We start from the raw sequence: 72089 nt of genomic DNA on the forward strand, positions 1-72089 counted from the left end.
CTTGGACTGTTTGAAGAGTCAAGTGTCTTCTCTCTTTCCTATTTCAGTCACCCCACCACCCAGACTTAGAACTGTGGCTGTTAACAGCTGAGGATAATAGCCTTGCCTCCTGTTCTCACGAATACTTTCTTATATGGTGGAGATCAGATCTGGTGGAGTTCGCATCTAACATGTCTCCTAAGTGCCCATGGGTTACAGCCACCTCCCAACTGTGGTGCTTTTGGGAGACAGTGGAACCTGTCAGAGGTGGGGCCCAGTGGGAAGAGTTTAGGAGAGAGGGACTGCACTGCTGCAGGGGGATCACAGTATTGGAAGCCCTGTCTCTTTTGTTAGGCTCTGCCTGAGAGCTGAATGATTTGACACATGCGTCTGAGATTAGATGCTGCCTTGCCTGAGGCTCGGAAGCAATCATTGCGTCATGGACTTCATGACCACACCCCTCTCTCCTGGTTAAGTTACATATCAGAGTATTTTGTGGAAGGTTGACTATTACAATATTGCACATGTAATTTTGTATACTAGCCTTTAACTTAAAGCCACATGTAGACTTTTGCTTATGTTTTAACTATCCATAAATCCTATGAGTAGATGCAGGGTATATGTTGGGTTTATTCTAATTGACTCATCCAGTTACTTCCCATTACCCATTTTAAACATAAATACCAAGATTTTGTTACCCTCTCTGACTCCAGACCCAATTCTTAATCTTTGTTGGGAGAGCAAGGAGCGCTCCACGAATTATCGTTCCTTCGAGAAGTTTTAGTCAGCACAGATTTGCAAAGAGGAGGCGGGGGAGGTTTCTCTGAGATTCAAAAATATCTGTAACCCTTTTAGCCCTCACCACAAATTTCTTTTGTGAAGGATGGAAGAGCCCACGGTATCCTGTTTCCTCTGCATGGCCATGGCTGACCTGCAGTTTCTGCGGCATCCTAACAAATGAGAGGCCCCCTCTGAGTCAATAGTAATTATAGGAATTTATCACAATTGCCAATCAAGGTGTTCTGAAGAGACTCATCTTTCTTGTTAAATTAGCTTTCGCTGCACACAAACAGTGAGTTATCTTTAGGAAATCAATTGTGGGGAAATTGCAGCTTTCATGAAGCAATATCACCTTGCCAGCCATCTTGCGGCACCTAATTCCTCTAGCAAGAAATTCTGTTGGGCTTCACATGACTTTCTTTTTTTTTTGGGGGGGGGTTATATTTCAATGGAGCCAACATGGAAAAGCTGACTAACTTCTCAAAGTCTAAGAATGAACTCAGAGTCCAGGAGCTTGGAAATGTCTTAAGATACTGCAACCAATTAAGTGATAAGCCTGAAAGTGGTCCATGGGCTAGGGTTTGTCATGTCAGAAGACTTTATCCAGTGGGTTTGAGAATAGGTGTCCCCGGTAGGAGAGTCTACTTGTCTCTTTGTCTGTACCCACAGTAGGAGGAACTGCCGTTGGGAGAGACATTGAATAATTTAGAAATTGTCACTAATGCTCAGAAGGCTTGGTGATACGGTGTGGTCAGGGATCATTCACAGACACAGCCGGAGAAGGAGCATTTCAGCACTTGATCTCAGCATCAGGGTCCCCCCATCATTGGATGTATGGCTGATCGACGCTGTAAGATGGTAGTTAATATGCAATGAGCTGAGAATTACTATGTGGCTGGACCCTGTGAGCCTTTCCTCCTGGAACATTTACAGATGTTCTAGGTGATGCCAACTATGGAAGTGAGATAGAACCCTGGACTTTCTTTAGTACAACCCACCTGGGCACAACTTGTGACAAAACACTGAACATCATCAGGAGAACTTTTTTTTTAATTGGATATTTTCTCTATTTACATTTCAAATGTTTTCCCCTTTCCAGGTCTCCCCTTCAGAGCCCCCTATCCCATCCCCCTCCCTCTGCCTCTATGAGGGTGATCCCCCCCCACTCCTGTCTTCCTGCCCTGGCATTCCCCTACACTGGAGTACTGAACACCCTCAGGTTCAAGGGCCTTTCCTCCCACTGACATCCAACAAGGCCATCCTCTGCCACATATGTGACCAGCGCCATGGGTCCCTCCGTGTGTATTCTTTGGTTGGTGGTTCAGTCCCTTAGGAGCTCTGGGGGTGGGGGTCTGGCCTGTTGACACTCTTGCTCCCTCCATGGGGCTACAAACCCATCAGAAGAACTTCTAAATAAGCCTTCTGTACATCATGCTGCCTTGAGTTACCTAGCTTGATCCTCTTCTCCTCATTTTTCCCACTCTACAGATCACAAAATTGAACTTTTACCCAAGGTTCCATGGCCAGAAGATGAAGGAAGAAGAATTTAGATTTAAGTGGTGGGCTCTTTAGACTTCTCTCTCCACCTACACTCTCTAGCAAGACCAAACATTGCCGTGTCTTCATCCCAGTGCCCTGACATCGTGAGAAGCCTTTTTTCTCAGTGGATTGGATGTTACTGTTCTTTTTTTTTTTTTTTGGTTTTTTGAGACAGGGTTTCTCTGTGTAGCCCTGGCTGTCCTGGCACTCACTTTGTAGACCAGGCTGGCCTCGAACTCAGAAATCCGCCTGCCTCTGCCTCCCGAGTGCTGGGATTAAAGGTGTGCGCCACCATGCCTGGCTGGATGTTATTGTTCTTGACAATACCAGGAGGAGTTTCTCCATTGCAGTAGCTTGGTCTTCCTATGGTAAGTGGTTGAGTGCAGGCAGCTTCTAGTTGGTGTTGATGGCAAGAACTACACTCTATTATTCTTTTTTTTTTTTTTTTTTTTTTTTGCACAAAAATATATTCAGTCTTTATCTCAGACTCTTTAGGCTGCAATAAAAACATCATAAAGTGGGCTACTGAGAAGGCTCAGTGGATAAAGGCACTTGCTTACAAGAGTTTGATTTCTGGGACCCACGTGGTTGAAAGAGAGAACAGACTCCCACCAGTTGTCCTCAGACTTACACACACACACACACACACACACACACACATATTCAAACACACATGCAAAAATGAATCAAATAGAAGATATAGTTAACACACATATCACACACTGAGTGATTTAGAAATAATAGAAATGTCTCCCAGCTCCTAATGCTGTGAACTTAAGGTAGTAGCATGTTTAGGGTTCTGCTTGGGGGTTTCTTGCAGTCTGCAGCTTCCAGACATTTCTCTATACACTTGCAGGGCAGAAGGGGCGAGCTCTGATCTCCTTAGCCTCTTATATGGACACTAGTCCCTTTTATAAGATCTTCATTCCCAGGACCTAATCCTTCTCCAAATCTCCCATCCTGAGAATCAGGTTTCAGCACATACATTTCGAGGAATGCGAAAGTTCAGTCTACACAGTGACTTAACGTTCCTGCCCTCCATTGCTTGACTCGTTTTAAACAATTCATTTGGAGCAGGTGGAGGCTATGATCCCTTTCAGATAGCAGATTTATCATTCCATGGAATGCATTATTTTGTGCACATGCATGAATTATCTCTTCTACAGTTTCAAGACTTCAGAACACAGTTTTTCTAATTTTTAATTAGAAATTTAAATAGAGAGTCTGGTTTGGAACTCGTGATGACGTTGTTATCAAAGGGTCAAGGCCAGAAGGCCCCAAGAAAAGGTCTTGGGGCTACAAACGAGGTTAGCCAATGAGGTAGCACATAAAAGAGGCTGTCAGGGAGGAGAAAGGAGCAGCTGGCCTATGCCAAGACTCAAAACAATAGAGCAGAAGAGGAAGCAGTTACTGAGAGACTTGCAAAAAAGAGCTATTGAGTGTGAGAAAAGGGAAATCTGGTCTGAATGTTATATGAGGCACAGGGCAGGGTATAAGTGTCTCCTGACCTTTAGCGAAAAAATAACATAAAACACTAGGTTTCTCTATATCGAAAGAGAATTTAAGGTGGGTCTCTGTGCTATGTAGGCACAGGACAGGCAGGCAGGCTAGGATGGCTTTCCCTGTTTGTCTTGTGTGTGTGTGTGTGTGTGTGTGTGTGTATGTGTGTGTGTGTGCATCCAGGCATTGTATGCTACTATCAGCGGACAACCTTGGTTCCTCGTCCTTGCCTCCTCCCTTGTTTGAAGCAGAGTCTCTGTGTTGATCACTGCTCTGTACACCAGGCTACCAGGGACTTTCCTGTCCCCATGCCCCATCTCACCAGAGGAGCTCTGTGTTGACACCCACACACTGCTATGCACAGGTTAACCTGAGTTCTGGGAACTCTTGGTTGTCAGACTTTTTGTGGTAAGTGCTTTGTCCATTTCCCTGGTCTACCGCTGCTGTTTTATATGAATCAGAGACAGTAAGAGAGACAGTCAATGTGTGTCAGTCCTTTCGTTACCATGACGTCATGTGTGTCACAGGGAGAAGGCTTTATTTTGCTCATGGCTCCAGAGTCCATACTCCTTGGATCTGCTGGCTTTGGTCCCATGCAGGATATCACGGCAGAGGGAGCATGTGGTAGAGGCAGCTTCCCTCATATTGGACAGGAATCAGGGAGAGAAGAGAGGGGAAACACATGCCCTTTAACTAGCCTAGTCCTACTTTTTGTGGCTTACTTCCTCCAGCAAGGCCTGGCGTCCTATAATATCAACTGTTACTGAAGATGTGTATTCTGATTTTGAATCCATCAATGGATCTTATGATCTTACCCATCTTTGGAAGTGCTGGAAGTGCTCTAAGGGATGGACTACTTTAACCTCCTAGACAGCCATTAAACTACCAGGATTGACCACTGCAGACCTGCCTCTTGGAACTGATGTAGTTAGCGATCTTGATAAAAGGGCTAGTTCTTCTTGGTCAGTGTTTCTTAACTGGCCTAATGCTGTGACCACCCCTCCCCACCCCCACCCTGCCAACCATAAAATTATTTCTGTGGCTACTTCATAGTGAATTTTGCTACTGTTATGAATCATAATGTAAATATCTATGTCTTCCAATGGTCTTAGGTGACTCTTGTGAAGGCGTCGTTTGACCCCCCCACCCCAAAGGGGCTGTGACCCCTAGGTTGAAAACTGCTGTTCTAGGTGGCTGCTCTTGTCCTTAGCATCCCATGGGTGATTGGGTATTTGTTCCCCACTGTCCTTCCTTAGTTAGGAAGGACATTTTCTGCATAATCAGCCGCACAATATACATAGGATCTGCACTTGGGAATAGGGACCCTGATGCTGCAGGATCAAAGGCTCTAGGCGAAAGGCACAGCTCTTTAGTTAACAGCCAAACAGTTTTCTCTGCCTGTGAGAGTGGCCTTCTAGACGAGCATGGTGAGATTGAGATGTCTCTGTGATTCCGTTTTTTTTTTTTTTTTTTTTTATAGGCTGCAGCCTCTGATGTATGTCAGGGGTGTTGATACTTGTTGGTCCTACAGGTTGATAGACTGGAGAGATAGCAGGAAGGCATCAAATCAATCTGCCACTCCTACTTTCTCTCCGTGATCCAGTTATGAGCTTAGCAGCCCAAATGGTTTATGACCCATTCCTGTCTGGAAAGGCTGATGTAGGAAGCCCCGCTAATTCGGTGTATTTCTGGCAATCAAAACAGGCCTTGCAAGTGCAGGTGGGAGTCAGTACTTTGTCTTTCAGAGCTGGAAGGGCAAGGAAGGGCCTTGGAAGCTTCAGTCTTTGAATCAGAGCCCAAGGCCAAACACAATTTGGTGGCTTTTCTTGTGCCCTTAGTGTCCCCCGGAGCCTAGAGTCACAAATCTATAGAAGGTAGCTGCTCTTTACCCTGAAGGGGCCTTAGAGCAGCCTCCAGTTGTTCAGTGTAAACTTCTGTCATTGCTAGAAGCAAATCCTGCCCTCTGCACCCAAGGCCCTTGGAGCCCCTGGGAACTGCAGTGGAAAGAAAAGGTATTTGTTCAGCTAAGAAACCATGAGATAAATGCCTAAGAAGGGAGTATACTTTCCTTCTTGTCCTGATTCATTGTACAGAGATAACAAAAACAACACAAAAATGAAATTAAAAAAAGAAAAATGTGCCCCACCGTCACCCATCACTACAGAGCAGAGATGTTCACTTCTGAATATTGACTTTCAGCCCCTGTTCTTGTATCTGTGTATTTACATAGCTATAAATCAGGCCGTGGCTTATAATGTGTTAGGTGAAGGAAGCAGAATGCTAAATGCCTTCTCCTATTTCTTCTTAGTCTTCCGTTTCTCAATTTGAAAGAATGGATAATACTAACACACCAGATTAATTCAACGCCTTACTCTTTAACCTTTAGCCCTTATATGCCTTTATATCTCCTTTAACTTTACCGTTCATAGGATGGCAGAGGGAAGCTTATCATGTTTGTACTGATATGATGTAAGGGACTTGTCTGTCCTTCTAGTGAAATGCTTTTTGGTTGCGTTGATAGAACACTTTGCCCAAAAGCAACTTCGGGGAAGGGAATAATATCCTTCATCTTACACTTCTGGCTCACAGTCTACTCTGGAGGGAAGTCAGGGCAGGAACCCAAGGCAGGAAGCTGAATCAGGAACTATGACAGCATGGTGACCACTGACTCTCTTTCTGGCTTGCAAGTTCAGGTTCAGCTAGTTTTCTTATATAGCCTAGGACTGCCTGTCTAGGAGTGGTGCTGAGTGGTGTGTCCACTGGGCCCTCCTGAATAAGCTAGCAATTGAAACCGTCCTCTGCAGATACATCTACAGGTCAGTCTGACCTAGGAAATTCTTCAACTGAAGTTCCTGCTTCCTAGGTGACCAGTTTTTATCATGTTGATGATAAAAGCTAGCACACCTGCCATAATGTTAAATAGCATGTTGAGGTGACGTGTTTTTTTGTTTGTTTGTTTGTTTGTTTGTTTTTTTGGCTTATGCATTTGAGACAGGGTCTTCTGTAGCCCAGGCTGGCTCACAGTGACCTGACCTTGAACTCCCTATCTTGCCTATACCTCCCAATTGCTAAGATTATAGGCATATGCAACCACCACAGGTTTGACAGTGGCATTTTATCACTCAGCTTTCCTTTAATTCAGAAAGCCTTTCTGGATCTCCATAGAGTGTCAGCAGAAGATCCTTCATAGGTGAGAAGACAGAGCCTCCTAAGAGTTAAGTAGTAAGTCTAGGGTTTAATGTCAGATTTTTGAACTCATCACTTTGTGAACTCCTAGTTACTGATTATAGGCCAGTTCAAAAATCATTATTAGGCTTTTGATGTCAGTTCTCAAATGCTATCCTTGTAGAATGAAAAAGAAACATACTTCATTGCTTGAAAAAAAAAAAGACAAGACATACATAGATAGCATTATGGTTTGGAATGAAGTCTTCTTCTAAAAGACTCATTTATTGAAAGCCTGGTACCCAACTGGTGGTACTATTCTGGAAGGTTCACAAAACTTGAGAAGCTGGGCGTTCTCGCTGGAGGAAGTAGGCCCCTGTGGGCATCTCCTTGGAGGCTTAGCTTGTCTTAGACCCATGTTTCTTTCTTTCTCTGCTTCCTGGATGCTAGGACACTTTCAAGTTTGGCCTTCTAGGGGGAGAAAAACCATACTCCTGTAAGAAGTAACCTCTCACCTCAGCTCTGTAAGAAGCCCAATAAACTCATTGTTTCCCCAGAGTGAACGTTGGTGGAATAGTGCCTGAGTTTGTTGCTGGGACCTTAGGAGAAGAGGTAGACATTGTTTATGTCCCTCGAGGGAAGGAACTTTAGTAACAACCACCCTGGGGACCAAACCTTTAAACACATGAACCCTTGGGGGAAGTTAAATGTCCAAACTGCGTTCTGGGATTTTTGTACCCAGATCCCGTGGAAGAGCTGAGTAGATGCAAAGCGTGTGCTCATCCTTAGCCTTTAGCAGGGTCCAGGCTCAGCATGAGCACTTGGCAAATGTGAGCATCCTCACGGCTCACTCTCTCCTTACTTTGATTTACTCACTGCTGCTCTTTGTCCAAAGTGCCCTTTTATTGTTTTGGCACATTAGGGAGAAATGAGGATAAACAGGAGTTTTGTTCCCCGAGGAGTCTAAATGGAAGAATGAACTATGCTGGGCATAATTTGGCCTTTACATTTTTATCACAGCTATTCAAAGTCTTACAACTTAACAGTATCTTCCCTGGTTTCTCATTTCATAAACTATTTGAGAGCAACCATTATATGACAGATAATGGGTTGGGTGCTCAGAATCCACAATTGAATAAGATACAGTGTTGCACTTGAGAAATTTCCAGCTCATTGGAGAAATATATATAAATAGAGCAAGAAAACCATGCAGAAAGGGGGCATTATTTACTACACCATGATGAAATCGAGAAAGGTGGAACTGAGCATATCAGGGAGTTGGCCTTGAGTTTGTAGTAATCCTCCTGTCTCAGTGGCCTGAGTGTTGGAATTCAAGTCACTGGACCAATACTCCTGGATCAAACTGTTATTTTTGAGAATCATAATCTTAAGTGCGAAGTGGCATCTTTATGGACTTTTGGTGGTTGTGATGGTTTGTATCGGTAGTTGCCAACTTAGCAGGATCTTGCATCACTTAGGAGACAAGCCTTCAGAACTCACGTGAGGGATTATTTAGCTTCTGGGTGTGTCTGTGAGGATTTATCTCGATTAGGTTAATAGACAATGAGGTCTGGTCTACTCTGAGTGCCTGTCACATTCATCTCTGCTGGAGGTCAAAGAGGGTGCCACTAATCCCCAGCCTTAAGTACAGGACTATGTAGAAAGGACTAATACAGTGGCCATTGGCTTTCACCATTCTGTGGTTCCTGACTGCAGATCCAACAGGACTGGCAGTCTCAAGCTCCTGCCTTGAGGATTTCCCCACCATGATGGATTGTACCATTAAACTGTAAGTGGACTTTGTTGGGCTATTTTTATCACAGTAAAAGGAAAACTACCTAATCTACTGGCTTACAGTTAATATTTGATTTCTGCCTCGAAGTCTTAGATAATTCTACAAAGAGAGAAAGACCTGGCTTTACAGAGCCAGAGAGGTGCGTGTCCTGGAACAATACAGTTTTGGGAAAGATTGTGAGCCTATCTCTCTGACCAATTACGTGAGGGAGAAGGGGATTCTCGGGGAGAGAGCAGACCCACCGGGAAGCTCTTGTCATGACTATCTTGAAGAAAGAAGATGAAGGACTGGGCACATCAAGGTCAGGAGAAATTAGTAGAGATGGGTGTGACAGGTACTACTAGAGCTGTTGGAAAAACAAGACATATGTAGTGGCCAACTGGATGTAGGGGTTGTGTTTTCTATAATAAAATGTTTACCTGTCTTAAGGAAGATCACCTGCTAGGTTTATTTATTTATTTATTTATTTATTGGTTATTTATTTATTATGTGCAAGTACACTGTGGCTGTTTTCATGCACCCCAGAAGAGGGCGGCAGATCTCATTACGGATGGTTGTGAGCCACCATGTGGTTTCTGGGATTTGAACTTTGGACCTTTCGCAGAGCAGTCAATGCTGAGCCATCCCTCCAGCCCACTTGCTAGTTTTTAACCTCTCCTAGATGGCTCTTGGCAATGTCTTCATAGCAGGATGCTAAAGTATCTTTTAGTCACCTGTTGTGATTATTATCTCTGAGGCTTGCTGCTTCTGTTTGCTAGCCTAGGCCTAGTCCTGGACTCGTCTAGCCTCCATCCAGTCTATCTAGCCCTAGAATGTTTTCACTCTGTGAGACTTACCACTGGATAAGTTCACTCTTACTAGTTCTTTCTGAGTTCTGTCTGACTGACTCAACTCAGCTGTCCTGGCTCAAAACTCCCCTCCAAGCTGACTAATTCAAACTGGCTTCTCTCTTGGCCTCTGACTGAATTGTTCTGCTTGGCAATTAGAACAATTGCTTGGCAATATGTTCTAATTTTCTGGCTCCTTCTTATTCTTGGGTTCCAGTCTTCACCTGTGTCTAGCTTGTTCCCCCTCTGTTTCTTACAACTGTCCCATTAAAACTGTCCCCCCCCCCCACTGGTCTCTTAAGTAGATTTTCTTCTCTCTTCTTGTGTTGGGCACTTGTGAGTGTTCCCTAATATTTTAAGAGTGTTTAAAACATAATATTACATGATGAGTCTTACAGGTTAGAACTGAGTGTGGCTCAGAAGGACTGCAAGTTCCCATAGCATTAACTTTTTTACTTTTAGTCAGAGGTTAGTGTTTCCCTGCATTTGACCAACTGTTATCAGTATTTCAGTATAGATTCTCACATTTTATGGACCACTTATTGCTCAAGGGTTTCACCCATACCCATCCTCAAAATCCTGCAGGTAGACCATCTTATTCCCTTGTAGAAGATATGTCACAAGTTGGGTGCAGAAGTTTCCACACTACTTTCTCTAAATTAAACCATTCTGACTCCCGAATGCCCTTGCCCCACTGAGTGGCAGGAAATTCAGCCTATCTTTAATTGGGATTCTGGCTCCAACCCTTCACAGAGGACAGTAGAAAAGACTTACTGCTCCAACTCAACCAGAAACTTTGGAAAGATTGCTTTTTTTTCCCCTATTGCAATCACAGCTTGTGTATTCATGACATCACAGGGAGGCATGGCCCTAAGCACTTCTATCCCACATGGGATCTTACAGACATACTCCTCAAGACCAGGGATAGAAGTGCTTAGGGCCGTGCCTCCCTGTGATGTCCTTGAGTAATTCACTCTCTTCTACTACAGCCTCTTAGTAATCCCATCAGGTGAGCTTTGCAGAAACATAATGAAAGAAGCAAAGCTGTCTTCTGCCAAGGCAAGATGAGGGGGACCCGAGTACTGTCTTGGAATGGAAGGCACATAATTCGATGATAAACCCAAAATGGAAAGCATCCTGCATCCCCTTCAGAGGAATTATTCAAGTTAAGTCACTGTGGAAGGAAGACGTTCCCATCACAATCTCTGAAAGCTGTAATTCTGTTAGCTCATGAGGCACTGCAGAGTTTGCAAATGCACTTCATGAGAGTGCCCTGAATGGTTTGAGCAGAGTCAGTCTTATCACGTGCGCCTTTGTAAACAGAGGGGGAAGCAGAAGACAGGTCAGATACAAGCTGCTGTGTTGGAAGATAACAGAAGTCAAGTGGCAGCTGTGACCAACCCCTAGCTATAGCCAGAATCTTGTTTTAGGGACCATGGTCCCATAGTCACAAGAGCTAAGATTTACCCATGAGTTGAAGGCACAAGGAAGGGGTTCTCCCTCCCTGGAACTCCCAGGAAGGTGCATAGCCTCGCCTGCATCTTGATTTTAGCCCAGTCAGTCTGTAAGTATGACTCCCTTGACTGCAAGATCATAAACTTGTGTTGTTTAAACCAGTAAGCTTGGGAGAATTTACCAGAGCAGCAGTAGAAAGCTAACGACATCACAAAGCTAATAAAAGCCAAATTGTACCTCAGGTGGGGACCACTCTAAAGATCACGTCTGCCTCCACTGTGTTTTTCATTATTTTAAAGTGTTTCTGGATTCAGCCCTGCCTAACACAGACGGATTAGAAAAAGGGAGATGTGGGTTTGCTTTTTCTTTGGAAATACCCATATTGTTGTCAAGACAATAGATCTTATTCAAAGGCAATGAAATATGTAAAAAAAAAAAAAACAACCCAAAGAAAGTAAAAGCCTCCAGAAATGTTATATTCTGAAAAACCAGGCCTAGTATTAGTCTCCCAAGCAGCCTCCCAGAAAGTTTGCTGCGCATATACCTATGATGAATATTTATGTTTCTGTATTTACGGTGATTGCTTTGTGGGCTAGATGATTTTTCATAGACATCATTGTGTCCATAAGTAGAGATCAACATCATTATTTTGGGTGACTGAGTAATATCCCAGCATTTGGAGGTTTTACAATTTAAGCAATTCTCAAAAATGGACGCTAATGTCATTCCCAACGGTTGCTCTTGTAAGTAAAGTCTGATTGATGCCTTTATCTTCTAGTTGGAGCATCTCTTAAACTCATTCCTGGAAACAGTGACTTTTTTCCAAGCATGCCTAAAGTATATTTTCATATATTTTGAAAGAGCTGCCTGCCCCTCGGGATGGTTTTAGAACTTAAAAGAAAACCTCCTCTGGTTTTATAACTTACAACAGTAACAACAGTATATGATACACAAACACACACACATACACACACACACACACACACACACACACACACACACACACACACACACACACAATTTATGTCTTAGTTAGGATTTTAATGCTGTGAACAGACACCATGACCAAGGCAACTCTTATAAAGGACATTTAATTGGGACTGACTTACAGGTTCAGTGGTTCAATTCATTATCATCAAGGCAGGAACATGGCAGCATCCAGGCAGGCGTGGTGCAGGAGGAGCTGAGAATTCTACATCTTTATCTGAAGGCTGCTAGCAGAATACTGACTTCCAGGCAGCTAGGACTAAGGTATTAAAGCCCACACCCACAGTGACACACCTACTCCAGCAAGGCCACAGCTCCAAATAGTGTCACTCCATGGGCCAAACCTACACAAACCATCACATGCTATATATTGTATAATATTATTTACATTAGTGAGATGATTTCACAAACTCATCAACATTACATTTTGTTATATGCCTTACTCTTTGTCTTCCTGATAAGTCAGTAAATAGTAAGTTCTTACATTTTTGTTTCTGATTATCATCTATGAGTGTTAATCTTTATTATCGACTTTGGGTAAGAGGGGATCTAGGGTTTTTAGTGAGGCTCACCCATGTTTGTCTATGAGGTCATTTCTAGAGACATCTAGGTCATAAGGCTGTGACCTAGTCAACGGATCAATCCCTTGATGGATTCATAATGTGATGGCATTATTTGGAAGTGGTGAAAAGAAGGTGAGTCATAGACATACACGGGTGCAATAGGGGTCACGTAGGCCATGTGTAGGCATGAAGTAGACCACAAGATTCATGCCTCTATGAATTGTGTCTTGTCCAGCTTCCTTGTATACCCCTTCTTCTGCCGGTTGCCACGATGGTGACAACTTTGCTTTTCCACAGTCTCTCTGCCACGGTTGACTGAATCCACAGACACAGTGATCCAAAAGAAGTCTCTCTCCCTTATGCTGTTTTCCCTCAGGTGTTTGCAGACCCATGAGAGAAGTCTAGCATGAGATCACAATGGAAAAGTCCGAGCAAGAGTACACAAGGGCTCTAGCGCCTCCCAAACCCTGTCTTTTCTTTCCCCTCCAGCTCTGTCCAGCAATGGCCTCTGTAAAAGCACCAAACGCGGCCCGGCAGAGATGCACAGGAAGTCCCGCCCCACAGAGGTGGGCGGGGCCACACGAGGCAGGGTTGGTTTGTTTAGCTAATATATTTGTAAATTTTATTGGTTAACAGTGTTTCTTTTGTGAGTTTCTTATAGAAAGTTCATAGGGCATCATGCCAAAGTCTGCTTTGGATAACTGTTTTATCATTTGCAGTGGTGTGACTTTCTTTAATGAGCCTCAGGTTTTCTATCTGGCAGGTGGGTATATAATCTACTCCCTAATGTGTTTGAACAAGTGAGAGGAGATAATCTAGATAAAGACCTTAGCTTGAGACTGGCATATTGTATCGAAGCTGTTTTTCTTTCTTTCCTTTCTTCTTTCATTTCTGTCTTTTCCTCCTCTTATTTCTTCAGTTTCAACCACTTTCTCCTGTGGGGGTTTCATCTCTACCTACTCACCTTGGGCAGGATCCCAAAGGTCTGTCTGTGCTTTCTGTCATCACTTATTCATAGCCCCAAGAGCTGTCATTAGTTTCCAAGGATCCTGGTCAGCTACAAGGTTTGTAGTTTGTTACGATATGGGACCGGAGACCTCACAGTCTCTTTTAGCCAACGCTGCCTTCACTAGACACATCCTTGCCAAGGTTTTCCATGCTTTTTGCGGCATTAGCTAAACAAACCAACCCTGCCTCTTGTGGCCCCTCCCACCTCTGTGGGGCGGGACTTCCTGTGCATCTCTGCAGGGGTGGGTTTGGCCATCACTGGGCAGAGCTGGAGGGGGAAGAAATGACAGGGTTTGGGAGGCACTAAAGCCCTTGTGTACTCTTGCTGGGACTTTTCCTGAATCGTCAATTTTCTCCCTCTGCACTGATTGACTCAGGCCCGCCCGTCTGCCACTGACAGAGGAGCAAATCGTTGATTCATGTTAACTTCTATTAATAGGGCTCATTATTTCCCGGGAAACCGGCAGGCTGATGCTCCTCCTTGTCGTCTGTTTTCAGGGCCCGATTGATTCTTCTTCAGCACATTAAGTGGTCGCTGTTTAAATCTTATTGATGATGTCTTCAGTTCCAAGAGATGCCTCTGATGTCCCCCGTGTGTATGAATTAAGTATGGGTGCTGGACTCCGGAACACATCTACCTGTTTGCTGTGTTTTTTGTTTTTTTTGTTTTTGTCTTGTTTTTTTAAATTCTGAAATACAGATGTGTCATCTAGCCTACTTGTGTGTAGCCTACACAGATGTTTCTTTGTGTCTACTGCTTGGGTACATGTCCTTCCATCATTGACTAAAAGTATGATTTTTCTCAGAGACAGGGCCTCATTTATTCTAGGCTGAACTTAAACTCGCTGAACTCAGTTTGCAGTGCAGGATGACCTTGAACCTTGCTCTCCCGGTCCTCCCACCTCTACCTCTCCGGTGCCGAGATGACAGATGCTTGTCACCATGCCAGATTTTGAGGGTTTGTGTGATGCTGGGATTGAATTTAGGGCCATGCGCATGCTCAGAATCCACTCCAGTAGTGGCACTACAATTCCAGGCCCAAGGTCTCATGTTGCTCAGGGTAGCTTCTAGTTTATGCTACGTAGCCAGGGATAACCCGAATTTTCTTTTTTTCTTTTTTTTTTTTTTTTTGGTTTTTCGAGACAGGGTTTCTCTGTATAGCCCTGGCTGTCCTGGAACTCACTTTGTAGACCAGGCTGGCCTCGAACTCAGAAATCCGCCTGCCTCTGCCTCCCGAGTGCTGGGATTAAAGGTGTGCGCCACCACGCCCGGCTCCGAATTTTCTGACCCTCTTGTTTCCCCCTCCCATGGACTGGGATCACAGGTGCCTACCACCATAGTAGCTGTCATGATTTTTAAAATGCCACCCTCCCCCCAACACTTCAGTGGAGTTAAGAGGAATTTTATAACGTGTGATTAGGTTTTTTTTTTTTTTTTTTTTTTTTCACCTTAGTTGAGGAATCGCTTCCATCAGATTGGCCTGTGGGTATGTCTGTTGGGGGTATTTTCTTGATTGCTGTTTGATGTGAGAGGGTCGAGCACTCATTGTGGGTGGTGTCTCCTCTGGGCAAACAGTCCTCCTGGGTTGTATAAGTAAACAAGCTGAACAAATAAATCATGGGAGTCAGGTCACTGAACAGAGTTCACCCATAGTTCTGGCCTCTGTCCCTGCTTGAGTTCCTGTCCCACCTTCCCTCAGGGATGGACTGCGGTGGGAAGTATAAGCCAAAGAAACCGTTCCCTCCCCTAAGATGTTTTCAGTGATGATATTTTTGTCATCAACAGAGAACAAAGTAGGACACAAGGTTTGGGAGTTTCTGCAGCGTCTTGGAAATGTGGGAAAAAATTAAGAGCATATGTACCGGGTGGGTAGGATGGGCAGATGGTCAGGGGAATGAGAATAGAACGTTAATATGGGCTTGGGAGAAAACCCTAAGATTCAAAGTTAGTTAGCATTAGCAAAAGATAGGGTTCAGGTGTGGTGGCTCTCACTTGTAATCCCAGCTCCCAGGAAGCTGAAGCAGGATGGTAACTGATTTGAAGCTGGTCTGGGCTCCATAGGGAGGTCATGTCTTAATCTTCCCACTTTGTGAGACAGTAAAAGAAGGCAGGAGAGATGAGTCAGCAGTTAAGATCACTTGCTACTTTTTCAGAGGACCCAAATAAATCCCAGCATCCACACGGTAACTCCAAACTGTGTGTAAGTTCAATTCTAGGATGCCTTCTCCTGGCCTGTGTGGCACAGGGCATACAAATGATGCTCACCCATACATGCAAACTAAAATAACTATTAAAGGAATCTGAAAAACGAATAAAAGAAAGAAATGGGACTAGGAGTTAGTCCACAGCTGAACACTCTGTGTTGGAACTTTGAAACATTGTTGCTTATTCCTTTTCTTCCTTAAAAACAAACTCAAAGGACCAAAGAGATGGCTCATAGGTCAAGAGAACTACTTGCTGTGCCCTTACAATTTATACTTAGACTTTAGATCCATCCTAGCACTCATGAAAAGTCTGCCAAGTCAGCACTGAGGGGAGGAGGGAGAAGGATCACGGAGGTTTGCTGGGAGCCAGCCTAGCCGAAGCAAAGAGCCGGAAGTTCAGGGGAGAAATCCTGCTTCAAAGCAGTAAGGCAGAGAGCTATAGAACAGGACAGCCAGTGTCCTCTGGTTTCCAGGAGCGCACATCTGAGTGCACACGAGCACATACTATATAAAGTATACACATGCCCACACACATATACAATACCAACGTCAAAAACCCAAACGATATTCTGCTTTTTTCTTCCACAGGAGATGGACATCTGGATTCATCACTGTTTCTCTTTGGGAATCTGTTGGACCCCGAGCACTTAGCTGGCCAGCAAGACCTCTGAGGGTGCAGGCGTCCCTGTCCCCTGTGTTGCATATCTTTCTGTGGGTCTGACAGGGGGTTCTCATTTATTCCCTTGTTTCATGCATTTCTGTGAGAGAACATTTCAAGAGTATCTGTGGCTTGCCTGAGCATCACAGATTTACCAAGTACAGGGCAAAGCCCCAGAGGGAGCCCAAACTTTTCTCAAGACTGATGTGTCATGACTTTGGGAAGTGCACTGGGAGTCAAACAGAGCAGCGAGAAGCAGGAGTGTGTGTGTGTGTGTGTGTGTGTGTGTGGTGATTGCTTCCCTCACACCCTGTAAGTGACTTGGCAGCTTGAGCCTCTGCCAGTGGTGTGTACCTGATTGATTGATTTAACATTACAGCCTCTAAGGGGTGGAAGAAAAAAAGAAAGAAAGAAAGAAAAAAGAAGCGGCAGCATGGAGGAGCAGTAATTGTTGCTGGAGGTGGCTGTCAGCCTCTTGCTGAGTGAGTGGCTGGTGTCTGAGTCACGGGGTGGGCAGGGGGGGTTGCAGGGGTGGGTTGGGGGGGGTGTTCCGGGGGTGGGGCTGTGCCTGCTGTCTCAGCAGGAGAGGTCTTTCTCTTCTGTGCTACTGCTATCTGGAGGACCCCTTGTGGCCAGATGCTTTAAGGACTCTGGAGGCAACACACACACACACACACACACACACACACACACACACACAGTGTGTCTATTGGGGGCTTTGTTAAAATAGCCAAGAAAGTGGTAGTGGTAGTGCTCTATAGGGACCTTTGCTCTGGCAATCTAATTTCACGGAGATAAAACAGGAGCCTCTGTTGAATTCTGGGCATGGCAGGAAAATGTATTCTTGTAGTTTGTCTTTCTTCTTTCTCTTCCCCACCCTGCCCCTCTTCCTTTGGTGACTGAATGTGAACTTGTACATGCTAGGTATGTGTTCTACCACTGAGCTATAGCTTCAGTTCTGAAAGCCTGGTGTTTTGAAGTCAACACAGAGTGCAGGGTTAATAATAATGAGACCACTTGTATAATTGTTCATTGTCTTGGCAGAGGCGCAGCGTGTGTTTCTGCCTGCAAATCTTCTGGTGTGTGGACAAGCATGAAGTGTGAGGATATTCAGAGGATTTTAGGTACTCTCTGGTGGCAATGGAACAATGAAGATCCCTGTGTGACTGAACCCCTTAAAGTACCTTGTGCTGTGGACTGGTCTTTTAGTAACCTGTCCTTAGGTTTAGGACTTGGGCTACTTTAAAAACTCGACCTTCCCCCTCCCTCCCCCCAGGGAACACATTTTCAAAACTTTCACGGACTCATTTACACTTTCCCTGGCTTCGGGTTTATCAGATCTCCAGTGAACAGGTTTTGAGGGGGTGAGAGAGTGGGAGGTGACATGAAGAAGCGGCAGGAGATAATGAGCGTAGCTCTGCAGGGGGCTGTGGGATCATTCACAATCTAGCTGCAGGTGTCTCCTTTGAAAAGACAGGAGTCAAGGCAAAGGCAGCCAGTAGGTGTTGGATGGGCCAGCACGCCTGCAAGGGCTTTGGATTTGATTGTTGGGATTGGGGAAACTGAGACCTTAGCGAATCATTTCCAATTGTATTGTCCTGGCTGAGCTGCAAGGGTCACTGAGGAATTCTGCTTCTTTACATAGCGCCATACAGAGTGTGCTCTTAGCAAATAGGACCGCCCATTAAGAGCGCAACCCACTTGGGGGCACTGCTTTGGTCCATCCTACCAATGGCTTCCTGTTTCAAGAGTGAAACCAAAGTCTACCCAATAGCCAGCAAAGCTTGGCTTGTATCATTAAACTCTGTCTCCTGGCTCCCTGGTTCTCTCCTTTATGCTTGTTATTCACTTAGCTTCAGCCATTCTAGCTTCCCCTATACCCTTGGGCCAGTCTCTACAGCTCTACCTTTCTTCTGGAAGGTTCCTCCCATTGATTTCTTCTTATGGTTTAAATGTGAGAGGTCCCCTCTACCACCACCCTGCCTACTGCATGCTACCCTGGCTCATTTGTTTGAAAACTGTGTTCCCCTTGGTGGCACTGTTTTGGGAGGTTGTAGAACTTTTGGTGTGTGTGTGTGTGTGTGTGTGTGTGTGTGTGTATGAGAGAGAGAGAGAGAGAGAGAGAGAGAGAGAGAGAGAGAGAGAGAGAGAGAGAGAGAGAGAGAGAGAGAGAAGGTTTTAGGCCCATATTTTCTGCTTTCTAACCTACCGAAATGTGAAGCGTCACAGGCAAGCTTCTGCAGAGGGAGTTTCCCATGCTTTCCCTACCACGGTAGCACACTCTCTAAACTGTGAGCAAGAATGAGCTCTCCTTTATGTTGCTTCTGCCGGGGTTTTGTCACAGTGACAAGAAGAGTGACTAATCCGTATCTGCTTGGCCATCCTCTCCTTACGCACTTACTCCATCCTGTTCTTAGTAATTCCCTTCAATTCTAGTTAAAATCAAATCACCTACTCTTCATTTCGAATTATTTTGTGTATACGGGTGCTTTGCCTGCATGTGTGTCTGTGCACCCGGAGCATAGCTGGTGCCCACGGAGATTGTGGAGGGCAGAAGGAGGGGGCTGGATCTTCTGGTACTGGAGTTGTGAGCAGCCATTTGGGTATGTGGAATTGAACCCTGAGCCCCTAGAAGAGTAGCCAATGCCCTTAAGAGCTGAGTCCATTCTCTCTAATCACTTCCTGTGTTTCATCTCCTTTTCTTTTTTGTCCCCCTCTGTGGAGTAGATTGATTTTTTCTTAAATTGAAATAGGTCTTAATTTTCATATAGTATATTTTCATTACAGTTTTCCCTCTCTCAGCTCCTCCCATATTCTCCTGACTTCCCCATGCACCCAAAGCCATATCCTTCCTTTCTCTCTCTCCTTAGAATACAAACAAGTGTCGAAAAATAAAATAAAATAAGAGGAAATAATAACAGATGAACCACAATAGGACAAAACAAATGAACAATAGACAGGAAAAAAATAGCATAAGAAGAAGCACAAGAAGCACATACAGATGCTGAGGCATACACATTCACACACAGAAAACTCACAAAAACTCAGAAAACGTAATATATAAACAACATAGCTGTAGTAGGAGGGAGGTCAAAGGATTATGAGATTAAAAAAAAACCCTCCAAAAATATCGGTGAGTTTATTTTGGGTTGCCCATTTACAGCTGGGCATGGAGCCTGGTCTTAAGGGTGGTTTGTATCTCCACTGAGACTCTGTTGAAGAAAACTGATTTTTCCTTTGCTAGCAGTTATTAATTGGAGACAGTTTCTGGATTAGGGATAGACATTTGTATTCACTTCCCCTCTTAGCATTGGGACCTCACCTGGCTTGAACATTCAGGCCATGTGCATGCTGCCACAACCTCTGTGAGCTCATATATGTGTTGGTCCTAGTATGTCTAGAAGACTGTCTTAGTAAGGGTTTTACTGGTATGAACAGACACCATGACCAAGGCAACTCTTATAAGGACAGCATTTAATTGGGGCTGGCTTACAGGTTCAAAGGTTCATTCCATCATCAGTAGGAGCATGGCAGCATCCAGGCACGCATGGTGCAGGTGGAGCTGAGAGTTCTACATCTTCATCTGAAGGCTGCAAGCAGAGCACTGGCTTCCAGGCAGCTAGGATGAGGGTCTTAAAGCCTACTCCCACAGTGACACACTTCCTCCAACAAGACTACACCTCCTAATAGTGCTATTCCCTGGGCCAAGCATATACAAACCATCATGTGGGAAGCTACATGTGCCGTTGCAGAGTGGCACAGGCTTCTGCTGGCCACCACGCATACATAGGCAGGAAAGTTTTTTGCCAAGATGAGGTTTTGAGAATTGACCAAAATTGACCAATCAGAAGAGAGAGAAATTGACCAATCAGAAGAGAGAGAAATTGACCAATCAGAAGAGAGAGAAAGTAACCAATCAGATAAGAGAGAAACTAACCAATCAGATGTAGGAATGCTATTGAGGTAGTAAGCATCAACCAAGCAAAACACAATCCGGGTGTGAGACACGCCTCTCCTAGGCCTATATAAAGCAGCACCAGGGCTGGGCTCAGGGTCTTTTTGCCTCTACAATCAAGCTCTCCCAATAAACATGTGCAGAAGGATCCTGTTGCAGCGTCGTTCTTGCTGGTCAAGTCGGACGCGCGCAAGACCATCACAAAGATTTTATTTTCTTGGTGTCTTCCATCCCCACAGGCTCTTACAACCTTTCTGCCTCCTCTTCTGCAGAGTTTTCTGAGCCCTGGGGGAAAGGATTTGATAGCAACATCCCCTGTAGGACTGGATGCTCCAAGGTCTGTCTGTGAAGTTTCCTTCTTCCATGTCTTTTTATCTGGTCTGCCACTAGACCTTTACCCACTGCACCATCTGGATAGATGAAGGAAGGAACAGGTGGCATGAGACAGGGTCTTTTAGAACAGGGTCTGTGTAGATCAGGCTGGCCTAAAACCTGTGGCAATCCTCCTGTCTCTGTTTCTTGGTTGCTGGGATTACAAATGTTCAGCATGATATCCAATTTCAATGACTGGCCTGGAATTTGTTAGGTAGATGAGTCTGGCCTTGAACTCAGAGATCTACCTGACTGCCACCTTAAATGCTGAGATCAAAGGTATGAGTGTAACTATACTTGGCTTTAAACTTTTAAAAATTAATTTTAGTGTGTGTGTGCATCTGTTTGTACAGGCATGTGGCACAAGTATGGAGGTCAGAAGATAACTGTTGGAAGTGTATTCTGTCTCACACTTATTTTTTTTAAAGCATAAGATTTAGGTGTGAAAGATGTAAACTCTGACCTCTGACCTCTGTCAGTCACTGCACACTGGTTATGCAAACTTGATCATTTACTTTGTTGTCTTTGGGCCTCAACAATTCCATAGGTAGATAGATAGATAGATAGATAGATAGATAGATAGATAGATAGATAGATGGATAGAAAGAAAGAAACAAAAGCTTCATTGTTTGATCAGGGGTAGGTTTAGAGTAAAGCACTTGGTTCCCATTGCAGCACACACAGCTTCTCCCTCTAGGCCAACAGGAGCCTATGAATAGCCCCTAGCAGGGCTGAACATTTGTTACAATTGATGAACCCACAGTGACACATCATTACCTCCCCTAGTGCAGAGTTTACCCCAGGGTTCACTGGTGGTGTACACAGGATAGGTTTTGACAAATGTAAGATGACAGGGATCTGTCATTATACTGTCATCCTGTGTAGTTCTCAGGTAGAATAGACACAGGGGACGGGTAGGGGAGGGGGAAGATGCAAACTGAATAGTGGCGAGAAGTAGAAGAAAGAGAGAAGAGGTGGATACAGAGGCGGATGCTTTCAACCAACCATTGGACTGAGCACAGGGTCCCCAATGGAGGAATTAGAGAAAAGACTGAAGGAGCTGAAAGGGTTTGCAACCCCATAGGAAGAGCAACAATATCAACCAATTAGATCCCCCCCTCCCCCCAGAGCTCCCAGGGACTAAACCACCAACCAAAGAGTACACATGGACGGTCCCATGACTCCAGTCACATATGTAGCAGAGGATTGCCTTGTCTGGCACCAATGGGAAGAGAGGTCCTTGGTCCTGTGAAGGCTCTATGCCCCAGTGTAGGGGAATTCCAGGGTAGAGAGGCAGGAGTGGGTGGATGTGTGAGGGAGCATCCTCATAGAAGCAGGGAGAGGGGGATAGGATGAGGGTTTATGGAAGGGAAACTGGGAAAGGGGATAACATTTGAAATGTAAATAAATAAAATATCTAATTTAAGAAAAGAAAGAGAGAGCTGTGTAACTGTCTTAGTTTGCTTTTCTACTATTGTGAAGAGATACCGTGACCAACACAACTCTTATAAGAGACAACATTTAATTGAAGCTGGCTTAGAGTTTCAGAGGTTCAGTCCATTATCATCATATTAGAAAGCATGGCAGTGTCCAGGTAGACTTGGTGATGAAGGAGCTGAGAGTTCTACATCTCAGTCTGAAGCCAGCCACCAGACTCTCAGAAGCAGCTAGGAGGAGGGTCTTTTAAAACCCTCCCCCACAGTGACACATTTTCTCCAACAAGGCCACATCTATTAATGCCACTCCCTGGGCCGAGCACATTCAAACCACTACAGAGATGAATTGAATAGTAAAGACAAAAACCACTTCAAACAAATGACCAATTCATATGACTGCTGACTATGTGTCTCCATGTTATTGGCCTTACAGAATTGCCTGCTCCCACCATATACTGGACACCACGGCACACGAGATAACGCTATATAAGGACAGAAAAACAAAATAAATGAAGCCTATTTATAGAGAACTACACCCCCTCCCCTGGAATTTCATACATTTCACCTGCTTTCACTTATGAATAATCCTTTCCTCTACTTATTTTCCCTATGAAATGAGCGATTCCAACACAGGCCATGCCATACTCTTTGAGTAATCTTCATTTTCTTTACTCTGTCCCCTCTAAATTCTTTCTCTGATGTTGACAAGACCCTTGCTTGTATCACCAGCTATAGTTTCTCTGTCCCACCTTCCATGCCTCTGCCTCCTCACCCCTCTTTCTCTTTGCCTGGTACAACCACTGAATATTTTGCCATTTCCAGAATGCCACATAGTTTTAAGCAAAAAGTAGGCAGTCTTTCAGACGAGCTTCTTTTACTTAATAATATGCATTTAATATTCTTTTAAACACAGCACATCCCTTTCTCGGGCTCACAAAAATTACCCTCGGTGGCCTGGGGTTTCAATGCATTCAAACATACCTGATTTTATCACCCTAATACACTCATATAATAGGTATTTATAAGAGGGCTAATTATAGCTGATTGTGCACATGCAATATGATTTCATTTGTTCTGAATTTCCCCATGCCAGCTCTCAAGCTCTTGAAGATGGACCCCCTTCTAAGACCATAGCAACAGACTCTGAGCTGGTGGCTCCCTTCTAACTAATGAGGGGTAAGTGGTAAGACCAGCAAGATGGGGAAGCAGCAGCCAGGAAGGCGGGGCGGGGGTGAGGGGGGAGGCTGCGGACACAGAGACAGGGTGACCTCTGATTATCTGAAGCTGCTGCTTGAACACATTTTTGTGAGACCGCCTGCTGGCTCTAGTCGGCAGGCTGCCTTCACTCCTCCTAATTAAAGCCAGCAGGCTCCCATGGAAGAAAACAATTTCAAAGCAAAGGGATGGGGTGGGGAGAAAGCCTTAGCCCCTCTTTCCTCTCTTCAGGGAGACTCTGAGATTGTTGGAGGTGAAGCTGGTCAGAAAGACGTGCCTAGGGGATTAAAATCCAGAGGGCCACAGGCTTCCTTTGAATTCACTTCATTCTACCCTACTGGAGTCTTGGGACTACACCCAGTGAGCTATAAGAAAGGAATCTATAAATGGCATCTGACTTCAGCACTCTGACTTCCAGCCCACCCTACATGGCCACTCCTACTACAATGGATCACATTGCCATCAAGTGGGCTGCCTAAGGCTGATCTCTCCTCTGCCTTCTAACATCAGAGGAATGGAGTGTTTGGGATTCAGATTGTGAGCTCATCTGACTGCACAAGCATCTCCCATCTGCTTGGATTCCCCATCTTGCAACCCAGGGAAGGGCTGAGGCTATGGCTAAGGTGTCCCCAGCCTTTCTTTGCAGCTTGAGTCATTGATTGCCCTGTCCCTGAGCTGCTGTCCTCACCCACCTCTTGATCTGCACTGTGACCTCTATCACCTCCTTTTGCTATAAGGCAGTTCTGTAACACCTTTCAGAGAACGGGGCTGCCAGAGAATGGGCTAAGGGCCCATCTGCTCATATCTGGGACAAGCACAACTCGGCTACCAGTTCTTCTTCCAAAGTTGCCACCTGTAAAGTTCTAACTGCCACCCATCCTCAACTCCATCAGAGATCTGGTTGCTCCCAAACGCCAATTGCTGTCAAAGAATTTGTTTCTTGGGCCTGTCTTCTGGCATCCATGCCTGGTGGGCCTTTCCCTGTCTTCAGGTTCTTCTCATACTCAGCTCCCTGCCACCGTTTGGGGACCTTCCATGTTCATCTTCCAGAAAGGTTCTTCTCTTCTGGCTCTGGGACTCCTATGACTACAGAAGGTTCAGCATTCATGACTGAATCCAGGTACTTCAAATTCCTTTCTCAAGCCATTTCCAAAGCCTCCTGGCCCTTTGCTTATGATGACTTGATTTGTTCAACAAGATTTTGTTATATATATATATATATATCATCTATTTCCTATGGAGTGCTATTCTTCTTTTCACAAGGTTGGAAATGAAGGCATAATCATTGTAAGCATATTATATAAAAATACAGTCTTATTAAATAATACAAATTGACACTGACTAGACCTGTACTTTTTTTTTTTTTTTTAAGTAAAGCAATCTTGAGTGCAAAAACCCCGAAAGGGAGTGATGGATGATGGGAGCTTAATCTTTCCCAGGCTGGCATTAATTGGCATGGCCCCTTTTGCCTTGGCTATTATTGCAGTAGAGTGTTGGTGAGAGAAAATGGCTACCATGCTACCTTCTTCAGATGTTGGCTTTTTAACATTTGTGGACATCAAAGTCATGAGCAAGGTTGGTGACAGGTCAGTAGAACCAGGTGGGTGCTAGAAATGCGTTCCCAGGTGTGGCTTGAGCTGGTGTCGTGGGGCCCCCACACATAGACTTATTGCTCTAAATCAGACCTTAGCAGACATCCTTAGCTATAGATCTTCAAAACCATCTTGCTTGGCATTATTCCCCAAGCGTGTGGCATTGAAGTGTGTGTGTGTGTGTGTGTGTGTGTGTGTGTAAATGAGGGACAGTACTTTCAGCTGAGTGTTTTCTGAGCACGAAGCCTGTTATCACTGAAGCTTCCACCCCAGTGCTGAAGCCCACTACGAAGAGCTGAGCACTTGTGAACCAGGGTTGGCTTAGGAGGTAGGGCAAGAAAGAGAGGTGGTGGTTGAATCCAGCTCTGTCATATAGATGAAGAACTGTGCCGTTTAGTTAACTTGGAATGTGTTCTTTAACATTTTGTTGGCATTGCCACATTTTTCTAAACCTGTAGGATGTATTTATTTCACAAATATTTATTAAGCACAGGCCATTTTCTAGCTTCTGGGGATATAGCAGGAAAGAAGGTGCAGTTTCAGACTCAGGGGACTTATATTTTGCTGACCTAGAATAAAGTCAACCTACTCAGGAACAAAGAACATTCGGTTTATTTGCGACTAATTAGGATTGCAATCTGAGCAAACACTGATCCAAGCAATCTTAGAAATGAGCTTCAAGGTTTTACAAAATGACAGCTGTATTTATAGATGGGAGCCGGAGGAGGCTGGTAATTTTAACACTCGTTAGAAATGATAGGTGCTGGCAAAATCTAAGCTTCTTTGTAAGAGAGACTGGGTGTGGTCTCAGCAGCTCGGTGATGGGGGACAGTTAGGGAGCAGGACCCATTGTATGGAGGTTCAGGAGACCCATGGTATGGAGCGTCGGGAGAGCTTAGCAGTGATTCAGAGGTCAACTCTAGGGTTGGGGTCAGGAATATGGCTGTGTGTGTGGAATTACTCACAAGGGCATGGGTAATCCTCAGGTGTATAGCCACACCCCTGGGAAGTTCCCCGGGTGACATAGAGTAGCCACACTTTTAGGAGGCCCTATTCCTGTCAAGCTCCATTTACTTCCTCTCCGGTGCTCATTGGAATCTCAAGGAGAGGGGGTTTGGCGAGATCTATGGACACCCCTGAGTATCCTCACCACTAAGCCAGTTCATGCCAACAGGCCTGAGCTTGTGAGGGCCTCAAGTCACCACAGGTATTTTGCGTTGAAGCCATCAGTCAGTTCCAACCTGGAGGAGAAATGACCATACTATGCACAGATCTTAGGAAGAGGGTATTTGCATATCTTTGCTCCAGTTACAGTGTTGGGGAGGTGGGAGGGAGCTTCTCTCTAGAAGGAGGTAGGTAAGCCAAACTCTTCTTGAGCCTCAAAAGGCTCTGTTAGTCCCTGCTGTCAATCATCTGGTGGTGGCTGTAGGAGCAGAGCGTGCATAAGTGAGCATGCATTTCCTTTGCAGGGCGAGCAGTTGCCTAAGCAGCAGTCTGCACAAAAGCCTCCATGAAGAAAACATCTGGGCTGTTCTTAAAAGATCAGTTCAGCATCTGGAAGGGCATTCTGGGCTGAGGGGGAGACACAAGCAAAGGCACCTAGGGAGTCAGAGTGACTGTGAGCTGGACAGGAATGCTGGATCACAGGATAGCTGCTGGGCCTGGGGTCCTCAGCCCTAGTCTGCTCATGGCCTTGAAACCAAACTACGGAGTGCACACCCAGTCTATGCCTCTGTTTTACTGAAATACTACGTTCTTGAGGTGTCAGGTCCCAGATAGCCATGGCATGACCACGTTGTCAGTCCACGTATGGCTTTTTGAGAGGCATATATAACCTGCTTGGTCCCTGGGTGACTTCACCTCTATGATTGTATCTTGCCCATTTGCTATAAATGACTATCTCTAGCACTTGGCTAATTATGTGATTACAGCACCTAGTGACAAGGAGAAAATTAAAAATCTATGCTGCATTTTCTAGAAGACTTTATTGCTCTATGCAAAAGAGGGCAAGTGCAATTTAGCTGAGCCCCTGTGAACAAGCGACGCTTCCTTCCTCTCATTTCAGCATCCCCCCCAGAAGCCGTGTTAGCGATTTACCAAAGCAAGGAAGAGAGCAGGTGTGGAGGTAAACATAAATTACCATTATCCCTGACAACTCTGGACAGTACCGCCCATGGAGAAGGAGCTCGGCCCACTTCCTCCCGATCCTCATTTAGTTGCCAGCTGTCGAGTACAGACAGCTTCGCTTGGAGCACGGCATTTGCTAAATTTTTTTTTTTTTATGTTGAACCTTTCTTCTGGAAAATAAAAAGAAATCTGAACATTCAAGAAGCTGAGGAAGGATGATCATGAGTTCCAAGTCAGCTGGGTTAGTGGGTTCAAGGCTATCCTGGGTCTCTTTCAGAACAATGAGATGACAAAGCCAAGCAATCAAGCCAAGAAAGAAAGAAAGAAAAAAGAGAGAAAGAGAAGAAAGAAAGAAGAGAAAGAAAAGAAAGAAGAGAAAGAAGAGAAAGAAAGAGAAAGAAAGAAAAGAAAGAAGAGAAAGGAAGGAAGGAAGAACGACATAGAAAGGAGAGATATAGAATGAGTTTTCAGAACCAAGAGAACAGGAGTCATCTAGCAAATATACCAAGTGTGTTAGGTGCTGGGCTGTTGTTTAAGCTTTAGCTCCTTCAGGTAACACGGGGGTGGGATTTAAAACACCGTCTCCCCAGCACTCAGCGTCTCTGAAATGAGGATTGGCTTATAACTCGTGGTGTTTTAGAATGTGTCCAAGTTTAATTGTGCTCCCTTTTTCATCTTTAGTGTTCCATAAACCAGTAGGTCTGAGAACTGGTGTTGTAGACCTAATGGAGCAAGGAACAGTGCACACTTGTAGGGGTTGGAAAACATGCACACAATGGATTCGACTCCTTTTAATGTTATTAGACCTTCTAGGGCATGGATTCTCATCCTGATGGTCTCCTGGACAAGGAACTAAACTCAATTTCTTCACCTAGAAAATGGATTAATCTCCAAAAATCTCCATAAGAATGATAAAAACAAAAAAACCAAAACAACAATAATAACAATAACAGAAAACAAACACCCCCCCCCAAAAAAAAACCCCACCAGTTTAGGATGGGGGAACTCAATGCCGATTAGATTTCAACACAGCATATCTGAGCCAGACCTTCTCTGTTCAACAAATGTTGGCAGATGCAATAATTCCTGGAGGTCTATAATGGCAGGAAACACCCGATCACAAGAGGGCTACTGGGAGATGCATGCATAGTCTTCTATTTGTGATGCTGTCACAGAATACGAAAGACTAGGTAATTTACAAACTACAGCAGTTCATGTCTATATCAGTAGCTACCACCGTTTGCCTCCGAGCTCAAGCTGAGTGTGCTGAAGTCATCTCTGACGTCTTCCACTCTGGTTTGTTCTCAACTTCCCACTCACGATCCAAACGTATATCCTGTGGTTCTTGTTCCCAGATGCAAAGGCTACATTCTATAGGGAAAGAAAGGGAACAAACCACTCAGAATAGTACCACTAGGTCCCTCCCTCCACCACCTCAAATGTAAAGATAACTGACAGTCCCTCCAAGACTAGCAAAAGGGAGACTCCAAGCCACCAAGCATCTTGGAAGGAGCAGACATCAGCCAAGTTGCCTAGAAGAAACAAAAAATCAGCAGAGGTACCCAGAGGAGGCTCAGACCAACCAAGCCTCTGGTAAAGGACTCTTTGTGCTCCCTTTGAGCTGCCTGAAGGTCATACCATGAGCTCTGGGTATCTCTCCTTTGGAACTGTCACCCACAGTCCACAGATGTGACAGCACAAGCCACCATAATTTATTACTTGAGCTCTGCAGGAACTTCCCACTGCTCTTTAGAGTAGCAAGGGTCCTGCATTTCAGCTGAATATCCCGCTAATGGTTTTGCAGGAGTGGAAACTTGGCATTTCTTACCTGCCTACAGAGCTGAGCCCAGGTTAGGCCACTCTCCACTCTCCTCTTCCCACACTTTCCCAATGCTCAAGACATTGCTCTCTAGGGCTCTATGGGATGCATAGAGCATTATTCAGGTCCCACTCTCCCCTCACCCAATGCCCATTACTGTGTTTAATTTTTTCCGACAGCACTTACCACTCTTAAAAAAATTTTGTTTACTTGCTTAGTTTGCTTTCCCTTATCTAGGTTTTCCTTCCTTCTTTCTTTTTTTCTTTTTCCTTCCTTCATTTCTTTCTTTTTTCTTTTTTGTCATCCTTCACTATGTAGCCCAGGCTGACCTTGAACCCTTGAACTCATGTCGTGCCCCGTTCCTGCCCCTGCTGCTTGAGTGCAGAAATTATTAATCACTCCCATGCCCCACTTTCTAATATTCTTTCAAGACACTAGAAATCTTACTGGCTCATCCTTCCAGGTATCTCTCACAACTAGAACAATGGTGCTTGGTAGAGAGTTATTGACTACATAGCAACAGCAGAGTGCTAAGCTGAGGCTAAATTTTTGAGTATTTTTAGTGCCAGGCTCAGGAGGTAAGACTTCACACAGAACTGCACTGTAATCTTTGAACAGGCCAGAAACCCAGTTTGAAAACTGAACTTTGGGAGTACTAAGCCAATCCAAAAGGCTCAGAGGAAGGCACTGTCTTAGGGTTTTACTGCTGTGAATGGACACCATGACCAAGGCAACTCTTATAAGAACAACATTTAATTGAGACTAGCTTACAGGTTCAGAGGTTCAGTCCATTATCATCAAGGTGGGAGCATGGCAGGTTCCAGACAGGCCTGGTGCAGGAGAAGCTGAGAGTTCTACATCTGAAGGCCACTAGGAGAAGACTCGATTCTAGGCAGCTAGGATGAGGGAATTAAAGCCCATGCCACAGTGGCATACCTACTCCAACAAGGCCACACCTACTCCAACAAGGCCATACCTACTCTAACAAGGCCACAACTCCAAATATTGCCACTTCCTGGGCGAGGCATATTCAAACCACCACAGGGACCAATTAGGAAATCAAACCTCATGTACTAGATGATTTGACTCCTTACAAAATAATGGATGTTTTTCCTGATCAATGTCTTTTGATTTATGCATGAGAAACAGTATTTGAATATTTTCATAATAACATATAAAGTATTAGGGAAAATTTCACTTTCAAATGTCCTTATTTGTTGGGGAATTTATCTTTCTTCTCTTCCCCACATTGTGTCGTAGGACTGTGAGCCCACCAAGGATGCAGGCCATATTCAGTTTATCTCTTCATCTGAGCATCATGCACAGTGGAAAGCACACAGCAAGTGCTTAATGCATGTATGGGGGAATGAATAGATGTAAGAAGTAAATCCTTTTAAGTGTTTTCAGGCGGCTGGTTCATTGGCAAAAAACCCTTTCTATTATAGATGGCAAGAGATGGAGCCTTTGATGAACCCAGAGATTGAGGTAGAGACGGAAGATGAGGGAAAAGACATTGATCCACTACTTTGATCTCTTCTCCAGATTTTGCCCTATCGGTACAGAGTTTTTCAGGTCATAAATGCAGAAGAGATGTTTAGAACACTTCTAGGAGCACTGAAAACGCATGTAGCCATATTTCAGTGTGTTTTGTTTTGGAGAATGAGAAACCCTGTTTCATTTCATTAGTGTTGCTAAGCTCTGAAGATGGGTAATTAGCCTTTGCCCTCACTGGGTGCCTTGGTAAAAATGTAAAACTCGTGGCCCTTGAAAAAACAAAACAGAGAAGCTTATTAATTTTCCTGCCTTCTGTAGCTTTATTATAGCGATGTGTGGTCTACTTTGTATCATGGTTATTTGCCGGAGTGCCTTTTTTTCTTGGCTGGAACAGAAACCCTTTAAGGAAGTGACTGGGCCCATTCCTCTCTCAGCACGGTGCCAGGTTTGTAGGAGCTTAATTGGTGAAGGCTGTACTGTTGTAATTGTATGTGGAAATATAGGAAAGAGGGACATTTAACTTCCTTTTAATCTCCCTGGAGAGTAGATGTCAATATCATGTTTTCCATCTTTGATTGAGTTGAAAACATTTCTATTTTGTATCAGGATTATCCTGTCTATCTATCTACCTATCTATCTATCTATCTATCTATCTATCTATCTATCTATCTATCTATCTATCTATCTATCTATCTATCGATCTATCTATCTCATCTATCATCTATATCAATAATTCTACCTATCATATCTATCACTTTATCTATCTCTATCCTCTATCATCCATTTTCCCTAACTACCTATTATCTTTCATCTATATCTCTATCAATCTATGTACATCTATTATCTATCTATCTATCTATCTATCTATCTATCTATCTATCTATCTATCTATCTATCTATCTATCTATCTATCGATCTATCTATCTCATCTATCATCTATATCAATAATTCTACCTATCATATCTATCACTTTATCTATCTCTATCCTCTATCATCCATTTTCCCTAACTACCTATTATCTTTCATCTATATCTCTATCAATCTATGTACATCTATTATCTATCTATCTATCTATCTATCTATCTATCTATCTATCATCTATCTCTATCATTTATTATTCTGAATCTATTATTTCTCTATTTATCATCTATCATCTATATCTATCTATCTATCTATCTATCTATCTATCTATCTATCTATCTATCATCTATCTATCTATCTATCTATCTATCTATCTATCTATCTATCATCTATCTATCTATCTATCTATCTATCTATCTATCTATCTATCTACCTACCTACTTACCTACCTACCTACCTACCTAATCCATTCTCCAAGAACACAGTTGTTTGTCCTGAAGGATACTGCTCTTCAGGAATTAGGTAATAGCTATATTATAAAAATTATCCCTTGAAAGACCTGCATTGGCATCTGTTATGCTTTGAACACTGTTTATCCCCTTTGAAACCCACATGAACTTTAATTGCTATTGTGGCAGTGATGGGAAGGGGGAGTGGTGAATCTTTCTTGTGTGAGTGAATTCTTGCTCTCAAGGGATAGATGACCTCCATAAAAACTGGCTGTCATAGAGCAAGGCTACACCTTACGGTTTTTTTTTCCTCTTTCATTTGCATATGCCTGTTTGCAGATTGCATCCTCTGTAAATAGCAGCATAAGCTATTTGGTCACTATGTACTTGGGCTTCTGAGCCTTTCCAACCATGAATCAAAACAGACTAAGTGACTAAGTGTAAGTCACTTAGTCACAGGCATTGGGTTTTCACAACAGAAAGCAGATTAGGCTACTTCCTGATATTTCTGTATCATTTTGTGGTTTCAGGGCTTTGGGACGGGAAGTGTTTACCGAATCCTCATCAAAGAGAACTTCTGCGGAATATTCCTAGGAGGGGGCTGTTTGGCATAGAGGGCATAGGGTTCAATATGAAACTTTTCCTTGAAGTAGACATCTGCATAGGCTACTGGTGTCTATGACCTTGGGCTGTGTGGACACATTCAGTTCTTGCATTCTCCTGAGGAGATGGTTTCTGTGAATCTCGAGAAGTCCTTTGAAATCCCTGAACGAATTGTCTGAGGACCATTACTGCAAGTGTCTTTCCAAATCTGGTCTTCTAGGCTTAGCTACGACTTTGATGATCAGATCCACCTGTGTTCCCCTTACTCAAGAGGAGAGTATCTGAAAGCTGCCTCTTCCCAACAGCAGCGCAGCGGGACCGATGGAAATGCAGACTGATGCTGGTGACCCAGATTTTTTTTCTCATTCTCTGATTGCGGTCAGGACAGAGGGCTACTTTATTCCATGGGTCCCAATTCTTTGGGGGGATTTGGTTTGAAATGAACATTCCACAGAGTGAATTAAGAGCATATAGTATTCATGAATGGATGGAGCCCAGGGGAAGAGACCGCTGGAGTGTTCGAAGGCACTCCTGAGTGATACTGGGAAATCTCAAGGGAGTTATGGAGATGTTCCCAGTGGGTCACAGCTGCTCTGTGAGCCAGCCCCAAGCCATTCATGTTGATGGTTCTGGAGGGAGACTTCAAACAGCAGTCCTGGGAGTAATTGATGGCTACTGATGTCCAGAGAGGGAAAGCACTGGACGTGGTTGGCATAGCAGCGAGACTTATACAATATGGCACTTCTGAGAAACCAAACCAGGTGTCTGAGGCTTTTAAGATAAATTAGCATACAAATATTTAACTGGCCGTGCCAATAGTAATAGAAAATGCATACTGTTAAATAAACTAAATTCACGCTGGAGATATAAAAGAAATATGGTCAGACAGAGGTGCACAAGATTTACAAATCATGGCAGGATGTGTGCTTCCTTGGTATCTAAGTTTTCTTCTAACCTATGTCGAGAAGGAAGGAACGTTACCCATGGCTGCCAGCTTCATGAGGTAGAGACCATCAGTTTCTTCAGATTGCCAAAGGTGTTTCTTTTTGGAATGCCCTTTTTAAAAGTAGCCCTTCCTTGCCTGGCAAGGACAGGGAGGAATAATTTGGTGTGGGACAGTAGAATGGCTGTCATATCTTATCCTGTCTGCATCCCCTGAAGGAGGTTGAAGACCCTCCAAGGAACACTAAAAAGTCAGCCCCAGGGCTCTGTTTAGGGCGATGGCCCCTGTTGTTTAGGAAGTAGTATGGAGCCTCGTAAACTTTGTAGCATGCATAGCCTGTGGGAACTCGACTAGTGTTTAATGTTCCATGCTTTACGAAGCATAATGCCTTTATGCCAGGTGGAAGAAAAAAGAAGTGCCCACCCTATAGACCTTTTCTGCAGAAAAGAATATAGCTTTAAGTATTATTATAGAACAGGTAGTCACAAGCTATATACTGCCATTCCTTTCTGTTAATAAAGGTGTTTTTTTTTTAATCGTAACTGTTTATTTCCTATGCTCTATGACTATTTACAGGATTGAACAGTTATTATACAGGCAGTTATTATACAGGCAGGATTGAACAGTGATGATACACCCTATCTCCCACAAAATCTGAAATACTGATATTCTGGATGTTTACAGAAGAAAGCCTCCCGGCTCTCATTAGAGGTTGGCAAAGACAACTACCATAATCTTAAGGAATGAGGCCAAGATGCGAATGAGCTAAGGCATTTGCCATGTTGTGGTCAACAGGTGGGAAGCCAGGGTGTGCGAATGAATAGGGCTCTTTGGTACACAGCATAATTTTTCTTAAACTCTCCTCATATTAAAATCCCAGCATGCTTGAATTGTTTTTCCACTACAGTCTATGTCTCATCTACAGTGTTATGCTGCCTGCCTGCCTGTCAGTCAGCTGTCTGCAGCACACCCAGGCCAGGTCCCCTGCTGGGAGAACACATTAGCTGGTCTAGGCCTTCCTTTTTTTTTTTTTTTTTTTTTTTTTTTGGTCCTTGGTTTTCTTCCTTATCCTTCCTTAATCATGGAACATGGTTGTGTGTTAGACTATTCCTTTGTGTGTGTGTTTGTGTGTATGTGTGTGTGTGTGTGGGGGGGGGCAGGGTTTCTCTGTGTAGCCCTGACTGTCCTGAAACTCACTTTGTAGAACAGGCTGGTCTCAATCTCAAAAGTCTGTCTGCTTCTGCCTCCCAGATTAAAGGCATGCACCACTATTGGCTATTCCTAATCAGGAAGATAGGGCGTGAAATTCAAGAACAGGGCCTAGAAGAGTGTATTATCTGTCTGTCTCTGTCTCCCTGTCTCTGTTTCTGTCTCTCTCTCTGTATGTGTGTTGGACTTAACAGGTTTCCATGACCCCACAGGTTGAAGGCAGCGTGCAGTCTCACAAAAGTGAGTGTTCTTTCTGACTGAACTTGAATTTGAGTTCACCCATTGGTATGATCAGAAAGTGTGTTGAGTCTGAAGTTTCAGGGGTCTGGACAGGTTTTTGTAGGATAACTGGAAGGATCCAAATTAAGTTGTCCTTGAGCCAAAACATCCAGGGGCTGAGTGACAGGTGACAAGTCACAAGTATGGTACTGCAGAGTTCTTTTTTTTTTAATTTTTAATATTTTTATTACATATTTTCCTCAATTACATTTCCAATGCTATCCCAAAAGTCCCCCATACCGCCCCCCACTTCCCTACCCACCCATTCCCATTCTTTTGGCCCTGGCATTCCCCTATATTGGGGCATATAAAGTTTGCAAGTCCAATGGGCCTCTCTTTCCATTGATGGCCGACTAGGCCATCTTTCGATACATATGCAGCTAGAGACAAGAGCTCCGGGGTACTGGTTAGTTCATCATGTTGTTCCAACAATAGGGTTGCAGATCCCTTTAGCTCCTTGGGTACTTTCTCTAGCTTCTCCATTGGGAGCCCTGCTGACTGTGAGCATCCACTCCTGTGTTTGCTAGGCCCCGGCATAGTCTCACAAGAGACAGCTATCTTTGGGTCCTTTCAGCAAAATCTTGCTAGTGTATGCAATGGTGTCAGCGTTTAGAAGCTGATTATGGGATGGATCCCTGGATACGGCAGTCTCTAGATGGTCCATCCTTTCATCACAGCTCGAAACTTTGTCTCTGTAACTCCTTCCATGGGTGTTTTGTTCCCAATTCTAAGAAGGGGCATATTGTCCACATTTTGGTCTTCATTCTTCTTGAGTTTCATGGGTTTATCAAATTGTATCTTATATCTTGGGTATCCTAAGTTTTGGGCTAATATCCACTTATCAGTGAATACATATTGTGTGAGTTCCTTTGTGATTGTGTTACCTCACTCAAGATGATGCCCTCCAGGTCCATCCATTTGGCTAGGAATTTCATAAATTCATTCTTTTTAATAGCTGAGTAGTACTCCATTGTGTAAATGTACCATAATTTCTGTATCCATTCCTCTGTTGAGGGACATCTGGGTTCTTTCCAGCTTCTGGCTATTATAAATAGGGCTGCTATGAACATAGTGGAGCATGTGTCCTTCTTACCGGTTGGGACATCTTCTGGATATATGCCCAGGAGAGGTATTGCTGGATCCTCCGGTAGTACTATGTCCAATTTTCTGAGGAACCGCCAGACTGATTTCCAGAGTGGTTGTACAAGCTTGCAATCCCACCAACAATGGAGGAGTGTTCCTCTTTCTCCACATCCTCGCCAGCATCTGCTGTCACCTGAATTTTTGATCTTAGCCATTCTGACTGGTGTGAGGTGGAATCTCAGGGTTGTTTTGATTTGCATTTCCCTGATGATTAAGGATGTTGAACATTTTTTCAGGTGCTTCTCTGCCATTCGGTATTCCTCAGGTGAGAATTCTTTGTTCAGTTCTGAGCCCCATTTTTTAATGGGGTTATTTGACTTTCTGGAGTCCACCTTCTTGAGTTCTTTATATATATTGGATATTAGTCCCTTATCTGATTTAGGATAGGTGAAGATCCTTTCCCAATCTGTTGGTGGTTTTTTTGTCTTATTGATGGTGTCTTTTGCCTTGCAGAAGCTTTGCAGTTTCATGAGGTCCCACTTGTCAATTCTCGATCTTACAGCACAAGCCATTGCTGTTCTATTCAAGAATTTTTCCCCTGTGCCCATATCTTCAAGGCTTTTCCCCACTTTCTCCTCTATAAGTTTCAGTGTCTCTGGTTTTATGTGAAGTTCCTTGATCCACTTAGACTTGACCTTAGTACAAGGAGCTGCAGAGTTCTTAAGAAGAGATTTGTATTCCAGTGGTATTTATGCGACTTGCTACCTGCGAGAGCAAACGCAGCTGAAGGAATTGGGTCTCAGGATCAGAAGATGACAAGGCATAGTAGGTCTATAATAATCATCCAGCTATCACTTGGGGATGTAAAAACGGCATACCAGAAAGGAGAAGAGAACCCACATCATCTAATCCAGTGGTTCTCAACCTGTGCATCACGACGACTCAGGAAGTAATATACCAGATATCCTGCATATCAGATATTTACATTATGATTCATAATGATAGCAAGATAACAGTTATGAAGTAGCAATGAAATAATCTTATGGTTGGAGGTCACCACCACATGAGGAAGTCTACCAAAGGGTTGCAGCATTAGCAAGGCTGAGAACCACTGATCTAACCAGTCACAGACCATTTTTAACTTTTAGAAAATGGGATAGAGCACACCTCAGACCTGTAGGATATCTTGACATTTCTGTTGGGAGAATGTAAGTTTTCTGAATTTTGAGAAGTCATGATGATATTTATTCATGTTAAGGTAAATTATTAAAGTAAAATGCCAGGTTTTATTATTCTGGTTGGAAATATATTAGCCTAGCATGTTAACACTGGTTATTTTATAAAAATCTGCCAATCAGAATTGTTTAGCTGTATGTGTGTGTATACACATACATACAAGTCTGCCAATCAGAGCTTATTATACACATATAATCAGAGCCTTTATATAAAAATCTGCCAATCAGAGTTTATTGTATAAACATATATTGTGTAGTATATTTTAATTAAAGCAGAACACTAATTTAATTCATACACAGTGCTGTAGGTTTCATAAACATTTTTCCCAACTATGGTATTCACAAAGGGGTGGGTAATAAAGGGTATTCTGGTGTAGAAATCACTGGAAACAACGGATCTAGTTCAGGAGTCCACAGACTAAAGCAGACCAACCATACTTGGCTTGCAGACTGTTTTTATAAATAAAGTTTTATTAGGTTACGTGTTGCCTCTATCTGCTTTCCTGTTCCATGACAGAGTTCAGAAGATGTGATGGAGTTTACAAATCCCATCCTTTCTCTGGCTCCTTACAGACAAGGCACAGTTCTGATGTAGTCAAGCCTTCTCATTTCATAAATGAAAACCACGAGGAAGTGCACTGGCCTGTCTGAGCACTTACATAGAAGATCCTGAGAAAGTCGTAATTGAGGTATGTGCTCAGTTACCCTCATTGATTTCATGTGCTGTATCACATTGTACTTTGCCCACTATTCAACGTTCTGCTTTTCTCATTACCTGTTAAGGTTTTGATGTTCAATGTCCTTCTCAAGCTATGGGGTTGCATGCTGTCTCTTAAGCTAGCTGTGCTATTTTGGAAGGTTTTGGAAACTTGAGGAGAGGGGGGCTCATGGTGGGAAGTAGAGTAGGTCATTGGGGCAGTAGGTCATTGGTGAAGCAGGTCATTGGGGCAGTAGGTCATTGGGGCAGTAGATCATTGGGGCAGTAGGTCATTGGGGGCAGGTCTTTAGAGGTACTTATCATTCGACTCTCCCTGTTTCCTTCTTTCTGCTTCTTATCTGTTACAAAGTAGAGAGCTCTGCTGTACTCTCCCATTGCTAAGACAGTCTTTTGACAGGCAGGTAGCCAAGCAGCCATGTCTCCAACCATCTGAAATGAGGAGCCAAAGTCAAAGTCAACCTTTTCTCCCCTTAAGTTTTTGTCAGCTATTTTGTCATACTGATAACAAAACAAAACTGAACAAGAAGAAAAGCCAAAACTACAACTGGCTAAGGCAGTGCCCATTTTTATCAAGAGGATACAGCTTCATCCAAGAGTAAGAATTTGAAAAGGAAAAGAGAGAAGACCATCTGGAAAATGGGATTCCTCTGTGGCCTAGAGGGATCACAGTGTCTGAGTGTGGACACTGTAGAAGGGGAGTCAGTTGAAAGTGGTCATCGCTCTCCATGTGACTACGTTACTTTCTCCTGCAGTTGGCTTGGGTATCTTATGTAGAAGCCACATTCTCAGAGCATGTACTGTGAACTAGGCTGTGAATGGATCTTTACAACTACATGCCACCAGTACTGTGAAAAGCACACAGGATGGGGTGGGGGTGGGGGCAAATCTGTTTTAAGGATGATGAGGTCAAGCTCATGCAAGCCATGAGGTCGCTAACTGTAACTAAGCGCAGAGACCCTTTGCATGCTGCCTTCTAGGACAAGGCTACTTAGTCTTCAGATGGCACAGAAGGAAGAAACATGGTGACTAATATCAAGAGTGTGATCTGATGTTATTCTTTTGCCATGGAACTTACACAGAGGCGCAGAAATAACATAATTCAGCTCTAAGGGAAATCAGTGGGATCTAAATTGTAGTCCCCCCAATAAGATAAAAAAAGGTAATTAGAAATGAAATTGTCCTTTGAAAATATGACTTTGGACTTGTTTTCTTCCTTTCTTTTTCTTTTTGTCCTTGGAAGGAACAGAGAGGGTGTCATGTATACTAACAAGTTCCCTACTGTTGAGTTACACACTCAATCCCAAGAACTTAAACATTTTTTGCCAAGTCATTACCATTATTTATAATAAGTGGTAATAAAGAGAAGGAAGAGACAGTTAAATCTACAGAGAAGGCCATTTCCCTTAATGATGACATCTTGGATTGCTGTTTTGAGATATCAGAAATAGGAAGTTGCCACTGGTGTAGTCACACAGCTGATCAAAGTCTCGCTGCTTTACAAGAGATCCTTTGTGTGGAAAGTTCTATGCAGCTTATCCCACGAAGATTTGTGTGATGAACAGCACAGTCCTGATATGGTAGCTCAGGCCTGTAATCTCAGTATGCAGGAAGCAGAGGCAGGAGGATTGCTTTGAGTTTGAGGCCAGTCTGGGTTATATAGTGACTTCTAAGCTAGCCCATGCTACAGAGTGAAACTTTGTTTCAAAAAAACCAAAAGCCAATTAACTACCCAGCCAAACAAACAACCCCAAACAAGTCCCTCAAATCCCCAAATCAAAACATGGAAGTTTCTTCCCTTGTCCTCATCCAGAATCCCTCTCTTTGATATTGCCATTTAAAGATTATTCGAAAAATGCAATCATAGATCTTTTGCTTCATGGGACAGGCATTTTTTTCCTACCTAGCACAGTGCGCTGGGAATGCATTGACCTGTTGTATGTGTCGATGCTCCATGATATGCCTACGTCACTGTTTAGGCACCTGATGAGGACATTTGCTGAGTTCTGTTACTAAAATTGGTAAACACATTCATTTACATGTGTGCGTGTATGGTGCCTGTGTCCTGGACTACTCATTGTGGGACCCTACCTGCTCTTAGGGTTGGAGTGAGGTGGCACAAAATCAATGACACAGACTCCGGGAGCAGGTGAGAAATGTTACAGAAAGCTTGTCTGAAAACACTGCAGGAAGCTCCTTTAATACCCTCCACTAATGTCCCATTGGTCCCAAGAAAGCATCTTTTCTAAACAGCAGTTCCTGATTGGTTGGCATTGTCTGTGTCAGCAATCCTTGGTCTCTCAGGTAGTCCTCAATTAGGTCCTCCTGCAGGAGATGCCTTTGTGGCTGCTCCTCCCCAGCAACTGGGCAGAGAAGGTCAGGCTGATCCTCCTATATGTGTATATGTGTGTTTGTATGTGTGCGTGTGTGCATGTGTGTGTGCGTGCACATGAACACACAGGCCACATATTCCTTTTCTCTGGGGTACATGCAAAATTGTGCCATACAGAAAGTGCATGGCTCATTCTCAATGAAACTATCTTTCAGTGTAGCTGTAGGTCTCATATTCCCTTAGCACTGTGCCCATCCAGTTTTCTGTTTTTTTTTTTATTGGCATTTGCAGCTGTCTCTACTGTTCACCTTGCCTTCTGTGTAGGTGTGCAGAAACCATTTGCACTTCCCTAGTGTCTGAAGCTTGCCCATGTGTTCGCTTAGGTTAATTTGCTATTTGCGTACTCTCTGCAGTGAAATGTCTGTTCAAATATTTTACCTATCAGTAGCTATATTTTTGTATATGTTCTTGATATTTGAAAGTTCGCTGTCTATTTTGCTTATAAGGCCTTCACTGAATATGTTATTTGCAAATTTTTCAAACCGTTCTGACTAGTTTTGTCATCTTCTTTCCAGTTTCTTCTCTTGGAGTAGAAACCTTTCTATTTTATTTATTTATTTATTTATTTATTTATTTATTTATTTAGTTTTTTTTGAGACAGGGTTTCTCTGTATAGTCCTGGATGTCCTGGAACTCGCTTTGTAGACCAGGCTGGCCTCGAACTCAGAAATCCGCCTGTCTCTGCCTCCCAAGTGCTGGGATTAGGCATGTGCCACCACCACCCGACTGTTTCTATTTTAACAAGGCTTAATTTATATATCTTTTTATTTTATGAACTGTGCTTTTGGTTATCATGTTAAACGATATTTTCAAAGGTTGGTAGGAATCGGCTGGGACTGATGTTATAGCAAAGAACTTGTGGATCGATTATAAAACAGTAGAAGGTTACACGATCCCTTTCTTCTCCCTGGTTGAAAGGTGAGCCCCTGCCTTGCTTGAGCAGCAGCGGTCAGACAGAAGACTTCCAAGTTGAGTCGTCCACATGCTGTTAACATCTGTAAAGGGAGCAGGGACATGGTGTCAGTTATGTGGGCACAGAATGAAACCAAAAGAGCCCCAAGCTATCTATGAGAATTAATGACACTCACTCCAGCCTATTCAAAGAACCCAGCTCATTTCACAGGAGATAAATTGCAGGACCTTGTCACCCTGGCTTACAGAGGAGGACACCTTTATGACGGATAGTTGCTTGTCCCCTGGGTGCCTGAGATGGGGCAGAGGAGACCTGCCTGGCTGGATGATGACTTGTGGCCTCACTGCTGACCTTGCTGCAAGTGTCCTGCTCATGGTGCAGGACAAAGAGGAGACTGGAACGAAAGTACATCTAAAGGAAGGGTCCCATGGTGGCCCTAACAACTATTGCCATGTTAAACCTACACTAGTCAGCATTCTGAGGACCAGATAGGCCTGAATAAAAGGCCATTCCTTAAGCTTTCTGCATTTAGTCATTGTTAATGTTGGTGGATTTAAGGAGTGGCACTTGTCAGCTGCATATTGAGACTGTGCATAGAGTGGGGACTGCATTAATTGCAAGGAAGAATGGCATTCTTGGGACAAGAAGTGGTGAGACCTGAAGTCTACCATAATCACAGTGGCCCCCATAGGCTCATAGATTTGAATACTGGGTCACTAGGGAGTGTTGCTATTTGAACGGGTTAGAGGTGTTGGAGGAACTGTGTCACTGGAGGGTGGGCTCTGAGGTTTCCAAAAGCCCATTCCAAGTCTGGGGTCTCTGTCTTCTAGCTGCCTGTGGATCCACTCCATGCCACCATGCTTCCCACTATGATGACAATGGACTAAACCTCTGGAATTCTAAGCAAGTAACAATTAAATGCTTCCCTTTATAAGAGTTGCCATGGTGATGGTGACTCTTCACAGCCAGAGAATATTGACTAAGACACTCAGCCTTCCAAATGCTAAGATTATAGTCCTGATTTACCATACCTGGATTTTTAATTTGTTTTAAAGATACTCTTAGTATGTTGCCAAGGCTGGTCTCAACTCTCTGTTCCTGCTGCATCAGCCTCCTAAGTGTTAGGATTACAGCCACACACCACCAAGCCAAGGCACTATTGCTAGTTTTAATGTATTCACTGAAGCTAGTTTCCCTACCACTTATATAAGAGCTCAGGCACTCTCTTGAATTTTCTGGTTATTCTTGTATAACATAAAATATAAAATAGAATGACCACCACCTAGTATGCTGAGTCTAAATTCTAACTCATGTTTAAGACTTTTGTCATTCAGGGTTCCTAGCCCCCATCCTTAGTCAGGTATAGCACGGAGACCTGCTCTAGAGAAAGGAGGGTGTGTTTATGGGTAGCTACTTGTCTTAGTCAGGGTTTCTATTCCTGCAAAAACACCATGACCAAGAAGCAGGTTGGGGAGGAAAGGGTTTATTCAGGTTACACTTCTATACTGCTGTTCATCACCGAAGGAAGTCAGGACTGGAACTCAAGCAGGTCAGAAAGCAGGAGCTGATGCAGAGGTCATGGAGGAATGTTCTTTACTGGCTTGCTTCCCCTGGCTTGCTTAGCCTGCTCTCTTATAGAACCCAAGACTACCAGCCTAGAGATGGCACCACCCACAAGGGGCCTCCCCCCTTGATCACTAATTGAGAAAATGCCTTACAGCTGGATCTCATGGAGGCACTTCCTCAACTGAAGCTCCTTTCTCTGTGATAACTCCAGCTGTGTCAAGTAGACATAAAACTAGCCAGTACACTACTCTTGCTGATGATTCTAAGTAGGAGATGAGAAGGTAGACGGAAGTACTTAACAGACACCGATGGAAGTTGGCTTTAAGCAATTCCAGTGACAGGAGCAAAAAATAGAAAAATAGTCTCTCTCCTTCTTAGGATGCTCGGCTTGATGACTTGGAGGTTTTCCAGTTCCAATTCCCGTTACCCCTCTTGCAGTCAGAGGTATCTGGTGGTCACATGTTCCACAGCCTTTGGGAATTGACAACACCCTCAGATTTCTAGGTCAGTCGTTCTCCAAGTAGTGAGTTTGTCTCCTGGGGACTTTTATATATGTCTTCACAGTGCTGGGAAGTGTTATTGGTACCCACTTGGTCAGAGATACTGCTAAAAGCATGGGATGCTGCACAGTACAGTTCCCCATAGCAAACCATTCTCTACCTTGGGATTACTAGGGAAGGGTAAGGGGATGGGTAAAGAGTAATAGAGAGTGGTTAGGATCAAAGCATGGTGATGCAGGTATGAGCACCTATTCCTATTAATATGTAAAATTAATATGCATCTATAATTATAATTAAAAAGCAATAAAAATAATTCTCTATTAGTAGTGGCAAAAAATTCTGTATCTTAGCTCTGGAGCCTGGAAAAATACTCATGCATCTTTTGCTCTAACAAATCCCAGGCTTGTATATGGATATCACTGATGTCCTTAGGCCTTCAGCTTAGCTGTGGAAGGCTGGCTGGCATGTCTCCCATACATCTCCCTTGTGATGTAGTTCTCTGAGAGGCCGTTCTGAAACCTTTCTTCCTCTGCTCATGCCTAGGGTACATAATACAGCTCTCTCCAAAGATACCACATTCACGAATCTCTCTCCTTCTTCCATTTGTATTGCCTGGGTGGTAGATTTAGGACTTACCTAATTGATTTTTATAAACCTATCAGCTACGGATTGCCATAATAATCCGGTGTAATATATCAGCACAAGACCTCTGTGGTCTATGATGTGCATTTGTTGATGTGTGCTTGGCATAACTGACTCGGGTTCCATTTGCCTGGACTTGTTCTTTTGTATAGAGTCAGTGACCATTCTCTGATCCAGGCTAGGCTTGATGAGTATGTCGAATATGTTGGCTGCTTTTTTATTTTTAGTCAGCTTTTTTTATTGTTAAGACATAAGCTAAGGTCATCTGAGAATAGGAAACCTCAATTGAAATTGGCCTGTAGGCAACCCTGTAGACATTTTCTTGATTGGAAGGACCCAACCCCACTATATATGCAGCACCATCCCTGAGCTGATGGTCCTCTATGTACAAGCCAGGAGGAGCAAGCCAGTTAGTGGTCTTCTTCCTTGGCTCTGTATCAGTTCCTGCCTTGACTTCCAGAAGCTGAAAGTGTAAGCAAGTAAACCCCTTCCTCTCTGACTTACTCTGCTCATGATGTTCTATCACAGCAATAGAGAGCAAACCAAGAGAGTGGGATAATGGCTTTGTGTGTCTCATCCTCCAGAAGGTTTGCTGGGGAGCAAACCTTCCATCACAGTGATGACGGAAGGTCAAGATTATTAGCAAGTTGACTCATGCAACTGTTCCTTAAGCTTTTGCTTGTGAATGCCTGTGGCGTTTCACTAACTAATAGCTTGCTCACCAAAGCCATTCACATGGTTGGGTCTAGAGATCTGGACTTAGAGAGGCAGAGCACTATTTCTATCTTAAGAATTTACTTAAGAATGTGGTCACTTTTAGCTTCACAATCCAGCTCAAGTTACATTCAGCACACTGCAGGTGCTCGTCTTAGACACTGTAAGAGTATACTCATTGGTATGCACATGTGTGGTCTTTATACAAAGAGAAAGAACACTGGGTGGGAACAGCTGCAAAGATATCTGAGACAGGAACCCACTGGGTCAACAGATGAATGAGTCTATCTTGACAATAGTTACTCACAAAGGCAGGGAACTTAGGAAATAAACTCACTTCTAGACTCACAGCTCAATCATGACTCCTCAAAACTTTGAGGTAGGCACCATCTGGAAAAACCAAGAAACTTCAGATTCACAGTAGAACTATGTTCCTGTATGGCAGTATCTTCCTCCCCAGGCCTATATCTCTGCTTTGGAAATTGCTGTGCTCTGTCTGTCCAGACACAAGCATTGTCTATTCAGTTATAATCAGCACCCAGGGACAGAAATGCTGATTCCCTTTACAGTGGGAAGACAGGAAGATGGCAAAGGAACCAATCCAACAAAAAGAGGAGATGGAAAGTGGGCAGTTCTGAATTCATATGGGTATCAGGGCTGAAAGCAACACAGACCAGGATGTTGGGACTCTTATCTATGCCTTCTCTTCCCCCAAATATTACAAAGACAGACCTTTGCTGTAGTGTTGTATCTAAAGCATGATGTAAGAGACTAACAAGCTTTGTGATTCTTGTTTTTTATGAAAAACTTAGGGCTCTGTAATTCTTGTGTAACTGAGGAAACAGGCTTAGAGAAAGGTTTCATGTCACAGGATTGGGAGAAAGATAAATTTGGCTCTGATATCTTGAATTTATATTGGGAAGACAATTCTCAAGCCAATTTATTTCCTCTCTCCCCACTCTTCCCTTCCCCCTTTCTCTCCCCTCCTCCATCCCTTTTCAAGGGAAGAAGTTGGTTGCTTCCTTTAAAGCACCGAGAATGAGTTCTATGGTGGCACATGCCTTTAATCCCAGCACTCGGGTGGCAGAGGCAGGCAGATTTCTGAGTTCGAGGCCAGCCTGGTCTACAAAGTGAGTTCCAGGACAGCCAGGGCTATAAAGAGAAACCCTGTCTCAAAAAACCAAAAAAAAAAAGAGTTCTATCCTTTTAAACACCAGCCCTCCACCGATACCTGAATCACTCAAAGATGTGTTTTCTTTGCCCCCTTTGGACCACTTAATTACATTCTCCCTTCTTTAGGAGGAAGGCTGACATGTAATTATTTTCATGATTAACACTCCTGTGCAGCTAATTGTAATTATGCCTTATAATCACAGTTATGATCGCCAATTACTCATTCCTGCCTCATTTGAATGTTTTTCTTTATCCGAGCTTTACCAAGTCGATGGAGCTAATGTTCCCACTTATGAGCATGCGCCCGCCCCAACCCCCTATGGCACACACACACTCAGAGCTTTCAACCATGCCACTACTTTGGCCTTTTCTGACTTCCCCTTTGTTATTGTCCTGCATCCCAACATGGCTCCTCACTGCTGCCATGCCCTCCTCTGTTTCTCAATTCTGGGTCAGCACTGTGAAACTTCCTCCTGCTCCCCTTTTGCTGAGAGGAGCTGTGATTATGGTTGTGTCTGAACACATGGCGCTTGCGTCTGGATAGACATGTGGAATCGGGTTTCAAGTCACAGATATTCATGGCTCTGGGGAAGAGGACAATGTGATACAGAGTCACACAGCTGTTGTACCAAAGAAGAGAGTGGAAAACCCATGGCTTTGTAGTATTTAGAGGATGTGGTGTCCCTTAGTTCCTACTGAAGAAAGTGATCAGATAAAGCTGAAATAGTCTATAGGGTTGACAGGGAGGTAGACCTCTTTACCCTGGGATAAGCAGAAAGTAAGCCTCATTCCTATGATAAAGAGGTTGTTCAACTATGAGTCTTCTGTAGGAGTGGGGACAGACACTTCCTCTTTGACCATTTCAGGATTTCACCTGATGTCAAGGTAGTAATACCATGCTCCTCTGACTTTGAAAACAGTGATGTGAAATGACATGGTTGTGGGGCCAGGCTCTGGGATGAACTGTAATACAGCTCAGGCTGTATTACTCACCAGCTCTTTGCTTATGGGAAAGTTGCTTAGCATTCCCATGCCTTGGTTTCCTTATATGTAATTGGAAAGTACTTAGCAACCATCTCATAAGGTTGCTGGGAAGATTGTGTTTTCGCTCTGCCAAGGCATTTAGCTCAGTTTCTGTTCCACCCAGTGCTTTAAGACATTTCCTTAGGCTTCTTTTATCAAGCGTTTTCTTGTTTTGATATTTGGCTCATTTAAGGCCTGACAGATAGTTACATTTTCCTTATTTCTTTATAAGATACCTGGGGTGGGGTTGGGGGTGGGGGCAGACAATGTTGTCTAATTTTATCCTAGATTGCAGAACTCAAGTTCTAGTACCAGGATGCCCAGTTCTTCATGAGGGAGAGCCAAGTGCAGGTGGAGTAGCCCCTTCCTCCTCCTTCAGAGGAATCACTGAACCATTCAATCAGCTGATCTTTCATTCCAGCAACTGTTTCTCAAGTGTTTTGTCCCGAGCTGCAGTGTGGACAATGCCAGCTATCCTATTTCATATTGGCCTTAGGAATTTCCAATACATGGAGACAAACAAAGGACCCTGCCATAGTCCATACCTCTAGGCAAAGCTGTCTCTTCAGGGGTTCCCCTTATTGTTGTGGCTCTCATACATTCTCAGTTGTTCTGAGGGTGCAGTTAGTGGTAAAACATTTTCTTAGTATCTATCCATGAGGACCTGGTTTTGATCCCCAGCACTGAAAAAAAAAATGAAGGCTCTAAACTCATGAGTACGTTCAAGTCTCTGCTGGTGTCTTCTTATGAAGTCACTTCTGCTCTGCAAAGAACCAACCAAAGCAAAGCAAAGCAAAGCAAAGCAAAGCAAAGCAAAGCAAAGCAAAGCAAAGCAAAGCAAAGCAAAGCAAAGCAAACCACCACCACCACCACCACCACCACCACCACCACCACCACCACCAAAACAAAAAACAAAACCTAGGGCTTTGTATATTTCTAAACCCCTTTATTTGTACCTCTCCCCAATCGGTTTTGTTTTGTTTTGAGATAAAGTGTCTTCATGTTCCTCCTCTGGGGCAGGCCTCAAATCCAATCAGAAAATGGTTGGTTATCCCGTAACTTTCATTTCCCTGTGGTAGGAGTGGGAACATCTCACTTGGTATGTCAATACTGTAGCATGGAAGTGTTCTGTTCTGGGTAAGATCACTGATATCTTTTCTCTCTCAGATGCCTATAATACTATCCAGCAAGGAAAGTTTCCGGATCAACTGCAGATTGATTTCTTTATGTCCTGAAACTAAAGTGTGTATGTCTTTAGCAGTAGGGATATCATCTAGTTCTGTCAGGAAAGCAATGTCAATAGCCTGTGTTGTTTTGAGTGCTTGTGGGGCCTCCCTGACCAAGAGCTCCCAGGGAGGTGAGCTGTATCTGGCACTGAGATTTTCATTTAACAACTTATGTCCACCCATGCGGGGCACCTTTGTTCAAACTCCCTTTGTAGAAAACATTCCATTTTAAACTAGCTTGTACCAAGACAACATGTTTCCTCCAAAGATTATCAATCCTGCAGTAACTGTCCCCAATAAGAAAGGCCTGAAAGAACTTCCAGACAAAGAATTCAAAAGGATGATGGTAACTATAGTTAAATAACTCAAGAAGATATGAATATATTACGAAAAAACAAAACCAAAGAGCTGAATGAAATAAGGAAGTCAATTCAACATAGAATATAGAATTCAATAAGGAGAATTGCTAAAGAAAAGCTGAACTGCAATGATTTTGGAAATGAAAAACTTGATATGCCAAAAAAAAAAAAAAATGGTCTGAGAGGAAAGACTCATGAATAGAATGGGTGATGTTTATAAATTCCTGAGGATTAAGTTTACAAAAAAGTGCATGCAAATGCATGTGGTAATCTGTGCTGGCTAGTTTGATGTCAACTTGACACAAGAGTCACCAGAGAGGAGGGAACCTCAATTATGAAAATGTCTCCATAAAATGTGTCTGTTGGGCATGTTTTAATTAGTGATTGATGGCAGACGGCCCAGCCCATTGGTCCTCCAGGTGGTCCTAGGTGCTATACAAAAAAGCAGGCTGCTCACAGCCAAACATTGGATGGGCATTGGGGACTCTTACGGAGCTGGGAGAAGGATTGAAGGCCCAGAAGAAGATGAGAACTCCACAGGAAGACCAATAGAGTCAACTAACCTGGACCCTTGGAAGCTTTCAGAGACTGAGCCACCAACCAAAGAGCACACACTGGCTGGAATGAGGCCCCCAGGCACAAATGTACCAGACATAAAGCCCAGTTTCTATGGCTGCCTTGTCTGGCCTCAGTAGCAGGGGATGCGTTTTATCTGGCAGAGGCTTGATGTGCCAGGTTGGGGGGATACCCATGGGAGGGGACCCACGGGACCCACCCTCTTAGAAGGAGATGGGTAAGGGTCTCTGGGAAGGGGGGACTGGGAAGGGGAGCAGCATTTGCCACACACACACACACACACACACACACACACACACACACACACATTTATATTTCATGGTTTCTGTATCACCTCCTATGTCCAAGTTCCTATTTGCATTCCTGTCCTGACTTCCTGCAACAATGAACAGTAATGTGAAAGTGTAAGCCAAGTAAATTCTTTCCTCCCCAGCTTGCTTCTGGTCACAGTGTTTCATCACAATAATAGTCACCCTAACTAAGACATCATCTCAGCAGGTCTGTGCTCTGACAGAGTGTAGGCCATGTGGGGGGAGAACAGGGCTGTGGCTGTTGGTGGTCAGTGCTTCCTTGTGGCTTCTGCCACGGAACGAGAGGAAGCTTATTTTGAACTTAAGTATAATTTCTAGTTTCAAACCAGAGAGTTAAACAGGGAAGCACCATGTTGCTTAGTTTTATACTAACTTGGCCAAAGCCAGAGTTATCTGAAAGGAGGGAACCTCGATTGAGAAACTGCCACTGTAAGATCCAGGTGTAGAGCATATTCTTTTTTTTTTTAATTTTTTTATTAGATATTTTTCATTTACATTTCAAATGCTATCCCAAAAGTCCCCTATACCCTCCCCCGCCTTGCTCCCCTACCCACTTACTCCCACTTCTTGGCCCTGGTGTTCCCCTGTACTGGGGCATATAAAGTTTGCTAGGCCTAGGGGCCTCTCTTCCCAGTGATGGCCGACTAGACCATCTTCTGTGTAGAGCAATTCTTAAACAAGGATTGATAGGGGAGAGTCCAGCCCATTGTGGGTGGTGCCGTCCCTGAGCAGGTGGGTGGTCTTGGGTTCTATAAGAAAGCAGACTGAGCCCAGTCATGGTGAGTAAGCCAATAAACAGCACCCCTTGATGGCCTCTGCATCAGCACCTGCCTCCATGTTCCTGCCTTGTTTCAATTCCTGTTCTTTAAGGGTTATGCACCGCCCCCCCTGTGTCCGCTCTGCTACTGTAAACATAGCTGCTCAGATGCAGGACATTGACCACTCTTACCCCACGCTGCGTGAGTGTTGAACCATAGCAAAGTCCCAGGAAACGGCTGTCGGAGGCACAGGATATTGCCGGAGCTGGCTTGGGACCCCCGCCCCCTCTGTCGCCCCCCCCTTCCCCCCCCGCCCGACCTGCAAGGAGTCCAGGGCCATCTCAGGCGCTGCTGGAAGCAACAGAAGAACTGAGAGTGGAGTGGGGGCCTGGATCTAGCCCAGGGCGGGGCGGGGGGGGGGGTAGAGTGGGGGGGGTGGGGGTGATGAGAGGGAGGTGGGCTCTGGCTGGGCCTGCAGGATGAGTCCTTGGCTTGACGGCAAAATTAAAGGGGGGGGGGGATATGGTACCTTGAAAGTTTGGTTCCTGGTAGAGCTCAAAAACTCGGATACCTTGAAAGGATGGTAGGCCTGTTCTCGGGCACCAGGCCCCTGTCACTAGCTGCAGCCCTCCATACATTTGTGGCCATCATTCATGTAAGGGCAGGGGGAGGCAGCCAGGCAGGCAGGTCCGGCTGTTACTTGAGTCCCTTCACTATGGGAGGCTTCAGAAATAGAAACCTTAACTAGGACAAGCACCCAGATCCTAGAGAGTTTAGGGGAAGATTTGGTGTGTGTGTGTGTGTGTGTGTGTGTGTGTGTGTGTGTGTATGTGTGTGTGTGTGTGTGTGTGTGTGTGTGTAAAACTCATGGGGAAGCTGAAAGAAAGAGCCCTTCACTGAATGCCTTTGGTTTGATGGTGTTGCCTGACAGTCAGTACCATCCAAAACCTATCAGTCTCTTGGTTCTATCTGTGCGTGTGTAAGACTTAGAAAGTTGCCCTAAGATGGAGACCGGAGGGTGCAAAGTTTATTAGGGAGAATTTGATGGTTCCAATGGGCTAAGGAAGGGAACAAAGAATTGGCTGGAAGGAGACACTGAGATCTCCTGCACTTATAGCAAAGACCTCAGCAATTTCAAGAGAAGATCTGAAGCTCGCTTGGCCCATTAGGGGTATTCTACAATTCTGAGAGTGAGCTCTGTAGGGTGATGCAGAGTCGGCAGTATATGTGGGGTCTGCAGTGTGCTGTGGGATCTGTAAAATTTGGTGGGGTTTGTAGTGTGCTGTGGGCTTTGCAGTGTGCTGTAGGGTCGATAGTGTTGTAGGGTCTGCAGTGTGTTGTGGGTTCTACAGTGTGCTGTGGGGTCTACAGTGTGCTGTGAGGTCTGCACTGTGATGTCTGGTCTGCAACATACAGGAGGATCTGCTGTGTGCTGCAGAGCCCCATTAAGGCTGCAAAGGTAGGTGATCATTTGGGAATGTCCTGCATAGCAACACTGTCTGTCCTGTAGCAAATTTCCTTTCAAAATAAGGCTGGGGACAGATAAGAAATAAACAAATTAGGGAGGAAAGAGCCTGAGGCTGCTCCAAAGTTTGCTGTCCTCACTCCCATTTTTTTTTGACCTAAGCTATCTTATCTTTAGAGTCTCAAAAAAAAAAATAGATCTTTTATGAACTGTGAATGTTCTGCACTCTGGAAGTTATAAGTTGAATATGGGAATAGAATTGGGGTTTTCTTTCTGAATGCAGCTAGCTCATTGTCCATTCTAGACATGTCTTCCAGTTGGGTGCTAGAGTTCTGTCAGTCACACTAGAATGCTGCACAGGGTGCTCTTTTGTCTCTGGGTGACAACACATACAGGTGTCCCCTTTGTGGAGATTCTGGGGAACAGGGCTCTGTTGTTGCTTTGTATCTTGAGGATGCTTCTCAAAAGGCTGATAAGCTGTAGTGCCACAGACAGAGTTGTTCAGGAAGAGCATCTTCTCCAGGTGGGGCTGCCTGTCTGGTAGAGGCATCTTCCCTCAGGGGCACATTAGTCCACTATTTCCTGTCTATTACATTTTCAGGCCAACCTTCCCATGATGGTGAATAAGGGAACAGTGGTTTTCCTGCAAGGCAAATGAACTCTCCCTGATCCCTGCTTGGGGAAGATAATAGAATTTGATGCACAAAAAAAATTCAGGTAAATAGGCCCACTCAAAGGGAAAAGATGAAGGGGTAGTGTGTGTGTATCTCCCCCCACCCCATGTGCGTGTGTGTATGAGAGAGAGAGAGAGAGAGAGAGAGAGAGAGAGAGAGAGAGAGAGAGAGAGGAGAGAAAGAGAGAACATGGGCTATGGATGAATGAGTGGCACACCTAGGAGTAACGGCTATAGGCTGTCAAATGCCCACTTTAGAAGGTAGCTCCATTTTCTTGTTTTGTTTTGTTCTTTGAGACAAAGTCTTGCTATTCATCCCAGGCTAGTCTTAAATGGTAGATCTCCCTGCCTCAGCTACCTGACTGCTAGGATTCTGTATGTGTGAAATATACCTAGCTTATTCCATTCTTTTTGCATCAATATAATTCTAAAAACTATTTCTGTGACAGAGTTTGTTCCAACTTAAATTCAACTCACGTTTCTTCTCACCTCACATCCAGCTGAGGTCACTGGGGTAGAGCCCTAGCTACAGAGGACTTCCATTACCTATTCCGAAGCAGTCAGTGTCCTCTTCAGATGAATAAATAAAGAGCAGACCTTCAACCCTGAGGTGATGGCTTTATTAATAAAGCCTATAGGACAATATTTGTTTTGGGTGCTAATGTGGTCCAAAAGTCTTAGTCTGGGCTCCTTATTTCTTTGGACACTTTCATGTTCTGTATAGGTTCCTGCTGTGACGTTTGTGACTGTTGAATGCGTCAGGGCTTTGTGTCCCAAGGATGCTCCTCAAACAGTTGCTAAGCCTTAGTGCCACAGACCGAGATGCTCAGGGGGAGCTTCCTCCCCAAGTGAGACTACCTGTCTGGCAGAGTCATCTTCCTATGCTTAATGACCCAATCTAATTGGATCAGAATTTAAAGATGTATTTAATTTGTAGTTATGTATATGTGAGTCTTTGTGGGTATGCACAGATGCTGCCAGGGGCCAGAAGTGTGGGATCCCCTGGAACTGGGAATAATACACGTAGTCCTGAGGCACCTGGCATGGATGCTGGGAACCAAACTTGGGTTCCCTGGAGGGCCACTAGATGTTTTTAACCACTGAACCATGTCTCCAGGCCCTGGATCAGAGTTCATATTGGAGTTAGAAGGCACTGCTCGGGCTGATTTGGACAAGTATAAATGTCCAGACTCAGGAAAGCAAAGTGGTTTGGCTAGCAAAGCCTGAGTACTGGCTCCGAGGAAATGAGAACTCAGGGCTCTGTGACCCTATCTCTGATTCCCGCTGTGCTTCTGGTTTCCAGGTAGCCGGTATTACTTGCTTAGACACTTGTACTTACCAAATAACTGTGACTGATTCACCCAAGTTGTCAATTCATATTTAAAATTCTTTCCTAACTTATTCACAGGAACGAAGGATTGCAATTGCTCCCTTGATTAAACACGAGAAACAGTAAACATTTCTTTTACTTTGCTTTGCGTTCCTGTGATAAACAGCATGACCAAAAGCAGATGGGGAGGGAAGGGCTTATTTGACTGACTGTTTATAGTCCATCATGGAGGGAAGCCAGGAGAGGAGCTCAAGAAGGATCCTGAAGGCCCATCTGAAGCAGAGGCCGTGGAGGAACATAGTTTATGGCTTGTTCTCAGGCTTCTGGCCAGTTGCATTTCTTTTCCCTCCCTGGATCACTTGCCCAGGGTGATATGACTCATAATGGGTTAGACACTCCACCATCAGTTAGTATCAAGAAAATGCACCATAAGCTTGTTTATTAGCCATTTTTAGAAGCATTTCTTCACTTGAAGTTCCCTCTTCCAATTTGACTCTAGTTTGTCTAGTTGACAAAAACTTAACTGGCACAATGTTTAAGAAACACTAGTAAGAATGGTTAGGTCCACGACCTACTTATGGGTTTTGGGTATATTTTCCAATGCATTGGGAAATCTATCCATCAATCTCTTTTTTGGGATTTGTACTTGCTGGTTTTGAGTTCAACTTGACACAGGCTGGAGTTATCACAAAGAAAGGAGCTTCAGTTGGGGAAGTGCCTCCATGAGATCCAGCTGTAAGGCTGCCACGCACTCCGGTCGAGTCAGCTTGACAGGCCGAGAGGTCTGGAAGCCACTCATGAGGCAGAGAGTTTCATGGAAACTCACCTCGTGGAGTCTGGCGTTCTCTTCAACCCATATACTTATATTCTATTCCCGAGTTAGTCTGGTGTATGGATCCACGTGCTCTCTTTTAGTATTATCTTATTATAAGTGCCTTTTAAGATTGAATTCTGACATAGCTAAGCCTTCGCCAGTGTTCCAATGTCCTAGAAAGTCCTTGAGCTGACCATGGGCTTGGAATTCAGTAAGAATGTTGCCTATTCAGTGACATTCAGAATTGCCTCTGGTATTACACTATCACTTTGAATAAAAGCTAAGTCACTGCCCTACACAGGAATTTACCATCATCTAGGAAGAAGGAAGTTTGAGACCTAAGGAGGAACCAGAGTAGATACTTAGAACTATAGATAGCTGAGTTACACCCATACACACGTATTTACAATGGCCTAGGGGGAAACAATAGACTAAAATAGGAACTATGGCAAGGGCACGGAGCCCTTGACCCTGGCTTCCAAGATTAAGTTGTTCTTAGGTAGAGGTCTTGTTGATCCCAGTTGTTAACAATGAATTCTATCCCAGGTGGTTCCTGTTAGACCTTCTGTGTTTACATTCTTCTGTTTTGTGTAAGAATCCAGTAACCTCTTTGTACTTTGCTGGTGTGTCACCCAACTTCCCTATTTTCTTCTGTATAAAAAGTCTGATGCTCGATTTGATAAATTACATTCAGATTCTACACAACCTCTCCTGTGTGCATCTGTCTGTCATTCCATCCGACCCTTTGCCCACCTGTGACTAGAGACCCGTTCCACGCAGACAAAGGGGCCCAGAGGGTCTGTGGCATAAGGCATTTTCTCAATTAGTGATCAAGGGGGAGGGTCCCTTGTGGGTGGTACCATCTCTGGGCTGGTAGTCTTGGGTTCTTTCTATAAGAGAGCAGGCTGAGCAAGCCAGGGGAAGCAAGCCAGTAAGGAACATCCCTCCATGGCCTCTGCATCAGCTCCTGCTTCCTGACCTGCTTGAGTTCCGGTCCTGACTTCCTTTGGTGATGAACAGCAGTTTGGAAGTGTAAGCCAAATAAACCCTTTCCTCTCCAACTTGCTTCTTGGTTATGATGTTTGTGCAGGAATAGAAACCCTAACTAAGACAGGATTCTAATACCTTTTATGTACCGGAATAGACTTGGTGACAGAGACATGCAAAATTTGCTGTTGTGGACGCTATGGGTTTCCATTCAGTTGACCAATGGAAAAGTGGCTGAAGCTTCCCAGTGTGTTGGGCATCTGGAAGCCTGGAAACGTAAGCCCTTTGCAAAAAAGATTGAGGAGAAAAGCTTGGTCAGATGAAAAACTTCTGAGAATTGATTTTGTAATGTTCCGAGAATATGAAGGAACATCAAAACGGCTTCCTTGAAATTGAAGACCAGGATTTTAATTGTCTAGTTATGATTTCCATTTATCAGATTTTAAAATGTGGTCAGGACTTGTCAAGAGATTTATGGAAATCTCCTCATTCTGGAGATTTAAAACAGACAATCATTTTTGTTCTTAGCTTAGAAGATGAACTTCCTGTAAGTGATGGGATGACGTAATAGCTGTGATGCCGGGTTCCAGTAACACAGCACATTTTCTTGCCATTAACTGAGTCAGGTGATGGACATGTTGCCAGTGACCTCTGGAATATTCTCAAGTGTCCTGTCTTCTTAATGGGCTTTCTTCCTAGCCTCTTTTAAGGACTCATTTTTCTTGCTTATTCTCGACTGTCTATCCATAAAGCCACTTTTGAATTTTTGTCAGATTCCATGTAGCTGTGCATATCAAGAGGCAGTGATAAACAAGAAGCTAGACACCTCTCTTGGCCACCTACACATGTCCTAGAAGATCCCTAAGCCAGGAAGGTAGGAAGATCCAGTGTCTCAAATTCAGTGCAATCCAAATATAATTGAACTGGGGATGTCGGTCTGTCAGTAAGCTGAGTGTTTACCCACAATGCACCAGACATGGGGTTCCATTGATAGCATCAGATGTCAGCAATCCCAGTTCTCAGGAAGGACAGTCAGATGGACTGAAGTTTAAGGTCATCCTGAGTTACATAGCGAGTTCAAGACCAGCCTGAGATATGTGAGACCCTGTTTCACAACAAAATAAAACAATTCCCCCAAACAAGTCCCTGCATTCTGCCATCAGTTAAACAGATTCTTCTATGAGGATGGTAGAGGCGGAAATCTCCACTGCACTCTGCGAGGTCTGTTCAGCAAGCAGCCTGGATTAAGTCCGTCTTCAGTGAAACACTCGAGTTGCAGTTCTATAGGTCTGTATTTGAAGAAGGTTGTTCCCAGCGTTATAGCAACAGAAAATCAAAACAAATTTGCACCTACCATGCGAAAGCACTTTTCAAAAATAGCACTGTGTTTATAACTCTGTATATATACATTGCATATGACAATAAGGAGAAAGGAATAATTTAGGAGACAGGAATGGGATGAGTACATTGTTTTTAGTATAAAGTAGTCATTTTAGTCTCACATGAAGTTAGAAAAAAAGAGAAATAAGTGGATTTATAGGCTCAGTTGAACTTATAAAAATCTTTACATCAAGTTATTAGCTCTTAAAAGGTCTTTTTTAAGGTTATGAGAAGAGACTAGGGAAACATTAAGTTGAATTGTTGTGCATGGCATGTAATACCACATTTCCATTTTTGACAAAACCAATGACTCTTTGCCTTGAAGATGAAGAAATTAGTGTTTGAGAGGTTATCCCGATATAAACCCGCCCCCTTCTACTGTTTTTGCCACATCGGTGTTTATGTCATTTACATTTTATTCTGTATCCAGAATCTACACAATTGGAGCCCTGCTTGTAAGAGCTGTAAAATCCTGGCCCCTGCAGCCCTTGCTTCCCTCATATTACACTTTGGGGTTGGATTTGGTGCTGTTTACACCAACAGGAATTTATCTTCTTCTTTAGTTCATTACATATGTGCTATAATTTCAAAAGATTTTCCAGATTAATTTTCTGAGACTGATGTTTTATGAAGATACATTATTTTTGAAAAGATTTTAATTGTGTGTGTGTGTGTATCTGTATGTGCATGAAAATATGTGTGAGTGTGTGTCTGTGTGTGTGAGAGTGTGTGAATGTGTGTGTGTATCTTAGGTGCCTTTGGAGTCCAGAAGAGAGAATCAGATACTCTGGAATTAGAGTTCAGATGGTTAGGATCTGCCCAACATGAATGCTGGAGACTGACTTCAGTCCTTTGCAAGAGCAGTATGCGTTCTTAATCCCTGAGCCATCTCTCCATCCCCAAACACAGCTTCTTTAAACATATTTGTGGGCCATCAGGTGTAGCTCAGTGATACAGCATTGCCTAGCACATAAACACAGACAACATTGTGAGCTTGGCACAGGAAGGGGCTCAGTAGACTTCACCCTCACTTTGGGATTTTATAGATAGTGAATGTGTGCTGGAGGAAGGAGAGACTTTTTCCAGTGATGTAGTTACTGATAAGGCATCCATGCTTCCAGTAATAGCACACCAGCCATGCCTCTATAATCAACCCTGTTGAAAATCATCAAGTCACTGTCTTAGTTAGGGTTTTATTGCTGTGAACAGACACCATGACCAAGGCAACCCTCCCTTTTTTTAATTGGATATTTTCTTTATTTACATTTCAAATGTTTTCCCCTTTCCAGGTCTCCCCTTTGGAAATCCCCCATCTCATCCACCCTCCCCCTGCCTCTATGAGGGTGTTCCCCCACTCAGTCATCCCCATCTTCCTGCCCTGGCATTCCCCTACACTGGGGCATCAAACACCCTTAGGCCCAAGGGCCGCTCCTCCCAATGATGTGCAACAAGGTCATCCTCTGCCACATATGCAGCCAGCGCCATGGGTCCCTCCATGTGTATTCTTTGGTTGGTGGTCCAGTTCCCAGGAGCTCCAGGGTCTGGCCTGTTGACACTGTTACTCTCTCCATGGGGCTGCAAACCCCCTCAGCTCCTTTAGTCCCTTCTCTAACTCCCCCATTGGGAACCCCTGAGCTCAGTCCAATAGTTGGCTGTGAGCATCTGCCTCTGTATTTTCAGGCTCTGGCAGAGCCTCTCAGGAGATAGCCATATCAGACTTCCAGCAGCAAGCACTTTCCAGCATCCACAATAGTTTTGGGTCTGGTGGCTGTATATTGGATGGATCCCCAGCTGGGGCAGTCTCTGGATGGTCTTTCCTTCAGTCTCTACTCCACACTTTGTCTCCATATTTCCTCCTGTGAGTATTTTGTTCACCCTTCTAAGAAGCACTGAAGCATCCACATTTTGGTCTTCCTTCTTCTTAGGTTCATGGTCTGTGAATTGAATCTTTGGTATTCTGAACTTTTGAGCTAATATCCACTTATCAGTGAGTGCATACTGGGTGTGTTCTTTTGTGACTGAGTTACCTCACTCAGGATGATATTTTAAAGTTCCATCCAGGACCATCTAGAGACTGCCGTATCCAGGGATCCATCCCATAATCAGCTTCTAAACGCGGACACCATTGCATACACTAGCAAGATTTTGCTGAAAGGACCCAAATATAGCTGTCTCTTGTGAGACTATGCAGGGGCCTAGCAAACACAGGAGTGGATGCTCACAGTCAGCTATTGGATGGAACACAGGGCTCCCAATGGAAAAGCTAGAGAAAGTACCCAAGGAGCTAAAGGGATCTGCAACCCTATAGTTGGAACAACATGATGAACTAACCAGTACCCCGGAGCTCTTGTCTCTAGCTGCATATGTATCGAAAGATGGCCTAGTCGGCCATCAATGGAAAGAGAGGCCCATTGGACTTGCAAACTTTATATGCCCCAATATAGGGGAATGCCAGGGCCAAAAGAATGGGAATGGGTGGGTAGGGAAGTGGGGGGCGGTATGGGGGACTTTTGGGATAGCATTGGAAATGTAATTGAGGAAAATATGTAATAAAAAATATTAAAAATTAAAAAAAATAAAGTTCCATCCATTTGCCAGTGAATTTCATGAAGTCATTGTTTTTAATAGTGGAATAGTATTCCATTGTGTAAATGTACCACATTTTCTGTATCCATTCCTCTGTTGAGGGACATCTGGGTTGTTCCCAGCTTCTGGCTATTATAAATATGGCTGTTATAAACATAGTGGAGCATGTCTCCTTATTACATGTTGGAACATCTTCTGAGTATATGACCAGAAGTGGTATAGCTGGGTCCTCAGGTAGTACTATGTCCAATTTTCAGAGGAACTGCCAGACTGATTTTCAGAGTGGTTGTACAAGCTTGCAATCCCACCAGCAATGGAGGAGTGTTCCTCTTTCTCCACATCCTCACCAGCATCCGCTATCACCTGAGTTTTTGATCCTAGCCATTTTGACTTGTGTGAGGTAGAATGTCAGGGTTGTTTGACTTTCATTTCTCTGATGACTAAGGATGTTGAAACATTTCTTTAGGTGCTTCTCAGCCATTTGAATTTCCTCAGTTGAGAATCTCTTTTTAGCTCTGTTCCCCATTTTTTAATAGGGTTATTTGGTTCCCTGGAGGCTAACTTCTTGAGTTCTTTGTATATACTGAATATTGCAAGGCAACTCTTATAACGACAACATATAATTGGTGCTGGCTTATAGGTTCAGAGGTTCAGTCCATTATCATCAAGGAGGAATCATCGCAGCATCCAGACAGGCATGGTGCAGGAGAAGCTGAGAGTTCTACATCTTCATCTGAAGGCTGCTAGGAGAAGACTGGCTTCCAGGCAGCTAGGATGAGGGTCTGATAGCCCACACCCATGGTGGCACACCTACTCCAACAAGGCCACACTTCTTTATTTATTTTTTTGGATACTGTTTTATTTTATTAGATATTTTCTTTATATACATTTTAAATGCTATCCCGAAAGTTCCCTATACCCTCCCCCACCCTGCTTCCCTACCTACCCACTCCCACTTCTTGGCTCTAGCATTTCCCTGTACTGGGGCATATAAAGTTTGCAAGACCAACAAAAATAAGATAAGGGACAAATGTAAAGGAGGAGCTGCTTGGGAAGTGAGAGATCAGTGGAGTGCTAAGGACCAGAGACAGTAATGGTGATTGAATACACTCAAAACACATTATATAAATGTATGAAAATGTCATAACAAGCTCATTGCTATGTATAACTACTAATCCATGCTAATAAAACATGAAAACTGTGAGTTGTTCCATTTGATAAAATCTGTTGGTTACTGACAAATATAGGAAAAGCTATTAAAAATCCTTCACAGATTTGTTTGAGGAGTTGACACTTTTGTACATTTTATAGTCTAAGACCTATTATATTTAAAATGAAACATGTTCCTTATATATAGTTTCGAAGTATAGACAAGCAAAAAAATAACACAACACTCAGTGTCTCCATTTAGGCCCAAGAATTCTTAGCAATTAGGTTCTTTTGTATTCTTATAATCTCTTTTTACTTATAGAAAAATTCCTATTAGCTTTAAAAATAGAACCATGATTATAGTACAGTGCTGTTTGTAATTATATTTAAAAATATAATACACTGAGAAATATTTTCACTTATTGTTTAAATGAGTATAACCTTTTAAGAAAATTCAGAAAATGTGAGAAGCACCACAGTCTGAAATAACATCCTCAAGTTAAATGACCCTTTCAAGTGGCTGAGAGGATTTACTTCAGTTGAGTTCTTTATTCCACAGTGGTGGGGACTGAACCCAGGGCTTCAGACTGCTAGACAAGTATTCTACCAGTGACTCACACCCTTCCCTCCTAGCTTGGAGAACTTTTTCTATAGTATTAATTTTATTAAACACAGGGGTGGGGTGGGGAGAGACTCAAAAGCACAGAGGAATACCAATAGCCTATTTTTCTTCTTTTTATAACAAGATTTGGGAGAGCTAATGACTTCCATAAAAACATCAATAACTTTTCTGACTTCTGTTGTATCTTTCACTGTAATGCGCCACCCACATTGGAAGGGTGGTTTGCACATATCACATACTTCCCAAAGCCTTACTGATATCTCCAATGCACCATGATAGATGGAGAAAGCTTTGCATATTTTATCTGCCTCAGTGTCTCGGTTGCACCATTGTCTAATGAAGTCCTGAGTCATTGGTATGCATGTATGTTTTAAAACAACACATTAACTTCCCTATCTAAATATTTTTCTCATTGGTCTATAGATTTTGCTTGAAGTTGAGCCCTAAAAATAATGCCAAGGTCCACAGTTGAAAGATGTCTGCTAAACTGTCTGGAGCCACAGGGACAGACAGGGCTGCTCACCTTCAGACCACCCCCTTGTATTGATGAAGAGTTGGGAATGAAACAAATAAATACCTACATTAGTTCCCAAGGGATGCATTAAGCTATCATAAACCAAGCTGCTTAATATGGTGGAAAAATTATTCTTTCAGTATTCTTCAGGGTAGATGTTCAAATCATTAGGCCATTGCTTTTGAGTCTGTGGATAGAATCTCTCATATCCTCTTCCTAACTTCACATGACAGCTGTCAGTCCTTGTCAGTATTTCTGACTTGTTGGTGGCACAGCTCAAATGTCTGTCCCAACTTTACTTCACTTGCTGTTCTTCCCTTGTGTCCTCACATTGCTTGCTTGGTTGGTTATTTATCTTTGGGGTGATGGGATGGAACCAAGGGCTTATACATGCTAGTGGCTCTACTGCTGAACTGACACTCTAGGCAACATAGGATCCTTTCATGGGCACTCCAATCATGTTGGGATGAGGGTCTACTCTACTCTCTCATGGCCTCCTTTGAGTAATTCTATCTGTAGTAAGCTAATTTCCAAAGCAGTCACATTCAGCGATGCTTTCACCCTTCTTATTGGGTGACACCATTCCACCGATAACAAGCAGTCCTGAGGAAACTAGCCGTGGAAGCAATGATTTATGAACTAACAGAGAAATAGTTCACAAACAGATATTACACGTTTCTTTCTTTTTTCCCACCAAACGTATACTTTTCGGATGACAGTGAGGAAGAGGGCAGGGGAAATGATATGATACTTGATTTTTCCGAGAAATAATGACTCTTACACGGGTGCAGTCGCCAGAAGCAATTTAAAAAAAAAATAAGCACCGTTCCTAGCCTTAGCATAGCATTTATGGTTTGCAGGGTGCAGCTACACACATTATCACCTTGATCCTGACATGCTCCTGTGAAATGGGCAATGCAGACGCTGCTACTTTCCCCATTTACAAAAGTGGAAACTGAGATTAAAGCAGGTTACATAGCTAGGAGGACTCCAGTCTCCTGACATCAGATTACTGTTTTTTGTTTTTTGTTTTTTTTTAAACCATTCACAGTACTGTGGATTTCTCTCTCTTCTCTTCTTTCTCCACTTCCTTCTCTGACTCCTTGGGCTATATGAAGCAGATATTAACAGGTATTAATAGGCAACATGGACAAGGTCAATCCCTCAGAAACAATAGGGCAATAAGCTGTGTGTCCTTGAGTGGCTAATGACCACTCTCTTTGGCGTTTGCGAGTACATACCATTGACATGTCTACATAGCTTTAGAGTCCTCTACAGTCTTCAGATTTCATAGGAACGCTGTACCTTTCCCCAAGACCTTCTCTTCCCATATGAAGAATCACATGTATGTTTTCTTCAGTTCAAACTGGTTTAGTTCATCCAGGCTTCTGTGATAGGATGACTTAAGATTGCAGAGTTTATAAGCAACAAGAACTTCTATAAGAACTCGTTGCTTATGGCACTGGAGGTTGGGAAAACCCACTATCAAAGTCAGAGTAGGTGTCTCACAAAATCTTTCCGTTGCATAGCTGCTGCTCTCTTGTGTCTTTAAGTGGTAGAACAGTGGAAGGGTTTTACTTTTGAGACCAGGCTGCCCTCAAATTTTTGATCCTAATGCCTTTTCTTTCTTCCTAGTGTTGGGACCAGGACTCTTTCATGAGGACACCATTCTCAATCAGCGCATAGAACCCTCCTGACTTAATTGCTATCCAAAGGCCTCAGTCCTTAATATTACACTGAAGAGAAGGTCTCCACATAGGAAGTTGTTGTTGCTGTTGCTGCTGTTGCTGTCACTGTCGTTGTTTTCTTCTTCTTCTTCTTCTTCTTCTTCTTCTTCTTCTTCTTCTTCTTCTTCTTCTTCTTCTTCTTCTTCTTCTTCTTCTTCTTCCCCTTCCTCTTCCTCTTCCTCTTCCTCTTCCTCTTCCCCTTCCTCTTCCTCTTCTCCTCCTCCTCTTTCTCCTCCTCCTTCTGCTCCTCCTCCTCTTCCTTCTCCTCTAGCTTCTCCTCTTCCTTTTCTTACTCTCCCTTCCTTTCCTCTTCCCTACCCCCTCCCCTTCATCCTCCTCCTCCTTTTTTTTTTTTTTTTTTGAGAAAATATTTAGCACAGTCCAGGACTCCCTCTGTAGCTGACGATGATCTTGACCTTTTGATGCTCAGGCCTTTACCACCTAGACTGAAATTACAGCATTACCGTGCTAGGTTTGGTTCTCTTCAGTGTTGGGGATTGAACTAAGTGTGTTTCCCATGCTAGGCAAGCACCTCACTGACTGAGGTACAGCCCTAGCCTTCAACACATGGATTTTGAAGGACACAAAAATTTGGATCACAAGGATGGTGTCATTAAAGGTCAGGGATAGTTTGGACTCTCCTCCTCTGCTTCCTCTTCCTCTTCCCTCTTCCCTTTCTCCTCCTCCCCTTTCCCCTCCTCCTCTCTCTTCCTCTTCTTCTTCTTCCTTCTTCACTAGGAGATTGCTTATGACTCCTACTTATGCAGAACTATTCTTTTTAAATACATACATTTATTAATGTATGTTTTGGGAACATGAAGCAAAGCAACACAAAACAGTACATGCCAAGTAGCCCTTGGTCCCTTGTTTTCACTCCCTGTAAATGCTTCCCTAGTAAATCTGTATTTCCATTCTCTCCCATCCCATCTTAGCCTGTCTTGGCTAGAATAACAGAGCAGCCCAGATTGGGTGGCTTTTAAACACCTGGAGTTTATTTTTCACTGTTCTGAGACTGGAAAACCCAAGATCCACACGAGCAGATTCAGCAGTTGATGAAGCTCCCTTCCTGGGCCAGCCTGGCTGTCTTCTGCTGTACTGTTCTGCAGTGGTGGGGGTGGTAGGGTGGGATGTGGGGGTCTCTGAGGCACTTTTGTAAGCTCACTAATCTATTACAAAGTGGAACTGTCATGACACAAGCACCTCCCAAGACACCTACTAAATCGATTAGACCTACCATATTAGAAAGAAAGTAGGTGTCATGATTTTGGAGGTTAAGAATTCTGTCATAGTTTGTGTTGCTATTAAAAACAATCCCCACATCAAGTTTATAAAGAGGTGAGTATATTGCTTACTGTTATGGAGTCTGGCCAGGTCAAGGTCTTCCTGGCAGGTCTGATTTTTGGTATGGGCCTGGATGGTTCTGAATATTTTTGACCTTGTAGGACAGGATGTCTGGTAGTACCATGTCGGAAGCAGCTTCTTATATTTCACAGTTCTGAGGATTCTACCTGTGACCTAATTACCCCTAAAGCCTCTCCCCACCTTTCCACGAGGATGTCGGGAAGAATCAAAGGGCCCTATTTTCTTTAATTCTGAGATTCTCACTGTCTAGCCCAGTCTGTTCTTGAGCTCATGATCTTCCCATCTCATATTCCAAAGCACTGAGACTATAGCTGCGTACCACTTCCCACTATAGCTGAGCACCACTACCCACTATAGCTGAGCACCACTTCCCACTATAGCTGAGCACCACTACCCACTATAGCTGAGCACCACTGCCCACTATAGCTGAGCACCACTACCCACTATAGCTGAGCACCACTACCCACTATAGCTGAGTACTACTACCCACTATAGCTGAGCACCACTACCCACTATAGCTGAGTACTACTACCCACTATAGCTGAGCACCACTACCCACTATAGCTGAGTACTACTACCCACTATAGCTGTGCACCACTGCCCACTATAGCTGAGTACTACTACCCACTATAGCTGAGTGCTACTACCCACTATAGCTGAGTACTACTACCCACTATAGCTGAGCATGGCTATCCACTATAGTTGAGCACCACCACCCACTATAGCTGAGTACTACTACCCACTATAGCTGAGTACTACTACCCACTATAGCTGAGCATGGCTATCCACTATAGCTGAGTACCACTGCCCACTATAGCTGAGCACCACTACCCACTATAGCTGAGCACCACTACCCACTATAGCTGAGTACTACTACCCACTATAGCTGAGCACCACTACCCACTATAGCTGAGTACTACTACCCACTATAGCCGAGCACCACTACCCTCTATAGCTGAGTACTACTACCCACTATAGCTGTGCACCACTGCCCACTATAGCTGAGTACTACTACCCACTATAGCTGAGTACTACTACCCACTATAGCTGAGCATAGCTATCCACTATAGCTGAGCACCACCACCCACTATAGCTGAGTACTACTACCCACTATAGCTGAGTACTACTACCCACTATAGCTGAGCATGGCTATCCACTATAGCTGAGCACCACCACCCACTATAGCTGAGTACTACTACCCACTATAGCTGAGTACTACTACCCACTATAGCTGAGCATGGCTATCCACTATAGCTGAATACCACTGCCCACTATAGCTGAGCACCACTACCCACTATAGCTGAGCACCACTACCCACTATAGCTGAGCACCACTGCCCACTATAGCTGAGCACCACTACCCACTATAGCTGAGCACCAGTATCCATTTGTCCATTTATTAATATTACCACATTGGTGATAAAGGTTTAATTTTGAATTCTGGCAGCTGAATTCAGGGCATGGCAGATATCAGTATGAATTTAAGTACACAGGAATTCATAGCTCATTGCACGCCTTACGTCCTAGAGGAGAGGGAGAACCCTGCACATAGTCCTGTAGACTTGGCTGTTTTTTTTTTTTTTTTTTTTTACTCTTCTCAAAAGTGTCTTAGAGGTTTTTGCATAATAAAATATAAAAACCTTCTTAATTCCACATTCCATTGTACGGTTTGGTGTAGTCCCATCAAGTTTTAAGTGAGTCCCTAATTGTGGAACACCTGGGTATGTCTGGACTAGTCTTGCACAGGTCTTGTGCACACTTTTATAACTACTGTGAGCTCAAACGTGCAGCTGCCCTGCTCTGTCCACAGGGGACAGTGCAGTTATTCACCACCTCTGGCTCTTATGCCTTGCCCACCCTCTCTTCAGCAATGAATCCATAATCCCTTCCCAGTAGAAATTTTGGTGGAAAGTAGAATTGGTCCTTTAACAAAAAAGATTTGTTTACTTTATGTGTATGTGTGTGTATCTCTACAAGTATGTGTAGCACATGCCTACAGGGGCTTGAAGGTTATGGAAAGTCCCCTTGATTCTGAATTACAGGCAGGGATGTGGATGCTAGGAATGGAACCTGGGTCCTCAGGAAGAACAGCAAGTGTTCTTAACGGATGAGCCACTTCTCTGCTTTGTAGAAAAGGTCTTTTGATTTCCTCTCCTGGCAAACATATGAGCTAGGTCTGTTTACTCTTAAGTTATAGCTGAGGAAGGTAAGGAGGCCCAGGAGGATGCTCAGCATTCAAGAACTGGACTTGGGATTTTAATTGAGGCACCCTGCCTTTAGAGAAGAGAAGTCATGCAGGTGCAGGCACTGATATGTATGTGTGTGTACATATGTGGGGAGAAAGGGAAGATGGATTACTCCTTAATAGTTAAGGTTGTGGTCTTTACCTTATACCATATGAGATTTTTAACTCAAAATAGATCTTAAACTCTAAAACTCTGATTAGAAATATAGGAATCTTTGTGGCCTTGAATTATGCAGTTCTTCCATGATATGATGTTAAAGGCACAGGGAACGAAAGAAAAGAAATAAACAGACACAAGAAGAATGAATAACTTGCACTGCAGAATATCATCAAAATAGTGAAAAGTTATACTACAGAATGGGAAAAACATTTGATAAGCAAATATTTGATGAAAAACCATGTATTGAGAATATGTGAAGTCTTGGTACTCAATAGTTACAACCCCATAAAAAATAGACCAAGGATTTGAATAATTTCTGCGAAGAAGATATAGGAAACAATCAATACATACTTTAAAAGATCCTCACATCCTTAGTCATTAGGGAAATGCAAATCAAATCTAAAACGAGATACTATTTTATACCCAGCAGGGTGGTTAAAATAAAAATGACAGATAATAACAACTGTTGATGATGTGCAGAAATTGGAGCCCATATAATGTTGCTGATGAGGGTGTAAAACTGATGAAGTTGCTCTCAAAAATAGTTTGGCAGTTCCTTAAGATGTCAAGCATAGAGTTGTCACCTAGCAATTTTGCTCTTAAGTTCATATTCCCCGGGGAAATGAAAAAAAATATATATGGGCTCAAAACCTCAAATAAAAAATGGTTATAGCATCATAATTCATAATAGTCTCAATGTGTAACCAATGCAAGTGCCTGCTAGCCAAGGAGTTGATAAGTGATATGTTATATATCTATAAAATGGAATATTTTGACAGTAAGACAAGGAATAGGGATGGAATTTTTAAAAGCATATGTTAAGTGAAAGAAAAGGGGACATGCATTAGTCACAAAAGGACATGCATTGCATGATCCTATGTTTGTGAGTTGTTTGGGCAAATTCACAGACACAGAAAATATATTTAGTGGAATGTCAGTGACTGGAAGGAGAGAAATACTGGCTTTCTTCTGAAGGTCTCAAGACACTGTTTATAGAACTCTGAGAATATTACTAAAGACTATTGCATTGCGTACATTTTCCAGGTTGGGGTTGGACCAGAAGGTTTGTGTTTCTAAGCATCAGCTCAACTCCCTAGCTGCATCCAGCATAGTTGTATACTCTGAAAGGCTGAGTTTTGAGCTGTCCAATTCACATCTCAACAACGCAAGCAGTGTGACCTCTGGGACCTAAGAGGACAGTGCAGTGGTGGCTTTTTATCTGGCTGTGCTACAGTTTCCAGAGAAACCACAGGAGTAGCCAAGAAAGGCTTGGTTATTTGTTATTAGATTCCCACTTATTGCTGGGAGACCCTTGTCCTAAAATATGCTGAAGACTTTGCAGTATACTACGTTTAGAAAATGAATTCCAAGCCTGAATTAAAAGGGACCCTCAGGAAGGAAGAAATATCCTCTCCCCCTCTCAGACATGTTACAATGTACAGCAGATACAGTGGCAGCTTAGGGGGAGAGGAATCCCCCGCAGGCAGGATTGTAGATTTCATTATTGTAGATGTCTTTACTCATTATTCTGATGGAAGGTATGAGACTTTGCCTCTCAGTCCAAATGAAGACGGACATGGGGCAGCTGCTGGGAGGTGACAACATTCCAGCTGGCGGCTGTAGCTCAAGGAACCCAGAGTTCAGACTTGATCAGCAGCAAATGCAGGCATCCACGCTCTCTATTGCTTGCTCAGGTCACCCTGAAGAGGCCACCAGCTGGTGTTCTGGGACCAAGCTGATGAGATATTATTGTCTGCCAGTCTTCATTTAAAAAAAAATGATAAGAGATTCAAATGCATGCCTGCAGCAATAACTGTTTCCAGGTCTCAGTCAAAGTGTGCCTAAAGGCGACGCCACTGTTTGAAGTGTAGAAGGGAAGGATGGAGAAGCTCTGAGACAGCCGCTCACACTGCAGTGCAGGACGATGGGGCCTAGTAAACACACTTTCTTCTCCATTCCCATCTCAACATCCTTCCCATGGTCAAGTCTTCAAATTTCTCTGACTTCATGTTTAGTGTTCTAGTAATGATTGCTTGTTTTCTTCCTCATCTACAAATTTGAAACTCTTGTTTTTCTTGTTGGAGACTGTTTGGAGCCACAGGATAAAGTACAAAGTGTTTGCACGGAACAGAAATTCTTCACAATGCACCCGTCCACTCACTCTCCTGATGCACATCAAGTGTTAGGGAGAATTTGTGTCTTATTCTATACTCTGAATTTTTAGGTGTCTCTGGGGGCTCAGCTCAGTTATGTCTTTTATCAAACCTTCTAATTTCTCCAAGAAGGATTAAACACTACAGTGTTCCAACAGTCTTATGCTAAGTCCCATTAGTTCCAGAATGCTTTGCGTGCTTGTGTCACTTTGCTGTCCCTCTCTCATTCTCCCTCCCCCTTTTTCTTGCTCATTCCCTCAAGCTCTTTCTCTCTCTCTTGCTCTCCCACTCTTGTGCTCGCCTCTCTCTCCTGTACATACACACTCTCTCTTGTTCTCTCTCTCTCCCTCTCTCTCTCTTGCTCTTCCACTCTCCTGTTCTCTCCCCTCTCCTGTTCTCTCTCTCTCTCTTGTTCTCTTGCTCTCTCCTTCTTCTTCTCCCTCTCACTCATTTGCTCACTCTTTCTCTCTTGCTCTCCCACTGTCCTGCTCTCTCTCACTCTCTTGCTCTCTCTTGCTCTCTCATTCCTTCTCCCTCTCTCTCCTTGCTCTCTCCCTCTTTCTCTCTTTTCTTCCTTCTCTCAAGGAAGAAGGTCAACAATAAGGTTAGAAGAATTAAAAAAAAAAAAAAAAGGGAAGCCAGATGGAAAACCTACATTGTTTTAGAGAAGCTGTGTTAAGAAAACGCATAACTTCCTTTTCTTTGAAACTGCAGTGCACCAAAAACAGAAGGCGCTAAGAGCAGAGGCAAAGAAAGAGCAGTGCCAGAATCCTCAGCACCTCTGCGATTTGAAACTTGTGTCCTTACCAGGAAATTAAACTGAGCTCATTGTCTCATTAACGTTTGCCCCGAGAGGGACTAGTTCTCTGAAATTGTATCATCTTTCCAATATGACAAGTTGCTAACAACCTGGGATTTTGAAAGATGCTTTGTTTTCTTAGCAAGAAATCCCTCTCATACAAATGAGGATCCATGGAGAGGAATTCCATTTAAGAAAAGTCCTTAAAGGCAAGAAGCAGGCATGTCTAAATTGCTCCATGTGCATGATAAATCCCCGTGGCCGATAAAGGAATCCGGACGCTCAGATTACATCTCCGCACCGGCATATTGGAGTACGTAAAACATTTAACTGCTGTACACAGTAATTACGCTTGATCAACTTCTTTTCCCCTTCTCCCAAGAGATCCTTTGAAATGCAGATAACAATCCCAGCATGTTTATTAGTAGACACAAGTTTTAGACAACTTCTAAAGGACCATTACAGATTTTACTTTTGATCAGACTGTTTAATTGCAGCTGTACCTCTTAAAGATACCAGGAGATACACCGAGATTCCTCCTCCCTGCCCGCTCCTCCCTCCCCCACCCCCCCGCGCCCCTGCCCCAAGACAGGGTTTCTTTCTGTATCCTTGACTGTCCTAAAACTAGTCCTTTAGACCAGGTTAGCCACTAGCTCATAGAGATCCACCTGCCTCTGCCTCCCGAGTGCTGGGATTAAAGGCTTGTGCGACAAACTTGCCAGTTTATGTTGAGATTCTTAAACTTCCATTGGTTAGACCAGCACTGCCTTTAAAGGCGTCTGTACTTTTGGAATATAGGAGTTCATTCTAGAGGTGCAAGATTGTACTATAGTCGGGAGGAAAGGGAACTCTGAACACGGGTCTTAATTCTGTTCTGCCAATCTGCTTCACGTTGATAGAAATTCTCTTCACAATGGAATACACAGGGGACATATGACATCCAGGGTTTCAGAAAGGCTGCCACCTTTAACCCCAATGGAAGAGAATTTCCCGTTTCACTGACCTGTGGTGGCCTCAATTTGTTAGCCTGCTCAGAGCTCTTCCTAGTAAGTGCCCGAGCAGACATCATGAGGTATGTTTCTACCTGATATCTCTCAAGCAGGCCTCTCTAAATACTGTGCTTTTTTTTTTTTCTTTTTAAAATTTTATTTTTAAACTTCAGCTTAACACTGACAAGCTGGAAGGTAATATTTTTAAATCCCCTAAGAGATCGTCATTTCTGTTTTTCAGGGTGCATATCTGTAAACACGGTGCTTGGATATAACAGAAGGAAGTGGAGCAGTCCCTCAGCGAGGTCACTTCCTGCCCAGCAGGCTTCTACATCGGTGGAGCGGCAAGGTGATGGGGTGCTACCATGTTGGCTTCAAATTCCCATGAGGACTTTATTTAAAATCGGTTCTAACTGGGAAAGTAATGCTAATTTTAACTGGAGACACTAACCTCATACCCTCACTTACCGGAAGTCAATCTTTTTGTTTTCTACAGCTGTTACAATAAAGAGGTTGCAAACAAGGCACGTTTTAGTTGCACTAAAAAACGCCCCGCAAGATTCCAATACAGAGTTAAAGCTCTGCAGAGGGAGACGGAAAGAGGAGGGAACAGAAGCCTCTGCTTAGGAAGAAAGAGACAGCTTCGCAAAGGTGTGCTTGCCAGGCTGATTAAGAGCAAACCGCTCAGCATCTGCAGTGACTTTGGGCTAAGGTGGAAGGAAGCAGAGGCTGAAAGAGAGCTACAGGTGGCTGAATTAATTAACTCCAAATCCCCACATCCCAGACCAGCCGTTGCTGGGATTAGGAAACCAGAGCTAGTTTACCAGTGAGCCCCAAATCGCAGATATTATTTGGATTCAAATTGGAACTGTGGCGATTGATTCCTGGGTGGGGCTTGGGGCGGGGCGGGGCGGGGCGAATGGGGTAGATGAGGTGATTATGTATTTTATTTGTGTGGGAAAATGACTACCTCTATTCTCTCAGCCCTCTCCTGTTCTGTCTTTCTCCATCGGCCGCCTTGTGTCACTATCTCTCACTTCTTTCTAATTCCAGGTCTACTCTATCTCAGTTTTCCTATTTTGTTTTCTTTCATTTGCGGGTTACCTATTACTGGAAGGCACAAGTGCATTGCTTA

The sequence above is a fragment of the Mus caroli genome, unplaced genomic scaffold, assembly GCF_978045245.1.
Source record: "Mus caroli unplaced genomic scaffold, Mus_caroli_1 scaffold_10, whole genome shotgun sequence".
NCBI lineage: Eukaryota > Metazoa > Chordata > Mammalia > Rodentia > Muridae > Mus > Mus caroli.